Raw genomic sequence first — 72,089 nt, forward strand, 5'->3', positions numbered from 1 at the left:
CTACTGGGGAGTTAGACACATAAACAACTACTGGGATCTATAAAGCATGTTAGAAGTATTGTAGTTGAATTTTTAAGAACCACGTTCTTGAGTTATGGTTGACATAACGAATAGCTTTACGTATTTAATGGATACGACCTGGTGAGTTGGGAGATAAGTGTACACCGATGAAACTACCACCACAATTTATGTAGTAAAGCTATCTATAATCTCAAAAACTTTCTCCAAAGACTTGTACAACAGGCCCATATTGATAAACTGGGAACCATATTTATTATTGCATCACACCAGCCATAGCCAAATAGCATTTATTCAGCCAATACATATTTCTCAAGCCTCTATGAAATATCAGATACTATGTTCGTCACTGGTGTATACTTACAGTCAACATAGGGTGGCAGGAAACAGACATTTTAAAAGTCTGTGTTTAATTATGGATGTGATTAGTGCTGCAAAGGAGAGGTTCAGGATGCTATGGTAATGTAGTGCGGGGGATCTATACCAGGCCTAATGGTGTGTCATTTAAATCAAGACTTGGATGAGAATTTAGCCCTTTTTTGTAAGAAAGAAGGTAGGAATCTTCCAGGCAAAGGAATAGAATATGCAAAGTCCCTGAAGGAGAAAGCTGGGATGAGTAGAAATATGGCTGGAGAGGGGGAAAGAAAAGGGGTGCCAGGTGAGGCCGAAGATATGGGTCATGGAAGACATTGGCAGCCGTAGTTTATTCTGTGACTGACATAGGACTTTATTCTAAGGACACTTTATATACGTTAACTCTACAGGTGGAAATCTGATCTTCCCTCTTTTATACCTGGGGAAGCTCAGCCTTAGAAAATTTCAGAGAGAACTTGGATTCACACCAAGGCAGTCTAGCTCTAGAGCCCAGCTGAATTGTTACCTGACACGGCCTCTAATGATTAGCTTTGTGTTTCAGAGGGGAGTCATTGGTAAGCGTGTTCCATTCATCATCATACCAGTTGGATACATGAGTGAACAAGAGTAGACTAAGATTTCAAGACATCACTGGTCATCTATTTGCCTTGGGTACATACAGCTGCAGGAGGCCTTTTGACAAATGCAGCCATCACTAGCACAAGTACTTTCTGCGCCTCTTAGACATTTTGCACTTAAGAGGCTCTGCAAAAATGGGAGGTAGAGTCCATATTTCAGCAACTTCCATTAAACTGTCATATACCTTCCCTGCATTCCCCGCCTTATCGCAGACCTTGGATTAATAAGATCTTTTTCACTCAGTAAGAGTTTTCCCCTCTCAGCTGCGCAACCATCCTGCATTCTACTCCTATCACAGTCCAATAATTTTAATGTGAGATGCTCAAGGTCAAACCCAGATCTTGGGCCCTTGGGTGATGGTGAATCATTTAGCAACTGTACCCAATCTTTAATGAAGGCTAGAAAATATTGAAAGTTTTGAGTTTTTCTTTTCCCCAAAATGAACTGTGCAATAGAGCAGTGATAATCACTCTCACAGGCAAATGTGCCTTTTCTGAAATTCTAGGTAAAACTCTCTCCCACCCAGTCCTTGAGTATGAGAAACAAGGGGAATATAATAGTAGAAAAAGCTAATCATTTAATTTTGTTTTGTGTATTTTTGTATACGGATAGTCAACAGACTATAGATGTAGAACTCTACAGATGTAAGTGTATTTTAATTTAGCACTTCAAACTATTGAGAGTGACTGGTTTTCAAAGTTTATTTTTAAATAATATATTCACACAAACACAATTTCCCACCCATCTCACTGAAACATTATACGTATATATTTATATCCAAATACATATATGTATATACATATGTACATAAACAAAATTCTAGTTCCTCATTCTTTAAGTAGAAAAATTGAAGCATATTCAAGATCAGCTCGTTTCTTAGGACATTCAGTGTTCTCAGGACATTGCATGTGTGAGTTGCATTTATAATTCTATAGCTAATGAACCTTGATAATCTTTTTAGTATTATTCGACAGCTGAGAAAATTTTCTCTGAAGCTATGTGGTCATCATCATCGCCATTATGATTAGTATAATTGCCATTCTCAAATGAGGCAAAATTCACTACTCCTCAGGGTAGTGGGTCCAAGAGACAGAATGCAAAAAAAAAAAAAAAAAAAGCATCACTTGACTTTCTTCGCTTCTAGTCTGCTCACTTCAGCCCCCATCTCGTTACCTCACCGAGAAATTTTGCTCCTTTGGTGACAAATGAGGGAATTGAAGGCCCCCTCTTGACCCTCAAGTCATTTTTCATGTTATTCATGTAGCCATTATGAGCTGGGGCGGGGGGAGGGTTATAACGTAAAGTTTTAGAGCATGTGTTTTGGAATGTCACAAACCTGGGTTTGCATCTTAGTTCTATTACATGTTAGGTTTGGGAAGGTCACTCATACAGTTTGGGCTGTTTCCCATCTGTAACGTGGAGGTTATCATACATACATCATGAAGTTTGGTTGAGGGTCAAATAAGAAAATGTATTTAATTTCTTAGCCCAGTACCTGACACCTTGCCAGGCCCTATTAATGTCATTATCGATATTATATCAACAATATATCACTATTATGATTATCCTTTATAATGAGGAAAAGGTTGGACCCTATTCTCTCCTTCCAGCCGTCAATTCAGTATCTCCTGTCCCCTGTCCAAGACTTTTGAAGGGATATGCCAAGTTTGAGCTGTTATTGCTATTTTGATTATTTAATATTGACTGAGCACTGAGATGGTGCAGCATTTGTGGGGCACAGGAGGAGGTAGGGGCAGCCTTTCCTGCTCTGAGTTGAGCTGGGAGCATGAAGCTGGCTGGATGTGTGGTTGATGGTAGCACAGCCAAAAAAGACCATCTGGACCAGTGCAGTCAGGGCTCTCAGGAAACCTGTAGGGGGCTCTGACTAAGCCAAGTTATTTGGCTTCTAATCAACTTAACATTAACATTCCCCCAGCCCTCCCGTCTAAGGTGCTAATTCCTCCTAAAGAGGTATGTGATATATAGATGCGCACATCAATCAGGAGGCTGATTTTTCTTCTGCCTCATCTCACTCCTGTCAGCTGGATTGATCCACTGGAGAACAGAGACTTTTCCTTTATAATAAAGCAAACCCCTAATTTGAATAAACACCACTGCCAAACTCACTTTAAAGAGACGCGTTTGGCGGCTTATGGCTTTGTCACTCCAATAATACTTCTCCTGGAACAGATACCAGATTCCTTTTCTTGTTAGGAAAGTGGTCAAGCTTTTTTGAACCAATTGTACCTTCTAGAACCACCCAGCCCTCGACTTCCAACACTTCTAAAAATTGTCTGAAGGCCAGGGGTGTCCTGAATTCCAACATAACAGTAGTACAGAAGCTGTCTCCTCTATCATGTTTATTAGTGATAAGATTCTATTCTAAGTCACAAAATGCATCCTGTAATTGCTCTCTTTACTTCATTACCTGCTTCAGCCAGGTAAATGGCATTCAGAGAAGTCTAATTGTGCCAAAAGGCTCACAAAAAGTTAAGCAGGACCTTCATATTAAAACCCTGTATTATGAAGTTGGCCTACAGTGCTGGGGCAGGGGCCGGAGGACTTGAGATGACTCTGCCTTATTTTCCATTGAATTACCTTTAGTTCCCCAGATACGGTGCCAGGCGTATAAAGCTGCTCGGTCAATGTTTGCTGAAATGAGAACAACAGTTACTGCCAGAAGAATTATTTCTCAGCCTCCGTGGATTTGTATTTGCAGCCCTTCAGTCAGGTAGTCTTACAGGAAGATCTCAATAAGCGATTCTCCACAACTCAGACAAGCAAAAAGTGTGTATGTGAGTGTGTTTGTGTTCGGTAGTTGAAGGTTGGGGAGGGGAGGCAGCTATATTCTTGTGGACACAGGTAAATCTATTGTATAATTTCTACAATAGAGTGCCATGCAGTAACCACTGCAGTTAGTAATAATAATAATAATAATATCTGCTGATTATATGATGGTTTACAGTTCATAAAGTGCTTTTACCTCTGCTGTCCCATTTGGTCTCTGTAACAACGGAAGGGAGATTCTTATTCCCATTTTACTTGTGGGGAGACAGAACTCCAGAGTTAGCTGTGCTTAATTTACAAGGACAGAACTGGCTGTGTTGACACCTGTCCTGTTACACTTCCTATCACCTATTCTCATCTCCCTGCACTGCACTTCCTTAAGGGCTTGATCAGAGATCATGAGCTGCTCCTATGTTTCAGAAGTTGATATATTCCATTATTATTCGTTTGACAAGCTATCCCACGATTACTTAGATGCTAAGCACAGTGACAGTTTCTAAGGGAGGATAAAAAGCCAAATAAGATAAAGATCACTGCTTTTGAGGGGCTCAAAATCTAACTGGGAAAGTCAAAATTTAAATATTTATGTAAATAAATATTTTTTGTGGAATGTGATAGATTCCTACAAAGTGTTGAATAAACAAAGAAGATGGAGGAACTAACTTCTGAAGGAGGAAGACAGAGAAACTTCAGAGTCAATCTTTGGCAAGACTTTGGAGGCTGAATAGGAGAGTTTTTGTTGTGGTGGTTTTCTTCCAGTTTTATTGAGGTGTAATTGACATACCATAGTTTATAAGTTTAAGGTGTATAACATAATGATTTGATATATGTATACGTCGCAAAATGATCACCACCAGGAGTTTAGTTAACGTCAACATAGCCACATTTTCTTGTAATGAGAACTTTTAAGATCTACTCTTTTAGCAGATTTCAAATATACAATACAGTATTGTTAACTATAGTCACCCCACTGTACATTACACCCCCAGAACTTATTTGTCTTACAACTGGAAATCTGTAGACGATGAGAGTTTTGGGGAGGGGGAAGAAGGAAGAGAGGGCAGCTCAGGAAGGGAAATGAGCCAAAGCATAGAGCCGTGAACTGTGACAGCTGCTTGTGAACAGGGGAGACTCTCAGTATAGGATACTGTGAACAGTGATCGTAGATGAAACTGGAAGGTGAAATCAGGCCAGATGACCTCAACTGAGCAGTCTAGCATTTAACCCTGTGTATGATGTGTATGTTCAGAATGTAATTGTTTAAAAGGCAACAAGGTTTGTAAATAATAAACTTTAAATAAGATACCTTCTCTGGAGAAAGGCCAAGATTGTCCCAGATCAGGTATGGATAAGATATGGGCCTTAGAGTCAATGGTGGGGATTGTCTGGGTACCATGCCTTTTCCTTGGTGGCTGCATGAAGGAAAGGGACAGCTCCTACAGACCCAGAGGAGGAATTCATGCCTTAAAAGCCAAAACAAAACAAAACAAAGAGAAAAAGAAAACCAACTTGGGTTTATTTTATCATAATCTTGTTTAAATGTTGGTGAAGGCAGATAGGAGAAAAGCTCCAAAGGAGAGATGCATCCCAGGAGCGTGGAGTTTTACTAGTCATCTAGTCATCCTGTCTCCCCCTTCCACCTGATGATTCTCCTTGCACTGATCATGGGGGATGTTTCCCTGAGTGTAGTGTTTCACTTTCTCCGTGTGTGTGTGTGTGTGTGTGTGTGTGTGTGTGTGTGTGTGTGTGTGTGTGTGTGTGTGTGTGTGTGTTTGTGTTTAAAAATGAAGCATTTCTTTACAAAGGATTTTTTGATACTTGGTAAAGCTTTGATGAATTTGTCTGAAAATGTATTTTACAAAAACACAAAGCGCAGCTACAGAGCCGTAGCAGACCAAGTTTCTGGTGCAGTTCCCCCTTCCATCCAGTGGAGATCTTTGCATTTACTAAAATTCCAACTTTGTTCCTTGACAGCCCAGCCCAGCATGTGCCTCTTTCCCTGGCCTTGCTCATATGCTCAGGCGCACTGACTTCTTTTCTTCAAACATGCCAAGTCCTTCCTGCCTCGGGCCTTTGCACATGCTGCCCTCCCCTTTCCTCCACCACTTTGCATGGCTGGCTCCTTCCTAACATCTGGGCTCAGCCCAGATGCCATCTACTCATAAAGGACCTACATGATCGCCCTGTATAGATAACTGCCCCCCTCTAGCCCACACCAGTCATTACCATATCATCTGCTTTCATCTTCTTCTTACTACTTACCCCTATCTGGAAAATGTCTTATTTAGGTCTTTGTTTATTTCTTTATTGTCCATATCCCCTACTAGAATGTGAGTATCATCATCACTCCTGGATCCCCATGTCTGTCACAGAGCCTGGCACGTATTAACCCTTAAAATCTCATTAAATAAACAAATGGATGAAAAAGCAAAGGCAGCTTTAGGTGACTTAAATTCTGCCCTACATTGGCATTAGTATTTAAAATACCCCAATTTCTATTTGGCTTTGCTAAGAATGGAGGGAAACAGCCGTCTTTTATTACACTTGCGTCACATTATTTTGATGTCCTCCATCCAGGATATGTGTAACTTATGAATCAGTTTTACTCTATTATCCTCAACCTCTTACCCTTCTCTCTACCATATCCCATTCTCCACCGCATATCTCCACTTTCCCAGTTTATTCTATTTCTGTGCACAATAGGAAAGTAATTTACACTTATCTTATTATCTGGGCTAGCGCCCTAGCAAAACAGGCACCGTGCTAAGCATTTTAGATGCATTATCCCAATGCAATTTGCTTTAAATACCTTCCAAATATTGTCAGGTCCTACAGATTTGCATTATAACTCCTTTTGAGGTTATATCCAAAAAAGTTATTGCCCAAACCAATGTCAAACCTTTTCCCTATGTTTTCTTCAAGTAGTTTTACAATTTCCGGTCTTACCTCTAAGTCTGTAATCCATTTTGAGTTGATTTTTGTACACATTGTGAGATAAAGGTACAGTTTTATTTTGCTGCATGTGAATCTGCAGTTTCCCCAATATCATTAAACAGACTATCCTTTCCAAATTGTGTGTTCTTGGTACCTTACCGAAGATCAGTTGACCATAAATGCATGGATTTATTTCGGGGGTCTCTATTCTGTTGCACTGGTCAAGTGTCTGTTTTTATGCCAGTACCATACTGTTGATTCCTGTTGCTTTGCGATATATTTTGAAATCAGGAAGTGTAATGCCTACAGCTCTGTTTTGCTCGAGATTAGTTCGGCTCTTTAGGCTCTTTTGTGCTTCCATATGAATTTTAAGATTGCTTTTTCTATTTCTGTGATAAATTGCGATGGAATTTTGATATTAGTTACATTGAATCTGTAGATAACTTTGGGTAGATGATCTCATCTAAGATCCTGAAAAACCTTCTCTGTGGTTTTCTGTTTATAAAGGATTAGAGATCGAATGGAAGAAGAACCTGCTTCTTATTTATGAATTTAGGGCCTACTGAGCCAGGGAAATCTGAGCTGTCCTTTCCTCATCCAGATTCATACAAGGTGCTGAACTCTGTGGGAAAGTGGAAACCAGAAAAGGAGGCCTCACCTTTCTGGGCTATTAATTACTCATAGAAGGTATTGCTCTAATGAAACGTCAACACAGAGCACTCATATGTTTCTGGTTGTGGCTTCTGCCATGTCAGAGACACATTTGGAGTGGAGAACGGGACAGTAAAAGAAATTCTTGTTGATACATCCCATGTAGAGGCCAAAGAAAATCCCCTATTCATCTCTGTAAAAAAAAAAAATAGGGGAGGGGATGGAAAAGAAACAGGGTATTGGTCTATGAAGTTCCTGCTGAATCCCATTTGAAGAATTCGGTTCAACTTCAAAGAAGACCCCAAGGTCACATCTGAAGCTGATTCCATTGTACAGGTTAACTCACCATGGTTTACAATATCTTCAGTGCAGCTGGCGCCCTTTCTTCTTCTGTAGTACCCCAAAACACTCCTAGCCTCGACAGGTCTAGGGAAATAGCATGTGACGGTGCCATTGGACTGTGTACATCAACCATGTGGTTTTAATGGCTGCAAATGGGACAATTATGTTTTCAGCAAATGGGTACCCCTTTGAAGAAAGGAAATATAGGGCAATTATATTGATACCTTATCTCCTGGGTCTTGCTTGACATACCTGAAAAGGGTGCAATTCAGTTTGACATCTCTCATCACTTCCTGGCCTTTATGGTTGAAGAAGCACAAGTGTGTTTGATTTTTTTACAACTGTCAAGGGCTACCATAGCCTCTGACCACCATCCTCTTCCCCCACTGGGGCTTCATAGCAATGACCAGGACAATTTCAGAAGTGCCTCTGATTCTTAGGTCACCTTTGATCTCTCTTAGACTAATCTGCTCCTCAAATGGGTTCTTCCCTCCAATAAAAGACTGAGAGTGGATGTGTGTATTCTCAATACAGTCCTGATTGGTGTCATGAGAAACATTTTCTGTCATGATTTTAGTGATCAAAAGATGATGACTTAACCCAAATTCTCTTTTTCTCATTTTGTTTTAAACATATATTAACACTTTAAAATAGAATCTAAACAGATGCCCAGTAACAGAATGACAAACATGAAGTGTGAAATCTGAGTTAGGAAACTGAACCACATATGGTCACCGTTTTTTTCTTAACATCCGCCTGCGCTGGACTATTAAGTGGTTTCATCACTTTCAGGCCAAGCAGGACTTGTAAAACTGGGGAGGTGGGTTTTCAAAGACAACATTTGCTTGGTGCCTTTCATGATTTCTGTAATTAGTCATTTAAGCAGTTTGCCCTGTGATCCCAAACAGGGAGTACAGGGAGATGAGCTGAGAAACTCATTTCCTTAAGGTACTTGAAAGCTAATTGCAGAAGATGAGGTCTGTCTCTTTGCTGGCTTCTCTGGCTTCCGTTTCATTGGGTGGGGATGGCGCAGGAGAGCAGCATTCTCCAAGAATCTATAAAAAGTCTATGCCCAGGAGCACTTTTTTTTTTTTTTACTTTACTTTTATTTTTTTTGCGGTACGCAGGCCTCTCACTGTTGTGGCCTCTCCCGTTGCGGAGCACAGGCTCCGGACGCGCAGGCTCAGCGGCCATGGCTCACGGGCCCAGCTGCTCCGCGGCATGTGGGATCTTCCCGGACCGGGGCACGAACCCGTGTCCCCTGCATCGGCAGGCAGACTCTCAACCACTGCGCCACCAGGGAAGCCCGAGCACTTTTTTTTGACACCAGAGTGCTCAAGGCCTTTGATGGCTTGCAAAATTTAACAGGTAAGTAAATGATCTGAATATGGCAATGACAATTTAGAGGCCAGCAGAAGGAGATGCTCCTGGTTAGAGCAAGTCTCAACTCCATGAGAGAAAGAGACACCAAGAAACCAAGGAAGTGATGTTTCATAGGAACAGGGCACAAGGTCTAGGGGGTCTGTGACTCTGCCTTCATTGAACTGGACAGTTAGACTTTGCTAACAAACGCACTTTGAGCGACTCATTCAGCTTTTGCTTCAAAGATAAAAGTAGAAGTTTTCAAAGCATGTCAGAAAGGGGCTTAACTATTTTAATGAATCCAGGACTCCCTTACCAGGTAACACTCTCTCAGACAAGGCTTCATCTCAGCAAGCCTCAGTCGCTCCCTGTGAGAGAAAGCCCTGTTTAATTCTCACCAGTAATTTGCCCATTCTCTTGTGGGAGTGTGTTGATGACTCGAAACCTTTTAAAAGTTGGCATGATATAGGAGATACGGGGATATATGCATAGCTGATTCACTTCGTTATGAAACAGAAACTAACACACCACTGTAAAGCAATTATACTCCAATAAAGATGTTAAAAAAAACTGTGCACACATGCATGCATACTCAGTTTGTACATAACAATAAATAACAGTTAAGATTTACTGAGTGCTAACTACCTGCTATGCACAAATGCAACTTCCTTAAGTGTCCTCATTTATTAAATTCTCATGCCTCTGAATAGGGAAGTTTTGCTGATCAGAAACAGGGACAGAGTATTTAAGTAACTAGCTTGAGGTCACAGAGCTAAAAAGGGAAGAACTAAGATTCAAACTCAGGCAGTTGACAGAACTGCTGTTCAAAGGATAAGCATTCTTTACTTCATGTCCTTCAACATTCCCATTTTCCATCTCTAACCAAACATATGGAACCCATAAATTTCTTTTATGGGCCCTAACATCACCATAGAGTCCTAGATAAATCTTGACCGGGTACTGGATGACAGTGAAGCATATTAAGGATGGAGGGGGGCGGCAGTACCATTGGCCTGATTTTAGTATTCTGCTGAATAAAGCATGTTGCTTTGAAAGTCATGAAAGGTCATTAATGTTTCAATAGCCAGAGAGAGTACAATGCCACGAAGTAAAGAATTCACTATTCCAGTAACTTCAATGGCCTGGAGTTCTGACCATGCCAAGGAGGGGGAAAAGGGAGCAACAGACCTTCAGCAGTGATGTCTGGCACACGAAGTCCTTTGGTGGTAGCTGCTCTTTCATCTCAAATCCTTAAAATCCCCGTTGCAGATTGTCTTGACTTTAACACAAAAACATCTACCATCCAGAGTTTTCAATCTAGTCAACTAAAGACGTAGAATTTCAGGGGAACAGTAGAAATGGCTTGGAGCCACGAGCCATTCCTTTGGTTGACGTACAAGTCCATCTCCCTTATGGTTACCTGGCATTCAGTGTGTTTCTGACATAAAATCGAAGATTAACACAATTTCAGAAAAAAGCAGAGCAGACAATGCCACTAGAACTTGTGTGTTTGCCAGGTCATCTGTCCTTTAGAACTCTGTCCTGTACAAAATATAGAAAAGCGAAACCATTCAGCGGCCCTTCACACAGGAGACGTGAGTTGGCATGAACCACCCCTTCTGTTCCGAGAACCAGCTGAGGCAGGAGCCACTAGGAACCTGAGTGCCCCTCATTCTGGTTGCCTAAGGTGCTTCCTGAGGTGTGGGACATGTCTGTTTGTCTCCACTGAGGAGGGCGAGCCGTCAGCAGAATGCTAAGTAGCTCTTTCAGCGGTGCTGATTGATTTGCAGAGATGGCACAGATGTGACCTCCTCAGTCAAAGTCAATGTTTTCTTGGCCCTCAAAGTTTCAGAAAAATACAAATGTAAATGAAAAATAATGACAAGGCCCACATATAGCCCCAGAGTCATTGCCTCAGCAATTATTAACGCCTGCTGGGTTTCCAGCACCCTGCTAGACGCTGACAATGACATAAAAATCATCAAAGGCAGAACTCCTGTTCTCCTCACTATTAATAATGACAAAGTAGCAAAAATTACATCGTTTTAAAATCACAGAGTTGATCGTTTTCTTTGCCACCTATATTCTGCTTTTCAAATTAAAAACCAGCAGAGAAACGCAAGCATGACTTACACATAATCCTCCCTTGGTCTCAAATGCCCTTTTATTCATCTGCCTGGAGGACCTCCATATATAATTCAAAGTCAACGTGCCTGTCAGCTCAGTGGCATGAAGTCTCAATGGCCATGTCCACACTGCAGTCCCCACCACTCTGTGCTCCCTTCGTACCCCATCCACATGGCTGTAACTTGAGAAATTATTGTAGGTATCTGGGTATGTGTCTGGATCCCCCACTTAGTGACCTCCTTTGGCTGAGGTTCTTCTAGACTCCAGCTGTTCTTTAGAATCATCTCCGGGTATGTTAAAAACTACAGAAGTTCCGGTTCCAAACCAGACCCACTGAGGCCTGCACATCTTTATTTTACTCTCCACAGGTGAGAGCCACACAAGGAATAATAGAAGAATACGATCAAAATAGTGCGTCCTTGATATCTGAGGCAAGATCCAACAACCCAGTGAAATGTTTCCACATTCAGAGCACAGTGCTCCAGCTGGAGGCTGAAGTGAGCCTTCCATTTCCTTCCTACTCCTTACATCTAAATCTTGAGACCAGCACATTCAATTTCCCCCGTGCAAAGATGGGGTGGGAAGGAAAGATGGATGGCCAGATCTGCACAAAGGGCCTTGGCCTAACTTACCCACTCAGCTCTCTGCTCAGGGGAGTTGGAAGAGAAAAGAAGAGAAGCATGCCTGGCCTGGACCAAGGAGACGTACTGTGCCTGGGTTTATTTACCATGAGGCAAGGAGAGGAAAAATGAGATCATGGGTCCCTGGCTCTAAGACACAGTAACCCTGTCTAGGAGAAAACCACAGTCCAAAGAACGTCCTAGTCTCAGACAAATCATGTTCAATACTCCTGTCCCCTTGTTGGAGGATCTGGAAAGTGAGCAGAAGGGGACCTGGAATGTAAAGAGCAGCCTCAAATTACTTCCTCTTGTCCCATTGGCTTCTTGTCAAAAGGCAGCCATCCTGAGGGCCAAGACCTCCATGCCCCACTCAACTGCTGTATTTTCCCTTTTAGTCTATAAGTGTGTGTGTGTGTGTGTGTGTGTGTGTGTGTGTGTGTGTGTGTGTGTGTGTGTGTGGTGTGTGTGTTGGAGAGTGCTAGTAGTAGCTAGTGGGTAGAGCCCAGGGATGCTGCTAAACATCCTGTGATGCACAGAAACAACTTTTTGCTGTTGTTGTTGGAACAGTTCGTCCACAACAAAGAGTTGATCCAGCCCCAAATATCAATAACGCCAAGGTTGAGAAACCCTGGATTGGAAAGAATATCTATGGGGCACTCACTTTTTACCACACAAAGAACCGTGTTCTTGTTTTTAATATTTATTTATTTATTTGGCTGCGCCGGGTCTTAGTTGCAGCACATGGGATCTTCGTTGGCACATGTGGGATCTTTCAGTCGCGGCATGCGGGCTTCTTAGTTGTGGCACGCGGGATCTAGTTCCCTGACCAGGGATTGAACCCAGGCCCCCTGCATTGGGAGCTCGGAGTCTTAACCACTGGACCACCAGGGAAGTCCCAGGAACCTTGTTTTTTACATTATCCCATGTAATTCTAACAGAAATTATCCCATGTAATTCTAACAGAAACCCATTGATGAAAATATAATCCCCATCTTCAGATGAAGAATCTAAAGCTCAGAGAAAGGGAGTAGCCCCTGAAGGTCACGGATCTGGAAGGCAGCAGAAAGGGACTCACACCAGGGTTTCTAATTCCCTCTCACATTCATTCCTCCACCACAGAGTCCCCTGTTTCCACCATGTCACTCCTCTCTCCCTTTCATGTCCCCATTGTCACTGGTATAATTCAGGGTCTCTGGGGGCAAGGTCTTTTGGTAGGTCAGCCTACAACCACTTCCATTAGTTTAGGTTTCCTCTTTCTTTCGCCAGACTTTTGTGTAGACAAGATACAAATTTAGTGCTACCTAAGACAGGATACATTACAGAAGCACTGTCATGCCTTTACTTTTAAACTCAGCAATTTAGTCATCCCATTCTTGGAGGAATGTAGGCTCGTCTTTAGCAGGCACTTCTGAAACAATGGTTGATTGTCAATGCAGATTACTTGGTCAAAAAGAAACAGCCAAAAAAAAAAAAAGTGTTCAAAGAGAAAGTGTAGATGGGATTTTGGCCAAGTTAGATCTGGTTTCAGCTACTTTCTAACTTGGACTTGCTTATTCCTCCAGCTCTGGTCCTTTATATGCTTTAACTCATCCTTCACTTAGTACCCTCCAGCCACAGGGACCTTCCTCAATTCCTCAAATGCACCCAGTTCTTTCTTCAGGGTGTCCACTCATTCTCTGGCTTCTTCTAGAATGTGCTTCCCTCTACAATGCATTTGGCTATCACCTGTCTTTTCGTTCAAGTCTCAGCTTGGATGCCATTTCTTCAGAGAGGCCCTCCATTGACCTCCCCCAATCTCAATCAGCCTCTTCTTTCATATCACTTGCTGCCATTTGTAGTACATTCTTGGTGGTGTTTATTAGTGTAATGCCCGGCTCCCCACATAGGGGAAACAGTTCTATGAGGGCAAAGGCCATGTCAGCTTGGTTTAACCAATGCTCAGCCCATAGCCTGCATCGAAAAGTATTTTTAAAGGAATGAATAAATGACATTGGTTACTTTACCTAACGTTTATACCCATATCTATACAACGATGGTATTAATTTGAACTTTTTAAAGGTATCATTAGAATGAAATAAGAGGACATATCTAAACAGCCCAGTATAAGATAAGAGCCAACTAGGACAATAATTGGTGCTCCATAGATATTATTCAAGACCTGGGAGCTCTTCCATGTGACTTGGGGTAAATACTCTGCCTCTCTGTGCCTCCTCGTTTTCTTTTATTATTAGGCCACACCATATGAAAACACTCAAAAAGCAGCAGTTTCCTCATTTTTCATTTGTACAGGTGCCTTTTATACAGGGAAGTAAAATAGAATTCAGCAGTTTCAGACATATCACAACATAGTGTGAAAGCAAGATAAAGAGACGGAATTCTGTCCCATGTCGTGAATAGTGACATTGATAAGGAGTAGAAAGGTAATGCCCCCAGTTATATTACAGCTTAGGGGGCAAGTCAAGCTCTAAGGGAGGACTAGACCTCCACATTCTCTTTTACCCCTGACTTGGCTCCTGTCCGTTTTGCTTTTCGTGTTTCGGAAAAAATCTGTGACTCCTTCCTTGACGCTGATTCTTGATAGGACTTTCGTGAGTTCAGCTTTACCCACTCAGCCTCGGGATGCGTTATTGAAAGGAGGTGAACTTTTTATCACCTGTGGTTACAAACAGCTGTTATTTCAGCCCACCCCCCCACCCCAGTCAGGAATAATCTCTACACACATTCCTGGAATTGAACACAGCTACAGGTGGGTTGATAATCCAATGGACTGATGAATCTAAACACATTTTCATTCATGGAGGATGGAGCTAAATGAAGAAGGATAAAACGTGCATTGAACTGTATCATGAATTTCTCAGACTTCTTCCTTTGGTTTGTTAGGAACTGCGGAGCAGCACGTAGTGGCCCGTCGAGCTCGGGGAGCTGGCAGTGCGACTGAGCTAGTCCAGGGGATCTTCACAGAAACGGCAGTCGGGGTCTTGGTCGGCTAGAGGTTCCATCTGAATGGTGAGTGAGTGCACAGGAAAGCTATTGCTGAGGGCTTTTCGCAATTTCTCTCCGAACCACCTGGCTGTCCCGGCCGGCTGCTGTTGACAAAGAAGCACAGTGAGATTGGCACTGATTGGTACACACAGGGGCAACGTCTCATCTCCAGCTTTTGTCTTTGACCTGGTGGGGTGGGGCACAGGCAGCGCGCTCAGAAGGAGCCACGATGGCTCTGACAATCAGCTACGTTCACACAGTCAAGACAGGACATCCTAGTGCTGCAAAGCACCCCGTCACTCTAGGAACTCTTCTCGCCCACAGCCTCTCTGGAGTCTGGTGCTCCTAGGAGCTGACTATGAAAGTGGAGATAAGCCCTGAAAAAGCCAAGTCAAAGCTATTATTTCTTATACAGCCCTGCTCACCAGTTCCCTGGGTTCTCTGGGTTGCCACCCTTACAGCTAATCAGAATTTATATCAAGGATAGTGACAAGAGCCAGGAAGCATGTAGAGCAGCAGACCTCACTGCCATCTTTTCTCTTGTCCCCAAAGGTATCAGGAGGCTGTAAAGTTCCCTCCGTAGTAACCTGATTGTTTCCTAGATTCTTCCATTTGCAGTGAAATATTGGTGTAGTCGAGGCTGTAAATTCCCTGCAGCCCGATCCATGCTTCTCAGCAAAGCTGAGGATGTCTGAGAAAGCACAGTCCTCAGATGACTCCTCTGTTCTCTGCCTCTAAGTAACTTCATGAGTTATTTCTTAGCAGCCTAATATGTCATCCTTAGCCTGAGCGGTCTCCTGAGGCAGTGCCCATTTTCTCAGCCCTAGGATGTATCACGAACAAAATCACCTTCTACTTGAAAAAGTAGTTTTGGGGATAAACCCCAAATCCTAAGAGTTATCTCACATGGTGACAGAATTTCTAACCATTCAGTAAAGGAACCACCATTAATTCTGACTAGAATATCTTTTAACTTTTTAGAACCTTAAGGATGGGACCATCTTTCTCTCTTTGGTGATAGGCAAAGCATCTTACACACCAAAGATACTCAATGAAGATTTCTTCTTAAATTCTTCCTCTTATTTAACCGATAGGACATCAGGTCAAACAGAGTTTAAGGCCTTGAAGTTTGGGTGGCCTTTTAGCCTTTTGTTCTACTCTGTAACCCTCTGCAGTCGGCCTCCAGGGTTGTCATAAGTATCACTGTTGCCACGACGACACTGGCAAGGGGGACGATTTTCAAAGGCCCTTGGTCACACAAAACACTTTACAGTTGTGTTGGCAGGGGCAACAGACACCAAGGGCTCCTCTACCAAAAGGAGGGAAACTACGGACTTTACAGGACAAGGACTGAATTTCGACCAGGGTGTTTACAAAACTCACTGACCTGCAGTAACGTGAGCTGAGAGAATCACTTGGTTCATTGTTAGCGACCAGACGTGCAAGCTGTGCACAGACACCACCCCATCCACCGCTAAAATGAGCTCCTTCACACCATGGTAACTCAGGTTCTTTGGCACACCTGCCAAGAGGACAGAGTGGGAGGCTGTTGTTATCTCACTAAATACAGCTCAGTGCAATGGCCGATCGAGGACAGAAAGCCCTTAGTAAATTATTAACTTGCCCTCTCCATTTATGGTTTCTTATTTCAAATATTTACAAAGCAGATTCACCTGACTGTTGCAGAGGTTTTACCGTCAATCACAGGTTCACAAAGAATATTTGCAGATTTTACTAGGCAATCATCAACAACAGTCATCACCCTTCATTTTCAGAGTGTATGGTTTACCCAGTTATCTTTGAAATTATCTGGAAAGCAAAAGGAAGTCACGTGGGATTTGGTATCAGATTATCGTGGGTTGGCATTCTGACTACAGCTATTGTGAACCTACCCAACTCTTGGAACTTGTCTAAGCCTTAGAACATTTGTAGTAAAATAAGGATGATAAGAACAATATGTAGTTAACAGAGTCCTTTGGGGACTCTGAAAATGTCTCAGAAAATATCTGTCTTTTGTAAACTCTACTGCTATACAAGTGTTAGTTATCCAACAGGTCACTTAGTGAACGGTGTTAATAGGGGATCCTAATGTTGTAATATCATCTCATTATTCAGTCTGTAGAATTTCTATTATTTTAGGTATCTTAGGGTTTAATATTAGGCCCACAGAATGTAGTAGTTTGACTTTCATCCTTGTTTCTAAAGGAACAGTGTGGGACACACCGGAAGGTGGGAAGTCTGGCAGCCAGTCGGCTATTCTTTGGGGCTGAAGGAACTGGGGTGTCTCTAGCCTCGAGATGAGAAGGCTAAGGGAAGTAGGATCACTGTTTTCAAACACTGCAAGGATTGTCACATAGGAGATGACAGGATATGAGAGTGTAAGGGCCTGAGTCAATGGTTGGTTAAAATCATAGAAGACATCGGTTTGATATAAGAATTAAAAAAGAAATCAACTCAACTAGTACAGACGTGGTAAAGCCATTTGATGCAATGGGTAAATCCTTGTCAACTAAAGTTGATCCAGAGAGGATGCTGTAGAAGAGAGTTCTAAGGATAAACGCTTTTTAGCTTCCACTTCAATTGTATACATACATCACAGACACCTGGTGTGTTTGTTAAAAATAAACATGCCTTGGCGCCATTAAAATGCTCCTGAAGAAAATCTCTACGGATGAGGCCCTGAAATCTATATGCTTTTATAGTGGTTCTTGACCTTCCATGCACATTAGCGTCACCGGGGATTTTAGAAATCCTGATGATTTCTAAAATGAGCAGGAAATTTAGAAATTTCTAAAATGATTTGTTGGGTTACACCCAAGACCAATTAAGTCAGATTCTCTGGGGATAAGACCCAGCATCCGTATTTGCTTAGCTCATTTGCTGATTCTAACTGAGTCAAGGTAGAGGACCATTACACTAATATTTACCAGCTACTGGGCAGCTCTACCTTGCAGTGGTTCTCAAGCTTGGCTGCATGTTGAAAAACATCAAGGCCAGCCCCTATTAAATCAAAATCTCTGGGTCTAGGGCCTGGGTATAAGTATTTTTTATATACTTTATATACTTATATACTTATATACTTTATATACTTATATACTTTATATACTTATATACTTATATACTTTATATACTATATACTTTATATACTTTTATATTTTTATATACTTTTATATACTTTATATACTTATATACTTTATATACTTTATATACTTTTATATAAGCTTCCCAGATGACTGTAATGAGCAGCTAGTAGAGAACCACTTACCTAAAAGCAATAGGGAATCCTTAACTCTCCTTTTTCAGGATTTAAGAACCTTGCTCGTGGGGATTTCCTCCTTGAGGCTAACTTAAAATTCACTGCAGTTTGAGTTTAGTTTAGTCCCACTTCATATTTCATGGAACTTGTCAACATGGTTTTTTACTCTGTGAGGTGCACAAAGCTCAGGGTACTAGAAACAAAGAAGTTCTTGTCTCAGATTAGCCACAGAATGTGCATGGAGTCATGGGTGAAAATGTTACATCATCATAATAATAACACCTTTATTGGGAAGCTGCATGTCAAGGTTTGTATTGAGCACTTTATTTATAGTGATTATTTTATTTAATAGTCATAAGAACTTTAAGAGCTAGTTAATGAGTGTTACAACTCCTGTTTGACTGGAGAAGAAAGTGGGAGTCAGAGAGGTTAAGAAGAATTGCTAAGGCCACATAGGTAAGTGGCATGTCAGATTCTAAGGTACGTGCTCTGGGTGTGGAGTGTCATGCAAATGCTAGACTCCATGTACCGTAACCCAAAGTTGACTATTATGCCCAACGTGTCATCTCTGGAGAGTTTCATCTGACCCTTTGAAGACCTGCTGTCATTCATCTAGGACCCTTGAGATGAAGTCATGATCCCACTACCTCTTTTTCTCTTGCCTCCTTTATCACTTGACTTTTATGGAGAATGCAAGTCCACTGTTACTTATTTTTCTCTATGAAATAATATTGACAAGCAAAAGGATATGTTCCCATTGGCCTCAATGTTTCATCACATCTTAGAAAGCTTTTTCTTTCTGGGGGAGAGCCTGCAAAAATATTAACGTATCCAGGAAAATACCCAGATTCGTTTTCAAAAAAATAATTACCCAGGCTAATAAGTATATGAAAAATCACTCATAATAAGTAAATGAAAAATCACTCAGTATTCTTCATAATTAAAGACTTGTGTATGGAATCAATAAGATAATATTCACCTATCAGATTAGAAGAGAATCAACAGTTTGACAATACCCAGTGATGGTGACGATGTGAGGAAATGAACACTCTCATATGCTGTTGGTAAGAAAGAAATTGATATGGTATCTTTGGTAGAAAGGGCAATATCTATCAAATTTGAAAATGCACATAACTTCTGAAACAGCAATACACTTCTAGGAATTATTAGATTATTATCTAGGAATATTATTATCTAGGAATAATTAGATATACAATTGCTAAAAATATAATTGCAGCATTATTTGTAATGTCTGTCAATAAGCAGGTATTGCGATGCGTGCTTACAGTAGAATAGAATACTTTGTATCCGTGAAAAAGAATGAGGTGTATCTATGTATGTACTAATATGGAAAGATCTCCAGTTGAAAAAAGTAAGGTGCAGAACAAAATATGTATGTAATCCTAGTTTCTGTAAAAAAGACACATGCACTATATATATACACACACACATATACACACATGTATATATGTATATTGCATGTACATATATGTGTAAATGCATAGATATTTTTGGAAAGATATATGTCAACTTATTAGTAGGGGTCACTCCTGAATAATGGGACTGAGAATTCAAAGGTAGAAAAATGGAGAGACTTCTTCTTATCATTTTATACCTTTCCATCTTTTTTTTAAAAATTTTACCAAGTACAAGTATTATTTTATGCTAACCTAATTTGAAAACCTAATTTAAAAATTAAGCATCTTCCAGATAGGAGTTACCTGCCAGTTTCAATGATTAGTTACATTTTTGCTTAAATAAAAAAAAGATAATCATGAGAGAACGTCTGTACTGAGAGATAAAGTGGAATGTAGTCATCTCACATTGTACACACATCTGTCTTTTCTCCACCTTCAAGTCAGTAAGTTCTGTAACAGCAGTAACAGCTGCAGCTCAGTGCTTGGCCCTCAGAAAAGGAAATGGATGCATCTGTGACTTGACAAACCAAATATTGTCCCCTTCTGAGCGAGGACATTCACTTGTTACTCAGTGATGTTTGACTCCGTTTTCTGTTTCACTGTGGTCAATCGACATTATCACCTACCAACGATTATCATGCCCTCTGAGAACAAAACCTTTAAACGTGTACTGGGCAGTGAATGCTAAGCTAGGGAAGGGTGAGCTGTCGTGAAGGCAGCTGTACTCTGAGACTGTGTCTACCTTCGGTCAAAATGTGCTGGACAGGAAAGAGAAGCTCAGCTGACGTATGGCTATCTTTGATCATCTGAATGTTTGATAAGATGCAAATCTCTGGTTGTGATTGAATTTTCTAAGCGCCACTCCCAGTGTCCTCCTGGAAGAACCCTTTCAGGGGTAAGAAGAGACTAGTCCAGTGGTTCTCAAAGTACGGGCCTCTGCCCAGCAGCGGCAATGTCTTGTTAAAATTCAGATTCTCAGGCCTCGCCCAGGCCTACTGTCTCAGGAACTGTTGGATGGGCCCAGCAGTCTGTGTTTTATCAGACCCTCCAAGTGGTTCTGATGCCACTGTCTGAGAACTGCTGGCCTAGTCTAATGAGCATTTTAGGTAAGTCCTTCATAGTAGCTATAATGCTGCCTGAGGGATAGATTTATTCAATATTTCTTAGGTATTTGCCACATAGTTAGGGATAAATTTATATTTTTGCTGTATCTCCCTCACTGAATCACTCATTCTGGTGTTTGTACGTATTGTTTTTATACTATGCCATATCATTTAACAGTTGCTGAAGAAAACAGAAGCCAATCCTTTTTATTTATGTATTCCCATTTGAATAAAAATCATATTTTTTTTCACAAAAATTTCTTGTAAGTTTACACTTTCCCTATAATGCAAACTCACAGTGAGCATGCCTTGAGGCCATTCCCTTTTGTGATTATAAGGAAGAGAAAACACAAATGCTGGGAATAATAAGAAAATCATTCCTACCTTCCATGAGTAAGATGGAGAAGTCCTTTAAGCTAGTGATGGTGCTGGCCAGAACCAGGATGGAAAAGACAGATGTGCGGATCGGGCCAGCCATTTTATAGTCTGGCTAGAAAATATGGGGATTTCAGTTAATTGAATGCAGGCCTCCCATGCGGAAAGTCTGATGGATAAAATAAGTAAACCCTCACGCTTCCTTCCCTCCCTGTCACCCGTTCACCCTCCTGACACTGAACTCCAACTCAGAGGCAAGACTTCCTGAAGACTCAGTCCTTCTTCTAAGCTTTCAACTCTCAGTGACTCAAGAAAGGGAGACCGTAGGACATGCTCTCCCCACAATTTAAGAAGTAAAAAGAGAGATATCCTTGAGTGCGCTCTCAAAAGGCCTGATTGAACTTCTCTCAAATTAATGGAAGTACAGAGAATGTGATGAAAATATGCATACATGTGTACAACATTCAATGACTTTTCATCCTTAATTATGATGAAAAGAAAGGATATCATTTGTTCAGAGGTTGCATGTAACCAAGGTATAGCCAGAACTTGGTCTTGGCAGAGTGGGTCAGTTTACTTCTTTCCCTCTTAGATATGACGCGTACTCAAGGCAGGCATCTTTGATACAGTCCAAAGAATATGTACTGAGGCCTCATTCTCGTGCTCTCTCACCGCTGGAGCCCTTGGCCTCAGGGTAAAACACCTGCTATTCTGTCCTTGATGAAGTTCTGTGCCACAGAAAAATTTGTGCCTCATTACTTCTAAGAAACCCGGCAAGAATAACCTTGGTAAGAGTACTCTCAAACTTCACTCACCCTACAATTTTGAACGATTTGGTCTTAAACTTAAAGCTTTTAGCGAGGATTTGCCCAATTGGATTCAGACATGTCTTTGTAATTTTTATTTACATGTTTTCATTTTCCACTAAAAATAATAGAGTCCTTGCTAACTGGGCAGTCGTGATGTGAACAGACAGAGCTATACACTCCTCTCCTCCATTACCCCCCTACCTCCGCGCTTACCCAACTCTGTTGGTTCTTGGTATTACCAAATAGAGATTTGTAGTGAATATTTGTTTGGGGTCAGAGGCCCACTCAGGATCTATTCCAAGTTTCAATTGACACCCTGACTTTCTGGAAATAAGTTACCTGTCTCCCATGGTGGGAGAGTCAGTCAGGTGCTCTACCCTCCCCAGCCAAACAGCAGATACAAGACCCAACCTATGTCAGTTGGGCTCCATTTCCCAGAAATATGAATCTTCAGCAGAGCGACAAGAACAGGAAAAAAATTAGTTGAGTCACATTCATTTCATCATAGTGTCTAGGACAGAAGTTGGATAGTTTCTGAAATCTAGATACCAAAAGTTGCTCTTTATTCTACCTTGATTTCTGTAGAGGAGTACAGCCAATAAATTTCAGCCAATGAGTCTACTTTTTGCTTAAGTGAGCTACAGATCTTTTCTGCTGATTACAACCCGAGAACCCTAAGTTACTCATGGTTCCATTGCAATCCATCTTAACCGCAGAACAGAAGGAACTACTTTCTTGAAAGACGGGCAGCCCTACAGTTAAAGACATAGCTCTTAGGAATTTGGAAAGTCTAGGGTTTCAAGCTTTGAAAGTTCCTTTGTTTAAACCTTGTAAAGTAGTTTGCGTAGGCAAACCGGCTGTCCACCCTCATTTAAGTTAATAATGGAGGGTCAGCTTCTGTACCACCTAATCCATAAAATCACTAAGACAGTGAGTAAACTCAAACATACTCACCTTAAAGTAGATAATAAGTGCACTGGTTAACACACTGATGCTCTGAAATAGATCTCCAAGGGCATGTACAAAAGCAGCTCTGACACTGGCATTAGCTTGCACTTCTTTGTGATTGTGGCCAGGGTGTCTCTGGTGCAAAATCACACTTAGTCTGGAAGAAAAAGCAATGTCCTTGGCCCACGAGACTAACCCTTAAAAATCTGTGCAGCACAATGGGGAGTTGACGACAGCATGTATTACCCAAAATGGCAAAGAGTTGAAACATTAATGCTTTATAGTGGACTATTTTGAACTAATTTTGAACACAAGGGTATCATGGAATTTAAAGAAGTTCACACAAGGATAGACAATGAAGGTTCACCTCAGTTTTCTTTTCCATCTAATTAATGCTACTCTGTTTCATTTTAAAACTGGAAACCATCACCTCTTAGGTAAATGCCAAGTATTTGACAATGAGGAGGGGAAGTATTTATTGAGGATCTACTGAATGTCAGACACTGAGCTAGGCTTAAAGCTGAGCTTTGGTGGGAGCTTAATTAGTGTGCTGGTTTCAAATGCAAAAAAGCAGCAGAAAACAATAAAACAAAATAAGGAGTGAATGTCTTCAAAGTTGGATTTTTTAATCTTTTATTTTACTTAATTTTGTTCATTTCCATGAGCATTGGAAATTTGAATAATTCCCTAATGGCCAATGATGAGAGTACTGTGCTTATGTATATGTAGCTATTTATCAAGAGACTGAAATATATTAATGTATTATAATGTATATAAATGTTATATGTATATATAACATATTGCATAATTTAACAGCTCCAATCCAAGTCAAAGAGACTAATAGTGGGCCCTATAAATTATGTACCTGATTCTGTTTATCCACAACTTTAGGAGTAATCTCTCTTTTTTTTTTTTTTAATATATTTATTTTTGGCTGTGTTGGGTCTTCGTTGCTGTGCACGGGCTTTCTTCATTGTGGTGCGCAGGCTCCTTGTTGTGGTGGCTTCTCTTTTTGCAGAGCACAGGCTCTAGGCACACGGGCTTCAGTAGTTGCAGCACGCAGGCTCAGTAGTTGTGTCTCATGGGCTCTAGAGCGCAGGCTCCGTAGTTGTGGCACGCGGGCTTAGTTGCTCCACGGCATGTGGGATCTTCCCGGACCAGGGCTCGAACCCGTGTCCCCTGCATTGGCAGGCGGATTCTTAACCACTGTGCCACCAGGGAAGTCCAGGAGTAATATCTCTTATGTTTTGCGTAGAAACACTTTCTGTACATTTTGGAGCAAAGGTTTAAAAAAATAATTTTTCAGTACCATGTATCCCAGTCTATTTGCAGGTAGGTGTCTGTTAAATCTCAGGCCATCATCACAAAGCGGAGAGACTGCTATCCACCAAGATGTGAACATTACATAATTTACAGTTTTTAGATTGTCAGTGTTTGGGCAGAAATTCACCCTCAATTAGGAGTTACCATTTAAAGTTCTTCAGACAACCTAACATGCCTAACATGCCTAGCATACATGGCAGACCTAGAAAGCAGTTAATAGACTTTCTTTCTAGGTCTGCCGTGTATGCTCATCACATTGTTATCCATTCTTTTACTCATTTTGTATTTAAAAAGAAAACTTACTTAGGGATTCTTATATGCCAGGCGCTATTAAATGCTTGGGGCATAAAGGTGAAAATAGACGTAGGCCCTCCCCCGTTGTAGCTTTAAGTATGATGGAGATGGCAGAGATTTTAGAAAGACACACATAAATGGAAAATTCTAATTATACTAAGTCTATTAAGAACTGGTGCTACAGATGGTACAACAGGGGACTCTGATTTAGTTAGACAGACAAGGCAATTGAGTTGGATTTGAAAGGTTATACTAGAGTTAAATAGGCTAGTTAAATAGGCTAGGAAACGTTGCAGGCAGAGAAAAACTTAGCCTTAAGGCGCTGTCCGTAATCTTCATCCGAGAATCCCTTAGCAACATCTGTTAGAACTTTCTACCTTGATTTTGGGCTCCCAAGCAATAGATTTATTCCCAAATTATGGTTCTGATATCTCTGCGGTCAGACAATACAGCATCTAGCAGAACTGGGAGTAAACATTTGAGTCACTCAGTATCCAGGGAAGTCAATGCTTTTCAATTCCCTGGTCTTTGTAAGCATGAAAAGCACATGCAGTATTAGGGTCGAAGTTCAAAAGCAGTTGTAGTAAAAAGAAAATTTGGATGGTATCTATTTAGAAAGTCACACTCGATCTTCAAGGTGCCAGATTTATGTGGTAGTTAACTGGGTGCATTCTTCATCTTTATGCAGCATACACACAACCTATGTGACGTATGGCTCGGGAAATTATTAACATTTTTATTGTTCCTGCTGCCCTGGGGACATATAGTTCTTCTTATGCAAAGATGATGGTATTGACTCCCAATCGGCAGGACATGTGGTCTGGCTTATTTGTCTCCTTGTAGTGATAGATTTGCATTGATCTTCCCATACTTTTTCTCCCAGGGCCAATATGAAACATATTTTCAAGTTAACTGGGTAGAAATAGTGATCTAGTCAGGGACAGCAGATCAGATACCACTCTTCTAATTGTTTAGCTTAGAGATTTTGAGCAATGGGTCCCAAACTAAGGGATGAGGACCTGAGGCAGGTACAAGCTAAGGACATGAAAGTGCCTGGAGGAACTTATTCAAAGTACACGCGCTCAGACTACCCTCTAATTCCAGGGATTCCTTTGTGCCCACTCTCAGAAAACAAAAACAAAACAACGCTGTTTAAAATGCCATTCTTCGTCACTGTCTTCTTCCATTCCTGAACCTACCTCATTGAATGTATCATGTTACATTGCAAGATAGACAGGTGATACATGGATGGTTTTCTATTGCTGCTGTAACAAATTATGACAAAGCCTTTGTGGCTTAGCACAACATAATTTATTGTCTTACAGTTCTGGAAGTCAGAAGTCTAAAATGAGTGTGCAGGACTGCATTCCTTCTGGAGACTCTAGGGGAGAATTCATTTTCTTACCTTTTCCAGCTTCTAGAGGTCACTTACATCTTCAAAGCCGGCAATGCAGCATCTTCTCTCCCCTCTGACCTCATACTTCCCTCTTATAAGGACTTTTGTGGTTACATTGGGCCTATCTGGATAATTCAGGATAGTCTCCCCTTCTCAAGATCCATCCTTAACCACATTTGCAAAGTTCCTCTTACCATGTAAGTTGACATATTCAGAGGTTTCAAGGATTAGAATGTGGACATCTTTGAGGGGCCATTATTGTGACTACCACAGATGATAGGTAGGTAGGTAGATGGATGGATGGATGGATAGATAGATAGACAGAGTTTAAAGTAACGTTGCCCAAAATCAGACTATCAAATGGGAAAGATCAAATCAATCAAAAAGGATCAAAGCCCTGGCTTCAGCTCCACATTGTCATGAGCAATCAGATAGTTCATGTGGGAAGACCAGACCAGTACGGCAATAATCACACGTCCAGCGGGGCATGATCACATTTCCTCTAAGAATGATTTAAGACTGCCTGGGTGAGAGAATGGACCAAGAGACGGAAGCTAAAGAGAGAGTTTAGCTAGCACAGCTGAAGAGTTTTCATGCAATCATAATAAGGCAAAGATAAGAGAGACTGCTTTTGAGAGAAATAAATTCCCTATTATTCTGTTAAAATATATGAAACTAATGACCACTTTATGGGGATATTGCAAAAGAGAATTCAAAAGTAGAAAGGGGGCTGAAGCAAATAAAATTTATGATCTCTTCCAACCCAGGTCTCTGGGAACTCATAATGTGTTCATGTAACAAAAAGAATAGGAGTAAGTCACATCCCACATGGAACCATCAATTTGTGTGAGAGAGCAGAGTGGCTAGAAGCTCAATTCTGGGTTTGGTGGGTCTGTTTTCAAATCCGCTCTGCACTACCTCATTGGCAGTTTATTCAACCTCACTGAGCTTCAATCTCGTAATCTGTATGGTATGAGTGTTGTGAACATTGAGCTTGATAATGTAAATAGATCAAAAGATCTCAGCGCATTCTCTGACACATAGCAAGCATTCAAAATGGTAGCTATTAGAAGCCAATGTTAAAACACACTATAACTTAAACTGGCACAACCAGCCCTATTTTCAGTCTTAGAGCCATTTGAACACTCTGTCAGGTCTCTACCGTCCTCACAAGTGGAGGAATTAAAAACAAACAATAGCAACAACAACAAACCCACAAATCTATGTCCAGACAAGCTTCACGGGCAGTGTGTGGGGTGACTTACATAATGTTCGCTGCCACCGCACAGCTCGAAGCAATGATCATCACGGTCGCCTGGATCTGGTAATTGGAGTACAGCAGGCGTTCACACGCTAGGTACACCAACACACCAGTCACCACCCAGACACATAGGATGGACAGCAGGGCACCGAGGATCTCTAGGGATTCAAAATGCACACAGACACACATACACAAAGAATTTGTGAATCACCTTAACCTCCCCAAGAGTCATAAGATATTAATGCTCCGTTCCCCCCCCAAAAAAGAGAGGCTTCACACTAGCTCACTCGGTGATTCGCAAAGCAAAAGTGTGGATGGATTTTAGCACTAAGATGAGACACTTTAATGTTGTATTCATAAAACACCAGTGTCTGAGTTCATTATGCTCCATATTACTAAGTAATTTTCAGCAGATTTTTAAAGCATATTAATGGCTGCCTACCCTTGCTGTTTTCCTGAGGGATTTTAATTTAAACAGGTGCTAAAATGATTGAAACTTATTAGGAGATGAAATAATGGGACACAGAGTAAAACGTGTTTAGAAACTCTTAATTTTGCCATAAAACACTTACAACTTGCCAGCACTGTAAAATAGTAAAAAGGGAATCCTTCAGAGACTTAATGAAAATGAGCTTCATATGCCAACCCAACATATTATAAACACAGAGGCAAACTCCAAGGTATATCAACACTCTAACTGCACTTTACAAGCAAGAGTAAGGAAAAGAAGTGTCAGAATGGAGACATTTACATGAACATTTAAAGATAAGATAGTGTTCAGGCTTCCCTCTAAGTGAAGTATGTTTGCTCACTTAGAAGTTCCTTACACCTCACCTTGGTCTTTCACTCAACCTTGTATATAGCTTCTAAAAGCCTACAAGGCTCTAGAAATATTCTGTGAGTCAGTGGTTGGGCACATTTCATAATTCCGGCCTTCCCCCTTTTAAAGCAGCAATGTAACATTATTTCCCAGACTTCAGTCATTTACTTACACTTTCATGATTGTAACCATATTCACATGACCCCGTCTCATTGGCCACTTAACACTCTATTTTTTTTTTCTATTGAGGTGTGGTTGATGTACAATGTTATGTAAATTTCAGGTGTATGAGATAGTGATTCAAACTTTTTAAAGGTTATGTTCCATTTATAGTTATTATAAAATATTGGCTAGATTCCCTGTGTTGTACAATATATCCTTGTAGCTTATGTATTTTATATATAATAGCCTGTAGCTCTTAATCCCCTACCCCTATCATGCCCCTCCCCACTTCCCTCTCCCCACTGGTAACCACTAGTTTGTTCTCTACATCTGTGAGTCTGCTTCTGTTTTGTTATATTTACTAGTTTGTTGTAATTTTTAGATTCCACATATAAGTGATAGCACAGAGTATTTGTCTTTCTCTGTCTGACTTATTTCACTTAGCATAATGCCCTCCAAGTCCATCCGTGTTGTTGCAAATGGCAAAATTTCATTCTTGTTATGGCTGCGTAGGATTCCATTGTACGTGTGTGTATACGTATGTATATATGTGTATATATATATACTACATCTTTATCCCCTCAGCTGTTGGTGGGAAGTTAGGTTTCTTCCATATCTTGGAAATTGTAAATAATGTTGCTGTGAACATTGGGGTGCGTGTATTACCATTATCTTTACATAAACTCACATTTTGTACTTAGCTTCTTCCTCAACAAAGTTATCCATGAAGTTACATGCTTGATGTAAACAAACGTGCTAGTTGATTTGCGCTAGTTGATTTTCACCTGTATGTCTATGGAGGTGCTGCCTGATATGGTAGCCATCAATCACATGTGGCTATTTAAATTTAAAATAGGTAAAATTAAAAATCCAGTTCTTCAGTAGAACTAGCCACATCTAAAGTGCTCCGTGACCACATTGTATTATCTATTATACAATATTTCCCTTGAAGCAGAAAGCCCTATTGAACAGCCCTGGTCTTCTACAGTGTCAGTGCTCACGGACTTCCATCACCAGGATGAGAAAGTTCAAGCAGCAATCTAAACTCTGAGTCTTCCCTGTGTTTACAAAGCAGCTTTGACCAATGGTATCATAAAGGGTAAACTACATGTAAAAATTTATGCAGATAAATGATGGGTGCTCAGCCACAGGTACATGTTTTCCAAGCGTAGCCCTATTCAGGGACTGAAAAGCATCTGAAATCACATTGCCACCAAGTCTTTTTTTTGATGTTTATTGCCTCACCCCTCCCTCCCTCCCTCCCTCCCTCCCTCCCCCCCTCTCTCCTTCCCCCCCTCTCTCTCAGTGTTAAGGGAAAGGCAATCCAAAACACCTATGTTGATAAGTTGTTTGACATGAAATTAGAACTTCCTATCATTCTAAACTTGAAAAACCGCAATCCACAATTGTCAGCCTACAAGCTGTGGTCTCTGTCTATTGGCCCCTTTCGGTGAAGGCTGGCCGTGTTAGCATGTTGCCCACAGCTCTGCCCTCAGATCTCCTCCACACGGATTTTCTCAACTGGTGTGAAAATATGGAATTGTAACTCCTTGTACACATGATTTGTACATTCAGCCAGTAGCTCCTCCAGCTGATATAAGGAATAATACAGAGGAGGAGCAGTGGAGTGACAGTGTGTGTTGGAGAGCCGGGTGGATTGTAAAAATGAGCCAAAGTAAGAGGTTCCCAGGTAGTAAACCCTCATCGTACCTGGGCCCATTCCTAGACAAGAGCAAGCTATCACTCGTCAAAGAACCAGATCTAAGAAAGAGGAAAAACAAACTTTCATTTCCTCTTCTTCCTCCTCCTTCTCCTTTTCTTGTTGTTGATGGCTGGTTGAACAAGATATCCAGCTGAGCCGTTCACTGAATGGCTAAATGCTGTGTGAGCAGGAACGTCCATATTCTATCCCCAACCCCCCTATAAGAAGTTCTTCAATCTCTCTAACTCTCTTGGGCTCTCTTTGCTTTACTTTGCAAAATGGTAGACGCTTCACTCCACCCTCTCTCCCAGATGCCGAGTCATTTAATGAATAGTATCATGGCTGTTACCGCACACTGAGATTCTTGGACTGGGGTGGTTGCTAAAGTGATGTATGTGTTCCTGTTGTCCCATTGGAGTAGAGGTAGCGCCGTTAATCTGGCTGTTAGCGGAATTAGCATTGAGAACACACATTACCACGTACACATCTGTTTCACTCTGTGAACCAGAGATGTGCCTCTAAGGGATTTTCAAACAAGGCTTTGCACTGTCCCTTCCGTTTTTATCCTCGGTTTGACTCTGCAGCATTACTCTGTGTCAGTGCTCAATTGATGAACTGTACCTGCTCGGTGCCATCCAAATGTTAGCCGCTTGGAGGGGGGTTTCGATGACAACCCCAAGGAGAAGAGACTGAGCAGGAAACTGGTCAGGTCAGTTAAGAGATGGGCAGCGTCTGTGATGACAGCAAGACTCCCAGCAATGTGTCCACCTGGGGGATGCAGAATAGGATATGGGGTTAGGGCCCCAGAGTGCAACTAGATCATGTACATACTAACCGTAGTTGGTGAAAATGCCACAGACTCCCAGAACTGAAGATGAGAAGGGGTCTTAACTTTGATTTAATCCACCTCTTTTCCCCAGTTTGACAAGTAAAGAAACCAAGATCCAGAGAGTGGGTAGGATTTGAACATGTAGAAGTGAATTGCACAAGAGAGGCCATTCCTGGGATAAAATGTGGGGAACATTTGAAGAACATCCCAGTTAGACTGGGGCATGAGGATTCAAAAGAAATATAAAAAGAGGAGGGCAGGAGAGGTGCAGGCCAGATTGAAAGGGTCTCCAGACTGAGGACCTGGACTTTGGTCTGTAAACCAAATGACACAATCTGGCCCCCTGATGTGCTGTTATTTGACTTGTAATTTTACCACAGTCTTTACCACTTCCTTCTGCTCCGCTAATTTATGTTATCCACCTGGTTTTGAGATTGCTGTTCTGAATAGTGGGGAGGAGTAAGAAGAAAGGGCAGGTACCTTCCAATGAGATTCTTTTTTAAAAATCTCTATTTTATATTGGAGTAGAGTTGATTTACAATGTTGCATTAGCTTCAGGTGTATAGCTAAGTGATTTAATTGTACATATACATCTATCTATTCTTTTTCAGATTCTTGTTCCATATAGGTTATTGCAGAATACTGAGTAGCATTCCCTGTGTTATACAGTAGGCCCTGGTTAATTATCTGTTTTATATATAGTAGTGTGTATATGTTATATATAGTAGTGTGTATATGTTAACCCCATACTCCTAATTTCTCCCACCCCGTTTCCCTTTGGTAACCATAAATTTATTTTCTATGTCTGTGAGTCTGTTTCTGTTGAGTAAATAAGTTCATTTGTATCATTTTTTTTAGATTCCGCATATAAGCGATATCATATATTTGTCTTTCTCTGTCTGACTTACTTCACTTAGTATGATCATCTTGAATGCACCAACAGTCCGATACAGCACAGGAAGAGAACCCAAGCCATGGGACACCTGCCTTGTTTTTCTCTCCATTTGGTGTGTTCCCTGTATTTCTGTCTAGTTCTCCTTTGTGAAAAGACCTCCAGCCTCTAAAATAGAAGTCAAAAGGACCACCTTATCTTTTCCTTCTCGAACAGGGCTGTTGTTTGAGTGCAATAACCTTTATTGTTGTTACTACATCTTCCCAGCAAAGAGCTTCCGCTGACTGATGAGTCCTCCCAGAAGCTGTTTATTGCCTTGTGTGCAAACAAAGTGACAGAGACTGTCAGTCATCAGCCCCTCCATCATCAGACTCACCTTGTCTCAACTAATGATTTAAAAAAATTGCATGTAAGGTTCATAATTGCAATAAGCCCCAGAGATCGCCGGCTCTGGCTATAGTTAATATCTGGTTTGTGAAAGTTTAATGGTCTGAAGCAAAGGAGTCCTCAGGCTTGTTACTGAGCTGTCAGGGCAAAAGTCAGAATGATTCATTAACCAAAAAGCAACATTTTGCTAACAAATCAGCTGTCCTTCCAATTATCCTCTCGTGTTGCTCTGTCGCCAAACTTGGGCCTGATAATAAAGCGGTGTGAATAATGCATTATTTCTTGCCCAGGGAGTGACTGCACGCAGATAAGCAGCTTGCCGCAATCTTAGCAATGAATGGTGGTGATGAATGCTGGTATGCTGGGCTAAGATTGTAGCTTAAGTCAAGGGAATGAAGTCTTACAGGGGTTCTTCAACAGGCTCAGCTGAGTCAGGAGGGAACTGGGAAAGAAAAAGGGCTTGCTTTGGAAGCAGCGTGGTTTATGTGGAGACCCGGGAACTGAGAAGCATTCTGCAACCCTCCAAGCTGCTTATAAGAACATCCAAAAAACTGTGGGGAATCGTGCTGACTCCTATGGAGTAAACTGTTCGTACGAGGCAGTCTGTGACTGAATGTGCATTTGCTTCTGAAAGCATGGGGTATTATCGACAGTTGATTCAATCATCCAGCCAGGATGTATTGAGACCTTACTGTGCACATCCCAGGGATAGGGTATAGAAAAATAAACAAAGTTAAACGAAGCACAGTTCCTCTCTTCAGTGATCCCCTTGTCTAACACTCACTGTATAGCAAACAGGCATCATGGGCTAGGGGATCAGAAAGCCACTCTCACTGGGAGCCCTGAAGAACTTTCCACAGGAGGGAGGGGGTAAGAATTAGCTAGAAAGGAAGAGTTTCTCAGAAAGAGATAAGAGCAAGAACAAAAAACAGAGAGAAGTAAAAGAACGGGGCACCTTTGTGGAAAAGTAGGAGGTGTGGTGTGTTGGAGAAATAACGGGAAATGAGACTGGAAAGGTGGCTTGGGGACCCTTGTGTACGGTGTCACACGTAATGCTAAAGGATTTGAATGTTATCCTGTGGGACAAAGGAATCTTTTTGTGATTTTTGAGGCAAGGTTGTGACATGTTCAGATCTGTATTTAGGCTTTTCCTTCTAAGAATACAGATTTCTTGTCCTGTTGCTGACCTAAGAACTCAAAATCTTTCCGGGTAAGGCCGATATGTACTAACTCCTGGACTGCATTCAAGCCCCTCCGTCTGAAAGGCCCTTCTCATCTCCCTCTTAGTCACCTCTTCATCCCTACTCATCCTTCGAGGCTTTGCTCAGATCCCACATCCTGCAGGAGGACCTCCCAAATTCCCAAAAGTCATCTGAGAATACTACCTGCTTTCTCTGACATGGTCAAAAATGGTTTTAGGAAGGAGGTGAGTTGTGGGTTGGGGTCTTGAATGATGGTTAGGGTTTTGATGACTATGGAGAATGAGAGAGTTTTCCATGTAAATCAAAAGGCGTAAGCAAAAGTTACAGAGACCTCAAGGTGCAATGATTATTTTGCATAGAATGAATAAATAGCTGAAACAGAAGAAGAGTCATATAGGGAAGTAGTAAAAGAAAAAGATTGATAGTCAGTTTGGCAGGCAAATGGTGGAATAACTTGAAAGCCAAAGTAAGAATTTTTCATTTTGTGCAGGATGCCAGAGTGTTCCAATATATTGATCTCTCTTCACTTGGTGCAGCTGAGTAGGGTTTACCACAGAGAGGGCCCCTGAACCAGCCTCTTTCTGCTACAAGAATACTTGTCAGTTTGCCTCTGTACTCAGTAAAATTTCCTATGCTTGACGTGGTGGGGAAAAGGTTGTGAAGGACTGAGATGGCAAAGGTGAGCCACTGAAGAATTTTGAAAACAGAATTAACATGATGAGGGCAATGTTTTAGGAAAATTAGCTCAACATCAGTACAGCTCAAATTCCAAGTGATTTTCTGTCAGTATCCACTTAATTCCTTCACTGACAACATCACTTTCTTCTGACCCTAAAGCCAGATTTGAACTCATAGACTAATTATTAGGAATGAGAAGGAAAGGAGGAGATTGATTTGCTCACTCCAAGTGCATAGCTTCCCACGTCCCCTCTATGAATTTTAGAAACAAATTGACAGGGCGTACGGAAAGGTACAAGGAGAAAACTGAGTTTTGTGGATGGGAGGCCATCTCATTTCAGAATATTAATTAGATATCAGCTGGGGAGAATATGCATCTATTCTCGGCATCCACATGATTTCCGGGAAAAGCAAGAGAAGACAGTTGTGCAGAAAACAAGCCAGTTTATACATCCTGCTGAGCTGTGTTTGCATGGGGTTGTGCCAGTACTTTATTTGGAAGGCTATGAATGTCCAGAACATCAGCTTTTCAAATCATGTTTCAAATGGATTATGTTTTGTAGATTTTCCGTTTTGTTGATCTCTTACGTGAGCAATTGAAAATTGTCCATAGTCTCGTGACTTTCAATAATAAAAAAGAATGCCCCGGGCTTCCCTGGTGGCGCAGTGGTTGAGAGTCCGCCCGCCGATGCAGGGGACACGGGTTCGTGCCCCAGTCCAGGAAGATCCCACATGCCGCGGAGCGGCTGGGCCCGTGAGCCATGGCCGCTGAGCCTGCGCGTCCGGAGCCTGTGCTCCGCAACGGGAGAGGCCACAACAGTGAGAGGCCCACATACCGCAAAAAAAAAAAAGAAAAAAAAAAAGAGCTCCCAGAGATCAATATAAAGGATTACAAATTATATGAAAAAACAAGTGAGCCACAGATATTAAGAGGCAAATAGGAAATGCATTAACAAAAGGAAATACAGATCGTTAATAAACATGCAAATAATATTAATAGTAACAAAGGAATGCATATTAAAATAATGCATGTTCATCTATACATTAGCAAAGATTTTTGAAAGATTAAAATAAGTTCTGGGAAAGATTTGGAGAGAGAATCATTCTCACGTAGAGCTGGCAGACATAGGAATTGTTTCAAGCTTTCTGGATAGCAGTTTGGCATGTGCATAAAGAAGTAATAAAAATATTCATGTCCTTCAACTAGTTATTTCCACTTTTAGGAATCTCTTTGAAGGAATTATCCAGAAAAGCAAGCAGAGTTTTATTCCAGATTTTTCATTGCAGCATTGTCCATAAGCAGGAAAAAACTCCCTAAGTTTCTAACAATAGAGAGATGGTTATGTAAATCACAGTAGAGCATATTATAGAATATTGTTCAGGCATAGAAATGTTTTTGAAAGAGTATTTGATGGCATGGCGAAAAGCATTGTGTGCTCTCAGTTATGTTAAAAAAAATTGTGAGCTATGAATAGAAAATATACCGTAGAAAAATACTCCATAATGTTATTGAAGATTATCACTCAAAAGTAGGATTGTGATTAATTTTATTTTGTTTCCTTCTGCTTTCCAACTTAGCTCAAATGAGCATATTGTTACTTTATATTTACGTAAAATATTCAGTCTTTTTTTAAAAGAACTTAGGCAACTCTTCTGTAATGATGCAGGGTTTTGTTTGCTTGTTTAATCAGAGAAGTCTTGAGAAATACTCACCGATGACCTCTGCAATCATGAAAACTAAGCATGTTCCTGAAGCAGCACAGAGTTTCCACTTGGCATAGACTTGCTCCTTTGCCCTGTTCTCTGTGGCCTTGGAGTTGCTGTGGCAGTGATACATGGCTCCTGACTCTGGCTCCTCTGGCTTCTCTCCAGGATGTTGATCTTTATTCAAGGGTTTCTGCTGGAGTTCCATGCTGAGGATGAGTTTGACAGAAGCAAGAAGTGAACATGGTTGCAAATAAACCTCTCACTGACAGCCCAACCCATTATCAGAACTGCTATGAGGACATTTGCTGACTAGCTAGGAACTTATAATTCATGGCTCCTTCTACAAGAAATATCAAATGTAAGGAACCAAGCGAGAACTTTCCTTCTGAATTCTCAACTACAAAGAGTTTTGCTTTTATTTAGGCAAGCTCTTATTCAGTCTATACTACCAGTGATTAAAAGAAAGTAAAGGAAAAGGAGAAAGGAAGCAGATACATTTTGGTGCCTTTCCTTCACAGTCACTTCACTTTGAAAACATTTTGGGCACTGCTATAAATTTTAAAAGGGGCAGTAATGAGGTTATTACTATTAACGAGTAATGTGCCTATGAGCCAGCCTGGTGATTCAGACACTCACTATTGCATGGCAACACTCTCCCTTTCTTCTGCACAGCAACATTGTTAATAGATCATAGCTCTTTTTCCTGCTGATTCCATATGAACCCTCAGAAACCTTCTTAACACAGCTTTGCAGAAATCTCTACCAATCTATCAAAGTTGTAATGAGAGTTAAACCTACTTATAGGTAGGTTTAACTGCCTGCCCAAAGCAGGCAGTGCCTATCAGTTCTATTCAAATATAAAGCATTTATAGAAATATAGAGCCATTTGTAGAAATATAGAATTTCACAAATGCAAAGATTGTAGATAACATTTAGTCCAACCCACAGTTTCTTACCTGAAGTAATTAAGATTCAGAGAGGTTAAGTAATTGCCTGAGGTCAAACAGCCAGGAAATGGGAGAGCTGGGACTCCAAGCCTAGTGTTTTTTCCACTATGCCCACACTGCCTCTCTACCTGAGCATCGGTACACCTAAAACCAATTTTTACTGATGCCATGATCTTGAACTAATTAGATTTGTATTTTTAAATAAACTTATTAGAAGACATTAATAAGATTCTTAGGAGTAAGAACTTTACATTCATGACTTTGAAAGGTATAAAAATGGAAATAAATTATTTTCCTCCATTGAAGAGTTACTTTGTCTTATCACCATCCACAAAAAGATCTGATGGTTTTGGCTTAAGTGATGATTAGTATTACAGTTCTAATTATCCTTATATTTGGGGGGTTTCCTGAATAAAATAACATACATATTCATTATAGAAAACCTGGAATTACAGAAAGGCACAAAGCAGAGGGGAAAAAAATCAGTAATAAATTACCACCAAGAGACAACTATTATTGATAGTTTTTTGTTTAGCTTTGTAATAAATACTGTTTTTACTTAGAGTCCATATTAATTCGGATGTTTTTGACAGCAAGTACAGAAAACAAAGCTCATGCTAGGTAAATTAACAAATGGGAATTATTGGTTCTGCACCTGAAAACATCTAGAAGTATTAGGCTTCAGCCTGATTTATCAAAGCTCCAGATCCATTACTCTGCAGTTCTCAACTACTCTTCAACCTCAGGCTGGTTTTCCTCATGTAGTGGAATAGTTGCCCAAGATAATCAGGACTGTGTACTTGTTCTTTCTTATACAGCAAGAAAGAGTGTTCATTCTCCCAACTGCAAAACAGGAGTCCTGAGTTGCATGCTGATTTGGCCAGCCTCTGTAGCCGGAGGACTATGGATGTGCTAATTGGCTTAGACCTTGTTACAGCCAGAAGATTGGCTAAACGCAACAACGCTGACTCCTGGAGCTGAGAGTGCGGTAACTGCTACCCAAATCACATGACTGCAACTCAGTGGGGATGGGCTGGAACAGGTTGTGGATGAAATGACAGTGTCACAATAGGATTCCACCAAAGATACAACTTTGGAACCTAATTTTTAGCTGTATATATTGTTAACATTTTCTCAACTTATTAAATATTCTATATCATTAGTTTAACATACAGAGAGCATTATATTTAGTATAGATATGTTACAACATAAGTAACTATTTTCTATTATTGGACAATTGACTCTTTTCCAATTATTTGGCACCACTGTGATTCATATCCTTATAGTTATCCTTTGCTAAGTATATTATTATCTCCTTAAAATGCAATCCTGAAAGGGGAATTACTTGGCTAAAGAGTATCTACATTTTGGGCTTCCCTGGTGGCACAGTGGTTAAGAATCCGCCTGCCAATGCAGGGGACATGGGCTCAAGCCCTGGTCCGGGAAGATCCCACATGGCGCGGAGCAACTAAGCCCGTGTGCCACAACTACTGAGCCTACGCTCTGGTGCCCGTGAGCCACAACTGCTGAGCCCGCGTGCCGCAACTACTGAAGCCCAAGCACCTAGAGCCTGTGCTCCGCAACAAGAGAAGCCACTGCAGTGAGAAGCCCGCGCACAGCAACAAAGAGTAGTCCCTGCTCGCCATGACTAGAGAAAGGCCACGTGCAAGCAATGAAGACCCAACTCAGCCAAAAATAAATAAATAAATTTATTTTTTTTAAAAGAGTATCTGCATTTTTAAGGATTTTGATGTATATTTGCCAAATTGGCTTCAGAATGTTTTTGCCGATGATGTTAATAGCAGTCAGGATTTTGAGCAATTCTAAGTAATCTTCATATTGGAATAAGAACTATTTGGCAAGAGGCACATAAAGTACTCATACCTATAAATTTTCACCTTTGTAATGTGATACATACCCTGATAATAAACAACCGTATAAGGTAGTAGTGTTAGTCACCAATGGTCATCGACGCAGAGGAGCCAGAGAACTAATAAGAAAACATGGTGGAGGTTTCCTTTTTCCTTGTGCTGAGAAGGCAGTATGAGCAGGACAGGGTCACCAAATATTCTGGCATTGTTCATATGACCACTCTGGCCATATGAAGCTTTACTTTATTTTCTATTTTTCGTGAATCTTGTGGGCAGAGAAAACCAGGTGGTGAGTGACTGAGAGAGAACTTATCCTGGAACAGTTTAGAAGGCAGACCAAGGCAGTAATTCCACCAGGGGAACGGCCTGTGAGCAATGCCACAAGAGGAAAAGTGCAAGAAACCTGGCCAATTTTTACTTTTAAATGCTGCTACCTTGTCCTAGACCTAAGATTAACCAAGTTGGATACGTTTTGAGCTGAGATTGTTCCTTGAAGCACTAAGCCAGAAATCCGAAACAGGACTGAAATTGGATACAGTGTGTTCACGTGTGTGTATGTATGTGTTTTATGAGGTGAGATGGGAGTCCACCATCTTCGCTGGGCTCCCCAAAGGGTCTGTGATTCCAAAAGAAGTTAAAAAACTGAAGTTAAAATATATTCCTCATCATCTCATAAGAGCAAAGTGGTCTAAGTGTCTCTAGATGCAGTACAGCCTCTTGATCTGAAAAGTGATGCAAATTCTAAGAAGAATTTTAAAACGAAGGTTCTAAAAAGCAAATGCTAGAATGCATCAAAATATGAAATATGAATTTACTTTCAAAGAATAAATCACCAGAGGTCACCACACATTCAAATATGGCTGACGCTTTGAAGAGTAGGAACAATAGGCTGGAGCAAAGAAACTTACTGTAGCATCAAAAAGAAAAAACAGGGAGAAACAGAGAAGAAAAATAGGGAAATATTACAAAAGTTGATGTCAATAGCCTAGAACTTAGAGTTCATCTCTTAAAATAAGAATTAGAAAATGGAGCTTTATTTTGTGATCTTGGAGAAGCATTTTTGTTTTTAATTTTGTATCTTATTTTTGTCTGTTGGTAGAAGTCAAACCCCTTTGGTTCTATATCTCTTAAGTGGAGCTGGTAATATTTTTCACACTCTTACTTCACATGTTGACTATATAAAATCACTTTGTTTTTGTACTTTCACATTACCTTTCCCAAGAGCCTTAAATCACTCCTCCTGTTGGGAGAGGAGATAAAATCTAAGGTCCCGTCATGCATTTCCAACACTTCATGTATCCATTCGTTCAACAAACGTGTTGCATGCCTGCACCATCAGAGGTGCTAATGATACCATGCCTCTGAGACCAGCAAAGTTCTTGACCTAAGAAGCTTGTATCCTAGCAGAGGGGAACACAGCAAACCAGCTGATAGTGACAGAGGCTGTGTAGTATCATGGGCGGTGACTGGGAAAGGAAAGGTGAGGCTACCTGAAATAGAGTGGTAGGGGAAGGCACCTCTGTAGATGATATCTGAGCAGGAACTTAAAAGATAACCCGGAGCAGACCCACAGGGAGGAGGAACATCACAAGCAGAGGGCATTGCTGGTGCAAAAGCCGAAAGGCAAGGAAGAACTTGTCTTGTTCAGAAGCTTGTCTTGAACAGAAAGGAAACTGCATAGTGGCCGCTGTAGCATCAAGAGAGAGTAAAATTGAATCAAGTCAGAGAAGTAGGCAGAAGTCAGATCATGCAGAACTCCGTGGACCATTGTAAAGGGTTTCATTTTCTTCAAAATATAAAAGGAGGAAGTCGGAAGGTTTTGACTAGGGAAGTAACATTATGTGGTTCACATTTCTAAAATGATCATTTTGGGTGTTGCTTGGAAGGCTAGAGTATAGTGAGCAAAATATGGAGACCGTTTATTTGATTAAATGTTATAAGGGAGTGGGGAGTAGAAATGTTCACCTAACAGGTGTAATTTCTTGTCCCAGACCAGCTATCCAGTGTTCCACCCCTTTTTTAAACAGCTTTATTATAATATAATTCATATGCCACAAACCCATTTAATGTATACAATTAATGGGTTTTAGCATATATACAAAGTCATACAACCATCACCACAATCTAATTTAGAACATTTTCATCACCCCGAAAAGAAATTCCATACCCAGTAAATCCCCAGTCTCCTTACACACAATCCTACCTCAGGAAATCACTAACCTTATTTCTGTCTTTATAAATTTGCCTCTTCTGGACATTTTCTATAAATGGAATCGTACATTATGTAGGTTTTGTGACCGGCTTCTTTCACTTAGTATAGTGTTTTCAAGGTTCATCCATGTTATAGCAAATATCAGTGCGTCAGCACTTTATTGCTTTTTATTTCCAGATGGTACTAAGTTGTATGGATATACATCTGAGGGACAGTTAGGTTGTTTACATTTTTTCAGCTATTAGGAATAATGCTACTTTGCAAATTTGTGTACAAGGTTTTGTGGAAGTATGTTTTCATTTCTATTGTTTTTCTATCTGGAATATTGAACTCATAGAATAAGTTGGAAAATGCCCACTCTTTTATTTTTTGGAAGAATTGATATTAATTCTATTTTACATCTTTGGTAGAAGTCATCAGTGAGACATTTGGGCTTTCTTTGTGTGAAGCTAATACAGTCTCTTTACTTGTTATTGGTCTACTCAGATTTCTATTTCCTCTCGAGTTTGGTAGCTGATATCTTTCTATGAAGTTTTCCATTTCATCAAAGATTACAAGCATTTTATTTTACGTGATTTATCTTTAAATCAATTAAGAGAAAAAAGGAGAGTAAATATTCTGTCTTGTATAATTATCTACATAATTACCTTTACTGATGCTGTTTGATTTTTTGTGTGTTGACTCTAGTTAATGGCTGGTGTCATTTGTTTTAAGCCTGAAGAATTTCCTTTACTATTACTTGTAAAATGAATCTGCTAGCAAAAAGTTCTCTCAATTTTTATTCATTTGGGAATGTCTTTATTTCACCTTCATTTTACAAAGATAGTTCTGTTGGATAAAAGTTGATTGATTGGCAGGGTTTGTTTTTTCTTTCAGTACTTTAAATATGCCGTCCCACTGCCTTCCAGCCTCCTTTGTTTCTGATAGAAATCAGCTGTTAATCTTACTGAGAAACTCTTGCTCACGATGAGTCTTTTTTCCTCTTACTGCTTTCAAGATTTTTCTGTGTGTTTTGCTTTCAATATTTTAACTATGATGTGTGTGTCAGAGTATAGATCTGTTTGCCTTGATTCTTCTTAGAGTTTGTTGACTCTCATGGATGTATAAATTAATGTTTTCACCAAATTTTGAAATTTGTTCCTTTGAATGTTTTTCTGCTCCTTTTCTGCCTCCTCTCTTTCTGGTATTCCCATTATGTATATGGTAGGATATTTAACTATGTACCACATTTCTCTGAGGCTCTATTAATTTTTATTCATTCTTTTTTCTCTCTGTACTTTGTGTTGCATAACTATTGACCTGTCTTCACAGTCACTGCTTCTTTCTTCTGCCAGCTCATATCTACTGCCAAGTCCCTTTGTTCCATTTATTGTACTTTTCAACTTCAGAATTTGGTTCTTTTTTATTATTTCTATCTATTATTACTGATATTCTCTATGTGATGAGACATTGTCATCATGCCTTTCTTTAATTCTTTAAACATGATTTTCTTGAATTCTTTGAACATATTTATAAGAGCTGCTTTAAATCTTTGAATGCTAAGTTCAACATGGGGGCCCTTTCCAAGGCAGTTTCCATTTCCTGCTCTTTTTACTGTTTATAGGTTATTCTTTCCTGTTCCTTTGCATAGGTTGTCATATTTTTCTGGAAACTGGATGTTTTAGGTGAGATATTGTAGCAATTCTGAATACTGATCCCCAGCGGGCTTGTTATTGTGGCTGCTTACTTGTTTGCTTTTTTTTTTGTTTAGTGAATTGGCTTGTCTAGTTCAGTGGAGTATTTTCTTTGACCTTCCCTGCTGTGTAGCCTCTATTGCCAGTCCTCAGAGAGTGCAGCCTTGGACATGCGCACAGTCATCCTTCCCTCTCCCTACCCGCTTTCCCAGGGATGGTGATCATTTTAATCATGTTTTCTTTGACTGTCTTTTTCCATGCATCACTGTTAAGCTTCTGGCTTCTCTGCCTTTGTTGGTATCAGACTCAGCTCTTGTCCTCCTTAATCACTTGCTGATTGCTCTAATGTTTTCAACAGTATCCTGAGGCAGAAATTACAACATTATCCAATGAAAGTTGGGCCATGTATTAGTCTACTCTAGCTTCTATAGTAAAATACTGCAGACTGGGTAGCTTAAACAACAGAAATTTATTTTTTCATAGTTCTAGAGGCTAGAAATCCATTATTAAGGTGCTGGAAAATTTGGTTTCTGGTTTTGGTGGCCCTGGCTTGTAGACGGCTGTCTTCTTGTTATGTTCTCACATGGTAGAAAGAGAGAGATCTCTGGTATCTCTTCCTCTTTTATAAAGATATCAGTTCTATCTCTCAGGACTTCACCCTAATGACCTCATTTAACCTTAATCATCTTAAAGGTCCTGTTTCCAATATAGTCACAGGGGAGCTAGGGTTTTAGTATATGAATTGTGGAATGACAAGAACATTCAGTCCATAAGAGCCTCCTTACAGGGACAGTATTTGAGGCTAATCTTTGTGGCTTGTGCCAACTCCAGGAGGGCTCTTTCTACCTGTCTCTCCCTAGCTGTTTCTGTTAAACTTCTAACTGGTCTACCATTTAGCTTGTTGCTCTGATGAAGCCACCAGCCTGCTCTTGATTGCTCAACAGCAAAATCCTCATTGTTTTTGACAGTGCCCTTATGCTTGAAATATCCCATATTCTGTTCCAGATAAACTTTCAGCTGATGTATCATCAGTCCTCTAAGGGAAAGATGCATAGCTCTCTGTTCTTATAGCCTGATTCTCCCATGGGCAGAACCTCTGCATCACTGCCCCCAAAACTGAGAGAAGGAACAGTGACCCACTTATCCTGGAGTGCCACCTCTGCTCCATAAGTGGGTGGTGAAGAACCTCACCCTATGTGTGAGCCAGGGCAGGGGTGTTCAGGGGCTTGTGCCTCCTGGACTATGAGTAGGGATTGGGAGAAGGAAGGGGCCCCCAGTCCTCTTGGCCATGTCTGCATCGAATACAGGTTCTATAATATGGAGCTGGGGCAATTAGAGAGTCCAGCAGCCCTTTGCTCTAGGGGTGAACTGTAGCCCCAGTTGGAAGCTGGGAGGAGAGAGATCCCTGTCTTTTGGCCACATCCAACCAGAGTAGAACTTCCATCACAACAAGCTTGGAGGGGAAAGAGGTTAGTGGGGCAGATCATGGCTCAAATGCCACAGACTCTTGCTTTTCACTGAGATTTAGTAGATTTTCTTGAATAAATCTCAGTTTGCTGTATGCCCTTAAGACAATTTCCAGAGACTAAACTGTTGGAGTTTTTTTAGTATTATTTTTACCAGTAAAATGGTAAAAATGTTTCACTGGGGAAGGAGGTCCATTGAGCTACTTACACCACCATTCCAGAAGTCCTGCCATCCCAAACACACACACACACACACACACACACACACACACACACACACTTCAAGGCTTCACATTGAAACGATTCCAGTACTTTGTCCCTACCATCTGGACCTGCCCTCACATTCCCTGCACTTCTTTCATATACAACTTGGGAAAAAGAAAAGCTCGTTTCCAGTACCAAGAAAACCATATTGAGTATGTAGGTCAACTTTATACAACTATCTCTTTGCTACCATGAGCCCAAGCATAGGGAATCACATCACTGGAAAGGGAATTGGAGGGATTGGTAGGGGAGAGATTATACAATAGTACCTACAGGGCCTAATATTACTACTTCCTGTGGTAGAATGTCTCTAAAATTATGTCCAGCAATTCCTGTCATCTTATATGCATATGCCAGCAAGAGATGGAATCCACTGTGCCACCCCTTGAATCTCAGACTTGGGACTTGCTTTAACCCATCAAATGTGGTAAAAATGGTGCTGTGCCAGTTCTGGTCTTAAGCTGTCTGACACCTGTCAGATTCCACTGCTGCTCTGTTTCTCCCCTGAACTGCCATATAAAAAGGTCCAAGCTAATCTGATAAAATGAGACACCACACAGAGAGAGAAGCCATGGGAAGCAGAACGAAGACCAGTCAAAGCCAACACAAAGACCCCAGACAAGTAAGTGAAGCCATCCTTGACCTTCCAGCACATCCCAGACACCAGCAGAATGCAGCCTCACAAGCAAACCTCGATAACTCCACATGGAGCGAGAACTGTGATAAATAAAATGTTGTTTAAGCCACTACGTTTTGGGGGTAGTTTCTTGCACAACAATAGATAACTGAAGCACTTTTGTTGTGTAATTAGAGAATACAGATTCCTTCTAGATAAGTTTCTCAACAGATGATAACAACTTAAATAGAAAGCTGATGATAAGTAGAAAAAAAGAGAAGGAAGGAGAAAAGAGAAGGACCTTCAGGGGACAAAGTTACCTCTGAAATAGAGATAGAACAAAATACAGGAGAAAGGAGATTGGGAGAGGTGAGGAAAAGTGAATTAGTGAGGGGATCAAGGTTCATATGAGCTCAGGAGGAAAGAGATTAAGGACCCAGGAGGCCACATGGTGAAAGTGTGTGTGCAGGAGACGGGGAGGGGAACGAAATTCACAAACAGGAGGCATGGTCCACATCCCAACTCTGCCGTAATTAGACACCCAGCCTTTAAAATGGCATTTATTCTCTCTGGAATCCACTTTCCTAACTGGTGAAATGAGGGATCAGGATAAATCATCTCATCTAGGTTCAATTGTTTTTATTTGGAAAAAAATAAAAATTAGTTTGACAGTTTTTATCATCACTGTATCCTGAAAACCATACCAATTCATGAGGCGAATGAGACCCTGTAACCATCAACAGTTGGCTTTATTTGCATAACAGAGTGCTAATGGTCTAGTTTCATGAGAAGGGAAATACTGCTATTTTAATAATGTAGAGATGCTGTATTAATAGTGTCCACAGTGTTAACAATTTGTTGTTCAAAATTTCTGCCTGACCTAATGTGAGGCTTTGTCGTTTATGATCTCAATAAATCACATCTAATATTATTTTCTTAGAAAAATAATTCTTACAGTGTGAGATAATAGATGTGCTAGACTCTTTGCCATGTATATATTTTTAAGCAAAGTTATAAATATCCTGAGAAAAAGTCCCTTTGCAGTTGCTTAAACATTCGATGCTATCAAACGCAATGCCGCTACTCTTTGGAATATTAATTTGTTTTCATGAAACACACAAAAACATTACACATATTATTAATGGGTAAGAAGTATTCTCTTAAATTCTGCTTCTAACATGAATTTATTTCAGATTCTCATTCATTTATCTATGTATTCTGAGTGTGTTTCTCTTTGCTCCCCACTTGGATTGAATTCCCCAAATGCACCAAAGTCTCATTCTTACTTGTCTCTGTCTTTACCAGGAAATTATCTCAGTCAGGAAAACTTTCCTAACCCTACTTCCTATGTAGGGTTTCCCTAACCCTACTCTAACTCCTTCTTATTTTTTCAGTTCTCAGCCTATCACTTCTGAAAAGCTTTCTCTGACTCCCAAATTCCAGCAAAGACCTAGGTTCCCTTGAGGTATTCTTACTGTATACCCCCAGAATAACACACATGCTCTTTTGTAATTGCCTGTTTCTTATGTGCATTCCACATTAGACTCAGGCTTTCAAGAGGACAGAGATACAGGTCTAGGAATATTTTAGTCTCCGGTATATATACACATGTTCAATCAATTATTGTTAAATAAGGGGGAAATGAATGAATATATTGCACATGGAACTGTGGGAGATAGTAAAAAGAACTAGAGCTATGTAGAACATTAAGCTCAGCTATATTTATTATAGGTGTGTATATGTGATAATGATATTATATAATTAAGAAAATAGCGATTAACTTAAGATCAGTGTGACCACAATTTGCCACATAGTTGAAAAGCCTTAATTCTTTCTAAATATAATTTAATAAAATTTACTATCTTAAAAGTGTGAAGAATTGAGGAAAAGAAAGGGAAACACATCAGATTGTGTATGTCTGTTCTTTAGAAGAAAATCTACAGATGAAAAATATACCAATAAAATATGTCCTTCGTACACTCAGGAAATTTAAGGAAGCAAATCAACTACGCAGAGTATTGCCTTTTTCAGGATAAGATTATATAACTTGGCCAACAAGTTTATAAAATTTTACAAAACGCCCCCAAGTTGCAACAGCAAAACTTTCCAATTCTGAAGCAGTAGGATCTAGGGACTTAGTGAATACTCAAGACACAGCGAATTGTGAAGCAGTATCTGATGTCTGTTACCTGTCTAGCGTGAAGGCGTACATCTTGGTGGCTTTGTCATTCACAAGATAAGTTCTTTCAAGAAACTCCATGGTGGCCAGGATAAAAGATTTTGGTGGTGGTGGTGGTGGTGGTGGTGGTGCTGTTATTGTGGCGACGGCTGCTGCTCTTCAACTCACTGTCCAGTTTTAGAAGCAAAACAACATTACGACTATTCACACACTTTGCAAAGAAAAAATGAAAAGGCTTCTGGGATTACAATAACAAGCCTCCCGTGTCAGTGTTCTTGATAGATCTGCTAAAACTACAGTCTGTTTGGAATGTTACCTGGCTTCATTCTCTCACCCACAGAAACTACCTTCCTGCAGGTAGGATCACATGACGTGTGTGTGTACGCCCGCGCACTTCCCACGCCATCTGATTCCACTGTGCTGTCTAGGAGGTAGAGGAGATCAAGGGTTACCCGCTAATTGCTGCTGTAAGGGTTTGGTCTTCAGAGCACACCTGGGTGAGCTCAAACAGCTGCCTTTGTGTACACTAATATCTTTTCCCTCCTCTTCAACTTTCTTTTTTTTTTTTTTCTTGGCGCTGAGTGGGAAGGTCTGTCTCTGAACCTAAAAGCATTTCTCCTAGGATTTAGTTCTAAAATGCCCTCTAGGGCTTCCCTGGTGGCACAGTGGTTGAGAGTCCGCCTGCCGATGCAGGGCACACGGGTTCGTGCCCCGGTCCGGGAAGATCCCACATGCCGCGGAGCGGCTGGGCCCGTGAGCCATGGCCGCTGAGCCTGCGCGTCCAGAGCCTGTGCTCCACAACGGGAGAGGCCACAACAGTGAGAGGCCCGCGTACCGCAAAAAAATAATAATAATAATAAAAATAAAATGCCCTCTAAGCAGCTGTCAAGATTTACTTCTCTTCTCCTAGGACCATTTGGGGATCTCACTACTGAAGAGGACATAGATCATTAGTCACTGAAGTCTCTAATCTGAAACAGTTCCTGGTGCAGCAGCTTGGAAACCCTTTTGACAGACAGGAGAAGGGCAGTGTCCGCTTCTAAATAAATAACAGCCCTCAAGCACAAAAGAACCAGAATGAGCTGTGTTCTCCCTGGCCAGGGTACCCTCTGCTGAGGATAAAAGACCAGCCCAAGGAACCCCTGCCAGGCAAACCCATCACAACTCTTAGAAATGGGCTCTTCTGAGTTGACCCCAAGAGACCTTCAACCCCCAAACTCCTATGAATTTTATTTCATTACAAAGAACTTTCCTTTCCAAATAAGAGAAAGGACTGTAGCCCAAGGACAACAGCCTCGTCACACGGCAGGCATTTACATGTGGGCCAAAGAGCATCCAAGACCTATAGAGATGCAGGCAGGGGCAGGCGAGTGCAGAGAGGAGAAGAGGCGTAGACCCTCCACCTCTAAGTCCTCGTTTCCTTCTTCATCTGTTGACACTAACTCCCTGGGGAGAGCGCTCAGAGCGGTGTAGTCCTGAGTAGTCCAGTGGCTCAGCCTCTCAGGAATCTGCCCATACAGCTGAGCAGAGATCGCCCACAATGACCTAGGAGAATAAATATTGTCTCCTGGAAGGAAAGTGGGATTCAATGGCAATGGCTGTAGGCAGTGAGGGGAGAAGTCACCTTTGACCGAGCGTGAGAACGCCAGGTCTTCTATCACATCCGTCGTGAAGCTGTACCTCTTGTCAATTTTAAGATTTCAAACACTCTCCTCTGGAACATAAATTCTAAGGTCTTTTCATATGGCCCCATTGCCTACCTGGTCATTAACTTTGCTCTGACAGATGGAAACTGTAGAAATGGCTCTGAGAGGCCATTTTTCTTTGCAGGAGAAATTCTGGGTCTAGTAAAGTATTTCCTTCTCTTATATTCTTACTCTTAACTTTGCAAAATAATAGGCTATTCTGTGGAGGCAAAAGTAAGAAACCAGAAAAGAATTATTAATCTATCGTGTGACGTGTTGCCACACTTTACAGCTTGAATCAATTGTGAGTAGTTTCTAGCACATAGTAAGAGAAAAAGAATTTGAGTGAATGAGTGTCAAAAAGTGAAGAAACTACGTAAAAAAAACCAGGCTGAAATCCATTAAAGATTAGTGCGAAGCAGAGGAGATAAGTATTATTTAAATGCAGGAAAGAGAATATTTGGCTATAGATTTCAACAGGGGAAAAGCAATCTGGAAGTTTGAGGTTCCACACCACAAGTTTGGTCGCTAGCCCATATATAGCTGCACATATGTTTATGATTCTATGACTATGAAGATATATATTATTGGTAGTTTGTTAATGTGAATTGTTTGTGAGGCGAGGATAGAGTGAGGATATATGAGAAGGGCAGGGTAGGGCTGATATAGACAGGGTAAGGTGGAGATGGGAAAAGAGGAAATGGGAACCCAAGCAAAAAAGGACAAGAAAAAAAATGTATTCTATGATCTCTCCTGTTTATAAGTTGAAGTATATATATATATGTAATTGCCATTTTTGTAGACCCAGTATAGTCTAAAATCAGCAATTTCATATGATTCTACTTAAATATATATGCACACATGTATACATACTTATAAAATGTATATGTGTACATGTGTGATACATTTAAAAATAAAAAATTAAGTGTTCATGCTTTAAAACTATAGGGAGGGCTTCCCTGGTGGCGCAGCGGTTGAGAGTCCGCCTGCCGATGCAGGGGATAAGGGTTCGTGCCCCGGTCCGGGAGGATCTCACATGCTGCGGAGTGGCTGGGCCCGTGAGCCATGGCCGCTGAGCCTGCACGTCCGGAGCCTGTGCTCCGCAACGGGAGAGGCCACAGCAGTGAGAGGCCCGCGTACCGCAAAAAAAAAAAAAAAAACTATAGGGAAATTAGGTACTATTTTCCTCAAAGCTTTGTGAATTTCCAGGTGCTACCCTTGGAGGTAACTACTTTACTATAAATCAAAGCTTCTGGTATAAGAGCAGGGAACAGTGGATTACAACAAATAAAACTTTTATGTTAAAGAAAAGTAAGTTTTGCTACTACAAATTTAGATGTAAAGTTATGATAAGAATTGTAAGCCTGTTATGTTATGTAAAATATTCATCTGTTGATTAGCTTATCTTATAAACCCCTTTTTCACTGCACCATCATGCCCTTTCCCCCCAGTATTTTGTCAGCACAATGTTTATGAAAAATTTCCCATCCTCCCTGACTAACCTTTGGCCCACTTTGGCATACACAGCCCACCAAGGACTAATGGCCCAAATCAGACTCCACATGAGTCACAAAATATGTATTCAGAAAGCAATGCAGGTCACAAAAGAAAATCCCCTATCTTGTTGACAAGTCAGTTTGACGAGGCATTTGCTGCTCATCCCAGTTTCCTAGGCAACCAGCTTCCAAACCATCCTGAATTACAGGTTGTCCTCTCTGCCCAGTCTCCATCACAAGCTTGTAGCAACTGAAGAGGCAACATACAATTTATAACAGTTAACTCTGGGGATAAATATTCTGTCAGCCGCGAGAACATAACTGATACAACCAGAGATCTCATTCTGCTCCCCAGTGCTGTCTATTGTCGACAACAATTTCTTTATAGGATTTTACAAGTGGTAGCTAATACGTATGCAAAAATAATTTACACACGTCTTACACATAGTTTGCTATTTCACTTGCGGAAAGGATGTGTGTATTTATGCAGCACCATTGTAATCATCCCTACACACTAAAGTACGGAGCTCTCACTGTTTGCATTCCCAAAATTTAAACCCGTATTTCAGGAATACTTCATCTTGTCATTGTTTGCATATGACTATTCCTTAAAAAGACATTTGAAAATGTGCTTGTTTTAAATAATGAATGTGGATTTTCATCTGTTTGTATCTTTCTTGTTTATGTGTAGAGGCCGTGGAGTGGAGTGGTTTAATGTATGGACTTTCAAATGTACCGACAGACTTAGTTTCAGTTTCTGGTTTGGCCATTTTCTTACATATGTGACCTTGAAAAAGTTGCCTGACCTCTGTTGTTTTCAATTTCTCATCTGTAAGATGGGGACATTAATAGAATCCATCTTACAGACTTTTGTGAAGAGTAGAAGAGATATTGTGTATAAAAGTTCTCAGCGTAGTATCTGCCATGCAACCAATTTCATCTAGATGTGAGTTGCTATGTACTGGGCCATGTCTAAGTATAATACCTTGGCTGTCCCTGAGAAATTGACCCCAGCCTTAGTAGAGGCTAAGAATTACTCAAGGAATGGAAGTAGAGGTTTCTGAAAACAAGACCTGGGAACTTGAACCCGCCATCAACTGTATGACTTTGAGTAGCTGCCTCAAATTCTCAGGGCTCAACTTTCTCAAATAATAGATTTGTGCCTGTCTTATGCTCCCCACTTGGTAGCAGAGTGCCATTCAGAATGTGTCCTCAATAAAGAGGACACAACAGGAGAGAAAATGCAGACTCAGTCAGTATAATCACCTACTAAAGATTCTGGACTTATGTATTCCCACACAGACTATAAAGACATTATTTCTAAGTTGGGTAACATTTTCTTAGCAGGTGGCTTTATGGTTATTACTACAGTATGAGCTTTTCAAAAGTTCCATCTAGGAACTTGTAAACAAAGACAGTGGAAGTTTAATTGGACTGTATTTTAAAGAACATTATGAAAATTTCATTTTAATCTCAAGTGAACATGTATAAAACACAAACCATCTCCTGATATTTCATACTTTACTTGAAAATGGACTGAAAGCCATCTGAGTTTTATTTTCTTCTTGATAAATTGGCACTAACTCTTTTTTTTGGCGGGGGGCGGGGATTTTTATTTTTAAAGAGATCGATCTATAGAAATGTTCCAGTGCAAATACAGCTTGTATTTGTTGAGAAAAGAAAGACTTGATAAAATATCGATACTAAAACAATAAAAGAAATATTTTATTAAGGCTGATAGATGCAAATAAATAATATAAAAATAAACAGTGTTTTGGTGGGGAGAGATATTGGGGCTAGGTGGTTAAAATGTTTACGAAGTGTATATTTTATTGATTAGTCTCCATGCCTCATACTTCCTTTTCCAAATATTCTGCAACTTAAACTAATTAATCCTTAAATGCACCTTCTGAGCTAGATACAGTTGACTGTGTCTTGCAAACTCCACAGCAGTTTTCTGCTGACTTCATATTCTCACCACAGTTTGTGTCTCTCTTCTTTATTTTATTTACATTGGCAAACAAGAAAAGGTTCCAAGAACCTAAGCCGTGATTTTAAGGCATTGGAATAAGAAAGGCAGACAAAAAACACTCTTCCTAATATCCCAGCTCCTTGATCTACAAATGCACAGAGCATCACTGAAAACCAAAGCACTGAATTCCTGAATTTAAAAGAGAGAGAGCGAGCACCCTCTTGTCATTATCCGGAATGCCACCGTTTAATTTTCATGAGTACAGTTTACTTTCCTTTAGTGAACGTCTTGAGGGGCTGGTAATTCACCTTAGGCAAAGGATTTTCACAGCAAGTCCCCAGATGACTGCCAAGAGAGCAAAGGCATAGCTCATCTTCTCCGAATCTCAAAGCCTGGATTTATTTGACTGGAAGCTGACAAGCCTGCCTCTCAGGAGACAGTCCAGGAGATAAGACAAAAGCTGCCTTGAAGCTCTTCCTCTGAAAGGCTGAGCCATCACTTTTTATGTCAAACCCAAAGTGCATCAGAGGACAGCAGCAGGGTTTTCTGCTTGGAAGCACAACCACAAGACATCACAGCTAACTCATCTCTTCTTTTGGTATCAGTGAATTTGCATCCAGTGAGTCCACATTTTTAAATGCTGCTAATCCAACCAGCTGTAGCAAATTTCACCACCACTGCCAGGGGATGAGTTCTTTGAATTTGCATCCAGTAAGACAAGTGAGGCATCATATTACCTTTTGCACCCCAAGACTCTCAGTCACCCAGATATTGGTCAGTGAGAAAAAGATGGGAATTTCTCAGCTAACTCTGAAAGAGAAGAAAAAATTTAATTATAACAAGCTAACACATAACACATCATTGAAAATATTCTATTTGGCAACGGATTTTTTATGTGCCTAATATTCCCCTTTACCCTTCAGAATCTGAAACTAAGATTTTTCTGAGTCTTCACCAGAATTGTGATACTTCATCATTCACTGAATAAGCATTTTTTTTTTTTTTTTTTTTTGTGGTATGCGGGCCTCTCACTGTTGTGGCCTCTCCCGTGGCGGAGCACAGGCTCCGGACGTGCAGGCTCAGTGGCCATGGCTCACGGCCCCAGCCGCTCCGCGGCATGTGGGATCTTCCCGGACCGGGGCACGAACCCGTGTCCCCTGCATCGGCAGGCGGACTCCCAACCACTGTGCCACCAGGGAAGCCCAAGCATTTCATTTTAAACATTATAAGCATTCAGATTAAACTGCTACAAAAATGATACCCAAGACACAGACACTGGCAATCAATGTCCTCCTATATTTTAAATATTATTAATGCAACAAAAATCAACATGACAAAACAGTATGAACAGTTTTTGATACAAGTTCGCTAGAATGGGATTTGTCATAACCTGCATTTCCTAGTCACAAGTTAGTTTCCAAGAAAGCCGGTAAATGGTAAACTCAGATGCCCCTTGGCCATTTTCAATTGAAGGAAACAGAAGGAGAAATCCATTCTATGATTAATGTCATGTCCCAATGAGTACTAATTCTCCATCACTTCTTAGAATCATTGTTATTATGGATGTTGCTGTCAGCAGATGGGGAATAGTTCTTTTTTAAATTTATTTTTCATTGACGTAACATTGGTTTCAACATTATATAGTTTTATGTGTACAATATTATATTTTTATTTCTGTATACCCTATAGCATGCTTACCACCAAAAATTTAGTTTCCATTCAGCACCATATAGTTGATTCCCGTTTATCCCTTCCATCCTCCCTTTGCCCCCTTTTCCTCCTGGTAATCAATACTCTGTTCTCTGTATTTACATGTTTGCTTTTGTTTGGTTTGTTGATTTGTTTGTTTGCTTGTTTTTCATATGCCATATAAAGTGAAATCATATAATATTTTTCTTCCTCTGTCTGACTTATTTCCCTTATTTCTGTCCATGTTGTCACAGATGGCAGGATTTCATCTTTTTATGGCTTAGTATTCCATTGTGTACATGTACCACATCTTTTTTATCCATTCATCCACTGAGCACTTAGGTTGTTTCCATATCCTAGCTGTTGTAAACAATGCTACCGTAAGACCTGAAACCATAAAACTCCTAGAAGGAAGTACAGGCAGTATGCTCTTTGACATGTCTTAGCAATATCTTTCTAGCTATGTCTCCTCAGGCAAGGGAAACAAAAGCAAAAATAAACACATGGGACTCTATCAAACTAAAAAACTTTTGCACAGCCTAGGGAACCATCAACAAAACAAAAAGACAACCTACCACATGGAAGAAGATATTTGCAAATGATATATCCAATAAGGGGTTACTCTCCAAAATATATCAGGAATAGTTCTTTTTAATCTGCTTTATAATACATAGTCATTTCTCCTTTTTAATAAAGACCAGGCCCCCAACTAAATTGAGGTAGACTGCTTAGACCTAATATTTGAACACACTGGATTCATTGTCTGCTCAAATACACCCTTTCCACTATTGGCTGGCCAGATTACAGGCCTCAGGCATCCCACTCTAATCCACATGGTCATTTGCTACTAATTCAAACTCTTTGCTAGGAGGATGCAATTATTTAATTTCTGCCTAATGGCTTAGCCAGCAGGGCATACGTCCCTGTGTTGGACCCTTGTCTGAGGATATTGCCCCTCAGGGCTAGCTTATCTGACACCTGCATCCAGCCCAGCCGCCCGTTTTTAACTGATGCTGCTGCTACACTGACCACGCTGTCGTGCTGAATGCGCCCAGTTTGTGATTCGGCTGCTGCGAGTCCTAATTCTGTCCTTTTTACAAATGTTCAGTGTGTCATTGAATCCGTTTGCTTCTTTCTGCCCCAGTTTCCTAACCAGCAAATGTTGAATGACAGTACTAAGCTACTTCAGAAGACTCTTCTGAGTAAAAATAATCCCCTTCCTCTTTCAGGTATAAAAAAGCACTTCCGAAGTATTTAATATTGTTAAATACGCACATTAAATATTGAGAAGTCATTTACGTAAAAAAAAACAAAGAAACATACCTTAAGGTAAATACCACCTACATAAAAATTTTAGCCTATTTTTAATTTAAAAAGTAACATATATCCACAGCAAAATATCTTTAAAATTTAAGAAGGTAGACATGGACGGTAAGTCCTCCTACCTAAGATCCTAGGGTAAGATACAGGAAATAAACCATTTTTAAGAGTATCCTGAATATCTTCATGGAATTCTTTGTGCATTTATGGGCAGACATACACGAACTTTTTTTTACAGTCCAACTTAATGTGTAGTTTAGGAATGACTTATAAGCCTGTCAACAGTTAATTATTTACATGTCATTTCTTAATTATTAATAGACTTTCTTTTCTATAACAGTTTTAGGTTCACAGAGAAATTGAGTGGAAGGTACAGATTTCCCATATACCCCCTGCTCCCACATACCTGTAGCCTCCCCCATTATCAACATCCCCACCAGAGTGATACATCTGTAGTACACCCAAAGTCCATAGTTTCCATTAGGGCTCGCTCTTGGTGTTGTATCTTTCTTGTTGGACAGATGTATAATGACATGTGTCCACTCTTATAGTAACATACACAGTAGTTTCACTGACCTAAAAACTCTTTCACACACACCTTTATCCACCAGATTTGCCCGATTTTTATGAGGTTGCTGTCTGGTGAATCCTAAGGTAGCATCAAAATAAAGCTCTTTTCCTTCCTTCTGCTCTTGCTGGGAGGCTCCCAGGCCTGTCCTCCACCTACTGGACCAAGATGATTTGATGGTTGTGGCTCCTGTCCCACGACCTCCACAAGTTGGCAAGTCCAGGTCCAGGTCCCACCTCATGTCTTGTTTAACAGCAAATTGAACAGGCTAAAATTCCCAGTAGTTGCTTTTCGTTGGGAGGCAAGTTAAAGAAGAAAGCAAGAAGCCCTCTTAGATACCTCAGCTTTTTGTTCAACCCAACATTTGGCATCCATCTCATCCTCCCCTTCCTCCCAAGCCTTGATGAAATTCCTGATGCTAATAGCTAAGCTCCAAGCTTATCCTAAGCTCTAGTGAATTATACAGAAAAATTACTGCTCTCTGTGAATGTATAATCGAGGGTACAGCTGCCTTTGCAAAGCAATCCCTTCGGTACAGTACTGGGTGACATACTATAGGTCATCACAAACCAGCAAACATGTCCCAGGACTGCCAACATATTTACACTTGAAGAACATATATAGCATTTGTTCACAAAACCTGAACAGAGTGAATATTAAAATGAATATCCCCAGCCCCAGTCACTTTCCATGCCAACATTAAAAATTAGAGCTCCTATCTTAGCCCCTTCGATTATCAGACCTGGCTCTGTCAATCAAAAACAGTATCACACATCATGCGTTATCTTACAGTTGCTCACGGCTTTAAAAGAAAGTCTCCCTCTCTAGAGCCTGAAAACAGACACTGACGCTTATAACATTGTTCTGAAGAGTTAGACAACTTAAAATGAAACGTTTACTTTGTCATATGAGTCCAGATATTTTCCTGTCTTTCAGGGAAATGTCACAAGAAGGTGAATCACGTCTGGCTTAGTCTTACTGAAGAAGTAATGGCAGCGCACAAGATACAGTATCTCTTTCAACACCCTAAGGGCCAAATTAGCCTTGTCACTCTACATTGCACATCTCTTTTATGGAGAATTTCAGTTATTACTCTTCAGCATAGTGTTTACAAACACTCAGCAAATTATTATTCAGTAGATGAGAAGAAATGGGAAGGATACCAAAAAAAAGTAATTTAACTAAGACATTAAGTAATGTGAAAAGACTAATTAGAAGTGTGACCTGCCCATCATTTTCCCCAAGAACTTCCACGAGACTCCTTTCTCCTAAGTTTCAAAAATAAATGTGGTACATACAATAGATAGACAAGAGGGTTATCTAAAATGAACACCTGAAGATGTAATACTGGCCTTAATGTAATCAACAGAAACCAAAGAACTAGTCCAGTGACCTCTCTTCTAGAAAGCAGCATGGTGTGGTATTGATTGTGGATCATTTCCACCGAACTACTTACCTGGTTTTTTAAATAGGCACTTAAAAGGGAAGCTTCCATTAGCTGGAATTGGCCCTCTTAGACACCTCCCTGATACTGCATCCTCTTCTTGGGACACTCCTCCTTCTGGCCGTGAATGTGGATGCCACCTTCTCATCTTGAGGGTCTCAGCTCAGATATCCCCTCCTCAGAGAGTCCTTCTCAGATCTTTCTGTGAAAAGCCGTGGGGTCTCAGCCATATCCAGTTTCTCTCCTCCACAGTGCACTCTTCATTCCCTTCAGAGCCCTCGCCACTATCTGTGTTACCTTCTTTGTTTTTTGTTTCTGGCCTCATCTATTCCTGTAAGAATGTAAGCTCTTGGGGGAAGGGGCTTTGCTGTTTCACACTGTTGTATCCCCAGTTCTTGGTACACAGTATCTGGTATATCATGGGGGAATAATACAATTTTTAGAAATTAATAAATGAAGGAATGATTGATTGGATGGATGGGTGGATAGAAGATACTTGTAAGAATTACATTCAGAGTAATGTACTTACTAGTGATTCAGAGTAAACCTTTTGCACTCATGTAGACTTGTGTATCTCTCTCCTTAGTAGCTGGGTTATCATAACATTTCTGAACCTGTTTTGTTATCTGTAAAACGGGGATAATTAGATTTTTCTCACAGAACTGTTATAAAGATTAAATGCAATAATTTATATAAAATGAATTTCACATATAAAGCTAATAGTAACTGCTTAGTAAATAAAGGATATCCATATTAATACTTCATATATAAAACCAGCCTGTAGTCGCATAGGAAATTTTTGTCTTATCAAATATGAAAAAAAATCACAAAGTACTTTCTGATCTAGTTGTCAAGTTTCAACTAAGTCAGAGAAAAAGCTATAATAGACTGGACTTCTCTACCTTAAAGAAAAAAATTGGAGCTGGCAGGGGTATTAAGCTTGAAATGGCACTGCTGCCTGGTTAAGTCTTAGATATAGCGATGCTTCCTTTGGATGCGGGTGGAGACAGGAAGAGGGAAGAGAAGATCATGCAGGAACATATTATGGAAGCAAAAGAACACAACTCTGACATTTACTAAATTATTATACACCTAGATCCTGTTATTAAAAAAATAAATGTCATGAAGAACCTAGGGGTAAGACAGGAAAAAAGACACAGACCTACTAGAGAATGGACTTGAGGATATGGGGAGTGGGAAGGGTAAGCTGTGACAAAGCGAGAGAGAGGCATGGACATATGTACACTACCAAACGTAAGCTAGATAGCTAGTGGGAAGCAGCCGCATAGCACAGGGAGATCAGCTCGGTGCTTTGTGACCACCTAGAGGGGTGGGATAGGGAGGGTGGGAGGGAGGGAGTCGCAAGAGGGAAGAGATATGGGAACATATGCATATGTATAACTGATTCACTTTGTTATAAAGCAGAAACTAACACACCATTGTAAAGCAATTTTACCCCAATAAAGATTAAAAAAAAAAAAAAAGAACAACAACAAAAAATCAAACATAAAAAAAAATAAAATAAAAAAAATATATATATATAATTATTTTTCTTCTTAAAATTCAGAAACTTTATTGCTGATTTCTTTTAATAAAACGTGCAGAACATATTTTATCCCAGTGCTATTTAAATTTCTAAGTACATTTGGACAGTACATATGCATTTTAAAAACATCTGTGGAAAGAGCCAATTTTATCATAAGACACGAGGAGTTCTGCGTTATTTCTCATTGGTGCAAAACTAATTGGCTTTTCCCATTCATTGCACAAATATTTGTTTTTCCATTTTATCATCCTTATAATTGCAGTTGAAATTAAAAGAGGGCACAACCACCTGGCAAAATCTGGAGCAGGAAGCTTTGCACTTCCCAGCATCCTAGCCACATTGGCTTCCCAAGCCTCAAGAACCACTGTGATAGAAGTCAGTGCTCTCCATAATGTCACCCCATTGATGGCAACAGTTTTCCATGTGCATCTCCAATTATACCAGCATTTGGGGAATTTGTTTTTGAGCTGAAAAGAAATTCCTAAAATATACATGTTATCTAAGACTCCAGAAGTAGAAATGAATATTGGTGTCATAAACTCCTGATTCCTCCATTAGAGTCGTGCACATGTGGGCTGGTGTCTCTTCATGTGAAGTAGAGAAGGAATAATGAAAGTATAGGAGAATGGAAAAATTTAAAGGAAAGAACCAAAACCCATAAGACAAAGTTACATACCCAAATTTGGGGACTAGGTTCAAGAATCTCAATAAATGCAACAAAGAACTTTCTTAAACGCCTACATTTCTTATCCTGACAAAATCCTGGGTATATACTGATATAACCAATTTGGGATCTCCTGGCTCCTTGAAAGATTTGGCTTTAACCCCAATTCCATGGCCTGTGGGCATCCAAAGTCTCCCCTGTATTTTGGCAACTTTCTTGGGTATAAGGAGCAGGCGGGTGTCTGCCTTCAGCTTCTGTTTCTACGTAGCCATGTATTAAACCAGAAAAGAAACTTGCCTTCATTTTTTCACAGAAGAAATCTATGCACACAGTGCATTGATGAATGTAGCAGACTTACCGAAGATTGCAGGCTAAAATGAAGAAGGAAGTTAAATTGCAGCCATGTAAAAAATCTAAACTGGACCTGTAGTCGTCATCGTTCTGAAAAGATACATCAGTTATCTTACTAAAGGACTTAAGGTTTTCCATGATCTTTTACTCATCTTGTCTCAATCTCTGCATCTTGCTGACATCTATCTCTTTATTCTTTTTCTTCTCTTTTCTCTTCTTCCCCTTGGCATCACAGCAAATTCTTAAATTTATCACACTCAGAGTAATTCAGGGATAATCTTCTGTTGCCTGATTAGTCAGCTCTCAACCCTCACACTGAGATGCCTATCAAGATATTTTCCCAAATGAGAAGAGTTTTCTCACTGAATATAATTCTGATGCTAGAATTTTAGTATCACAACTCCCCCCTCCCCATTTCATTAAATAGTGCTCTATATGTGGCAGTCTTCACTGCCATTCCCTGATTTTTATTCTCTCTTTCTGGACACAGGGGAGGACTTCTCTGCTCTCTTGAGACTGGATGCTAATTCAGCCCAATGGGCTGAGAGTGGAAGTTACATGAATTACTTTCTGTTTGAGCTATTGAAATGTCAGTGTGAGATCCCCCAGTATTGATTTTGCCCTGTGATTTTGACAACCACAGAAATCTGCGTAGAAGTTGAGTCTGCCTCATCCTGGGCACCTAAATGACAGTGAATCAGCAGAGCCTCCCTACTGACCTGCACTGGACTTGTAAAACAAAGAGAAACAAATTTTTGGTACTGTGAGCATCTAGGATCTGTGGCTTGTTTGTTTTTGCAGCATAACCTAGCCTCTTCTGACTTATACAGTGTTCTTATCACAAAGGCTTGACACAAACCTCACTCTCCTCTCCCTGCAGTAAAAGACTGCATCCCCTTAAACCAGATTTTACTCTCGGGGGAATGAGCACTTAAAACAGTTTCTACCTTTTGACAGTGTTCTCCTTGAGTCTTAAGGCCTGAAAAGGCATCATTTTTGGCGAATTTGCTCACGGGGATTAGTGGATCTTTTTGCCCATCCACTCCCCGCCGGAGCTTTGCCTCTGCTTTGGACATTGCCAACCAAGAGCCTATCAAGTTGCAAGTAACCAAGCACTTGCTTCTCAACTGTGAACGGAAGGGAGGTTTCCCCACAGCAAGTCAATATACATTTTTACTGGCCAGTAATACCCAGTGCAGAGTCTTTGCTCATTTTCTTCGTCAGTAGTTCCCAATGTCTTTGTGTCCTTTCTGTGCCACCATATCTCAAAGTGAATTGAGAAATCAAAAAAAGCAACTATCTTGTATGTGAGGTATATTAAGAATGACGTGTTATGTTCTAAATTAGAAAGTGACGATATTGCATATCTATATAGATGTACTAAAAAGCCTTGAAGTGACTACATAAAACAAGTGGTAAATCAAAGCTCAAAACATCTTAAAAATGACAAAGTGAAATATAAGATTTCTTTAAAAAAGTTATAATTTTAAAAACCAAATACTGCTTTATGTTATGAAACTTTCATATTACTTTACACACAAAAGACACCAGAAACTTTCATTTCAGTATTTCAAGAAGTATGCTCATATCCCCCAGGTATTAATGACTAGTAATGAAATTAGTTCAGGTTTCTAATTAATTTACATTTAAAGATTCCATCCATCGTGTGTTATTTTAATATTGATGGCCTATTTATGTAAATGTCATCATTAGTCTTATTCCGATGTCTGTTTATTTGTTGCATAAAATCAGGGAGGTCACATTTTTAAAACATGAAGGCTTGTGGTCGGGGGAATAGACCTTTAGTCTCTGTGTCATCTGAGTAAAATGGGAAAGCTTAAAGGTTGGCACATTCTGTCTATTGTCATGTTTTAAAACTTAGGCCCAGGAGAAGGTGGTTAATTTCTCAGTGGCAAGAAGCAAATAGTGTAGGTAGAGGAGACAGAGACTGGCCTGAAGCCTGCCGTCTAACTTGAGACAGCAGATGCGGAAGCTTCCCTTTCGTTCATTTGCAAATGTCTGTTGCATACCTACTTTATGCCAAGAAATGTGCTCATTGCTGCCTGCAATGGTAACCAAGTCCGGCAGGTCTCTCCCGTGGGGTATGCATACTAATGGTAAGGAGGAATGCCCAGGACAATGTCAAAAACCATGCAAACTTAGTCATGATTTAAGGAGCAGTTGATTCAAGGATTCCCATACAGAGGAGCAGAGCCCCATGGAGGCGAAGGGAGACTGAGGTCCTCTGTGGAATAAAGGCAGAGTGTGATCCTCAACAAGAACACAAGGCTCTGTGGTCCTCACTTGTCAGAAGGGAGACTTAGACTTCAATGAGGGATCAGGCAGGGCTCGGGCAGCTCAGAGGTCTTCAGCGGAACACACAGAGATTGAGCGTGGTGTAGATCCTAATACCAAGTCCTACTAAATGAGAGTGTGAGACTCTCTGAATTTTCCTGCCTCAACTGTAACTTCATTTGGGGCCCTCAGTGGATGTCAGACCTCAGATGTAGAGTCCCTATAGATGGTGAGCCCAGCTGTTGGAGGCTGTGGTGAGTACAGACAAGGAGGGTCTGTATGGCAGTGGTGAAGGGTATGAGCCCAGGGAGCAGAAAACCTGGGTTGGAATCCCAGTTCTGCCACACATGAGCTAGGTAACTTTGGGCAAGTTGGCGTAATCAGTGTCTTTAGGTGTAAAATGTCAATGATTATAATAAAATCTAATTTATTGGATTGTTGTGATTATTAAATGAGATAATATATGAACAGTGCTTAGAATATTGCCTAACCCTCCACAAACTCTTAATATGTTGCCTGTTACTAAAGATGCCAGGGCCCACTCTTTGCAGCAGCAAATAGATCTCTTGATCTCACTTCCCCACATTAAGATCCTACTGTAAACCAGTTAGAGTGAGTCTACAGGCCAGACAAAAGCTAGTCTTGTCATTGCTTCCAAACCTTAGTTACTAATAAGTAATTAGCTTGAGCATAAATACCCAATGACTCATGTCAAATGTAAATAACTCTGATACCCTGCTTTCCATTTCAGTAAAAGTCCACATGCCATAGATGATGCTGTAAGAACACTTGACATTTTATGTTCATATAGCACTGTGCCTTCCCAGTACTATAGCTGCTACCACTTCTCAAGACACTAGGCCTCCTGAGAGCATCTTAAGGATGGGGGTGTAAGCCATGCAGAATGAAACTTAGGCTTAATGACCACACTTATGACCAGATGATGTGAAATAACACTGTGGGGCAGGGAAGGTTGCAGTACACAGGAAGGAAGAAGGTCTGAATGGGTGGTCAGGTTAAGATAGTAGAATAATTCTTAAGAGAATGTATTCTTCTCATATTTCCCTTAGCTTCCTCTTTGACTAAAGTGAATGTTGCAAACGAAGAGGGTTACTTCAGCACCAGAACCCAGGCATTGGCCAGGAGTCTTCTTTCTTGTTTGCAAACTCTGTCTAAATTATGAACGTGGAAAAGAGGCAGCATGGACTGACTCCCAAAGAATTCTAGCTCAGAGCTGGTCTCAAATGTTTCCTTACCACAAAGTGAATGAACTAAGGGGGTGAGAGACAATAGCTAATGCTGTGAAGTGCTTTGTGAATACGGTGGAACTCTGAGATTATTGTTTAGAAAACACTCTTAGCTGCTAATCTCACAGTTTATTATACATTCAAGTTTCTCTTAGCTTGTAACTAGAGCCTGCCTGGAGACTTTTCAGAACACTCTTACTGACAAAGGTGATCAAAACTTGGATCTGTCCTTTCCAAATTAAGGCTTCAATATTGCTTGCCATGGAAGCCAAGAAAAGGGGGCTGCTATACTTGACTTCTACCAGCTTTGACTCTCTGTGGGCATTGGGCCTGTCTCAGAGGCTCAGAAATACTTGCCTGATTTCCAAACTTTGAGTGACTTTCAACTTTAACTGAGTGGTTGCCACTATTTTCTCTCTATAAATTCAGCAAAATATTACCTTCTCCTAATAGCAGTGAGAAGATGAATGACTCAAATTATTATTCAGGTAATAAAAGACCAGGCTGATGAGTACTTTCACACATCGAAAGGAAATGATGTCTTTCAAGTGAGGAGGTATGCTTAGAGGATGAACAGGAATGTTTAGAGACATTTGCACTTTGGATGGCTGATCTCTTTTAATATGTTTGTGCAAAAAATGTGCGGTAGGGTAGAGGAATTCCCTGGCGGTCCAGTGTTTAGGAGTCTGCGTTTCCACTGCAGGGGACACGGGTTCAATCCCTGATTGGGGAACTAAGATGCCTCATGCTGCGCGGCACAGCCTAATAATAATAATAATAATAAAAGGGGGGACCTGCTGTAAAATATTACCCCAAATCTACATTAGCTTTGGATCGCTGTAGGCTTTCAAGTTCTGAAAATATGACTTAGCCAGTCTGGTAATGCTTTGAGAATAGTCTGGTTTTAAAAAAATGATCTATTGATCTTAGAAGATTTTAATTTAGGTTAGTTCACTTAAAAGTGCAATAAACGGCAGGTTCATGTGTTGAATCAGTAAGACAGTGATTATTTTAAGAGTATCAGTCATCTGTGCTTTGAATTTAATCAAATCTCCTTATAGAGTTTTTAGACAGTATTTGAAATAACCACATAACCTGTCTGTGAAAAGATGTTTTGAGTTGTATGTCAAAAGTTGAAGAGAAATTAGAAAGACAACTGATAGTTTTAAAAGACCAATAATGACAGATGGGCAGTTGCTTTTATTTTACTTGTGAGCAACTGTTGTTTTGAAAGGCTTTTTTTCCTTTTTTTGAGAGAGAGAGAGAAAAAGGGAGAGGGGGTACAGTATCTGGGCCCAGAAGGTTTCTGAGTTACATTTGCAAGAGTTAAAAGTCTTTACAGGGCTTCCCTGGTGGCGCAGTGGCTGAGAGTCCGCCTGCCGATGCAGGGGACACGGGTTCGTGCCCCGGTCCGGGAAGATCCCACATGCTGCGGAGCGGCTGGGCCCGTGAGCCATGGCCGCTGAGCCTGCGCGTCCGGAGCCTGTGCTCCGCAACGGGAGAGGCCACAACAGTGAGAGGCCTGCGTACCGCAAAAAAACAAACAAAAAAAAAAGGAAAAAAAAAAATTCTTTACAAAGGTAGTATAAAAGCAATTACACAATTTTGGTAACGTCTAGGAAATGAATTCTTGGTCATGTTCATAAGGAAAAGGCAAATACCATAAAAAGAGAAGACATGAGACATACCTTGCTGTTAGCATTAACTTGCAATTTTACCTTAAAAGCCAAATATTTAGGTTGAAAGGCCTTGTACCTCTGACCTTTTCAGGCTTCAATGAAGATGTCAGCATCTTGGTTCTTGAGATGCTAGGGGCTCCCTGCTGAGATGAAGCCGGAGGGCCTTCACCGCTGAGCTGAGACCTGTAGCTCTCCCTTAGTCCTGTAAAGTTCATTTGGAGCCATCTTCCCTGACTTCTGTACATAAAGCAATGTAAAACATTACAATATAAACTACATCTGAGAGAGTCATCTGAAATTCTATTTCACTGGTTAATAATTAAGTCAAAAACCTCTCGGTAGCTTTATAGCACTCTATCGAGAATACATTTTCGTGATAAGGCATCCTCCTCCCAAACAGTGGAAGCCGTTGGCATATTCTGCAGGAATGAGTTTAGTGATCAGTAAATCCTGTCCTCCAGGATGTGACTCCATGGTTGAAGCTCTCATGGAGGTGACATTACATATTCAGAGTTCCCAAATTATCCACCCATTTACAAGTGTTGGCATTTAACATAAGTTTCTCTATTTTTAAAACGGCGATGGGCAGTAGTACCCACTACACAGGGTTGTGCAAGGATTAAACAAGTCGATATGAATGAAGTGCTCAGAATAGAGCCTGGCAAACAGAAAACACTACACATGTTGGTTATTGTTATAATTGTTACGTTTTTGCGTTATTCAGCAGAAACTTTTTACTTCACATGAATGAGAAATTCTCCAAAGGAAAAGCCTTTGTAGGAGGACAAAAATGATGATAGCTAAAAAATTGTTTTTCATTACTTTATGAATCTTAAGCATTTCTAGAATGACACAACATTAATCTTCATGAGCCTAAAACCCACAAAGTAGTAGCGGGAAGGAGGAGTGTTCTAAAACGTTAGGATCGTAGGCAACACTGTGTGGATGGAAAAGAGCTACAGGACGTAGTTTCAGGAGTTCTAGGAAGGACTCTTGCCGGAACATTGGTCTTCTACAATCCTGACTTATGTGTGAACTCACCCATGTCCAAACACTTTCTGCTAGTAAAACCATTGTCCCTCCTCAAATGCGTATATTTGAAGAATGAACATCTTCAGTCACTATTTCCTAGGACACCTGAGTGCAAACTAAGCCATCAGAATTTTCCCAGTTTCACTGTAATAGCTACCTGAGAAGAAATTTTAATGGTGGCAAGAAGAAAGAGTGATCTAGAGGACAGCCAGACTACCTACCGGTTTGTGAGGTATGCTGGGAATAATGTATAATTAATAATTCTAATTTTTTTTTTTTTTTGGTGGTACGCAGGCCTCTAACTGTTGTGGCCTCTCCCGTTGCGGGGCACAGGCTCCGGATGCGCAGGCTCAGCGGCCATGGCTCACGGGCCCAGCCACTCCGCGGCATGTGGGATCCTCCCGGACCGGGGCACAAACCCGTGTCCCCTGCATTGGCAGATGGACTCTCAACCACTGCGCTACCAGGGAAGCCCAATAATTCTAATTTTTTATGTAAAAAAATAAGAGGCAGACTTGAAAGTAATACCCATAATTATGCCACTCATGCATTCTGGTATTTTTTTGGAGCAGATCAGAAAAGAGCGGACTTTATAGCTTGGACACTTGGAATGGCCCATATTCTACCCTGTAGTATATCTAAGCCATAGCTCTTCCGAGCAGAAGTCACACATGTGTCCCTGGCAAGAGAGCTCTTCCCTGCTCATAAAAATCTCTATAAATCTTCCCCAAGCCACTCACAATAAAAGCCCACAATCAACACAATATAAGCAAAAAGAATGTGTTTACTCTGCAAATGCAGTTTCCAGTAAATCCTGAAACCCCCCTTCCTATCAGCCTACACCCAAGCACTTTCTGTATTAAAACCAGCCAATGGCTTTGCATCTGCCATTCCTCTGTCTGGAATGGTTCTCTCCAGGTCTCAGGATGACTGGCCCCTTCTCATCATTTACTTCTCAGCTCATCTCCCACAGCCTCAATGAGCATTTACCCAATGCTCTAGAAACTGGCTCCCAACCCGTACCCCATCTTCAGTCAGAAGAACTGTCTTTCTCCCACTTGTTGCTAATGAAATGAACTGATTCCATCTGTTGATTTATTTGGCATCTGCCTCCCTTGCCCAGAAAGAATCTCAGGGAGAGAAAGGACCTTGTGTTCTAACACTTAGTAGGTGCTCAATCAATGCCTACTTGTGGAGTAAAAGAAAACTACCATAACGAAAGCATGCTTGTAACACGAATACTTACTTCTGTTAAAAAAATAGTGCAAAGCTCTTGGAGGACTTCGGGGTGTGACCAGGAGGATCCAGGGGCAAGGGTGCACAGGGGAAGAAGTAAGTACCCTAAAATGAGCCAAGAGAACTGGAACGGAAGACTGATTACAGTTAATGCTGGGACGGCAGAGTGGCAGGTAGGGATAATACTTGACAAAGATAACCTTTAGCTGTTTACAAGTTTGCGTTCAACACGTGCTCACTAGAGCAGTTCCTCCTGCTGGTTTTCCATTTAGAGAAACAAAGAAGGTGGTTATCTCCTACAGCCTAGAATATAACTCAGATCTCCTCATTCTTATTTCTGAGGTCTCTCTAGCCGTCATTCTGGAGGGCTGACTTGGTCACACAGCTATGGGATAGTCTGTGGCCAGAGAAGCATAGCCTACAAAAGGATGGCTTTCTGTCACCGCCATCCCCACTTATTTTCTCAGTATCCTCCAGTCTCTGGGTCTTACGTGGCTGAGAATCTGCTGAAGTAGGAATTGTGAGCCTCTGGCTCATGAAACAGCTAATTAGTTCACTTTTTTAAAACAAAACACTGTGTAATAGGAGGGCTAGGGATTTAAAGCTGACAGCGTTCAGCTTAACCTCTGATGGGGGAATCCGCTCTGGTTGATTACCCCCACAGCTTAAGTGTTCAGTCACAAAACTTAATTCCTCCAGATTGATTTTCCAGGCTCTATCGTCACCAGATCGTTGCTACTCCACCAAGTATACTCCCTTGGGTTCCAGTGCCCTGCTGTGGAATCTGATTAGCAATTCAGAAGAAGGGCAAGGGGGAAGGGGGCTATGAACCAGGAATGCAGGGGTTCCCCAACAGTCCTTTCAGTCGAACATGAGCATTGTTTTTCTCATCCAAATCCTAATCTAATTTCCCCTAGCAATCATTTCTAGCTGTAGACAGGCAGTATGATAGCACTTTTTTTGCAGAAACTTTATAAATCATAGGAAAGAAATGAGCCCCTGTTTTTAAGTGATATGTGTTTGAATTCTCTAATTTAATGATGGGTAGGACAAGGTATCCATTCCCACCTGGAGCTGGGTCATCACTTTCTAGTGATCTAGTGATGCTTTTCTCCAGCACCTGTGGATGTCCCATGGCCCATCTGCCCTGAGAGCTTGCTAAAGAAGCAAGTGAGGAAAATATAGTCTCTGAAATCTGTCATGTTCTGGTTTTACAAATCTCTTTGCTTTATTCATCTACTGGTGTCCTCACCTATTGTCTGAACCTCTCCCAGAGCAACTAAATTATTGTACCATTAATTTTAATTATTTTGTATATTACATCACCATCCTAAAATAAACTTTCCGTGGGGTGGCGGGGGGAGGGGGGACCAAGCCTGCCATACCCAACAGTTTTTCCCAGTAGTCAAGCCCATAATAAGTTTTACAAAAATGAGTTGAATACATAAAATGTCTACCATGGCAATCTTTGTATATATTTGTTAAAAAGCACTAGAACCTGACAGCACACTGGCACCTTAACAAGCCCATTATTCACATCTCTGAATCCTAGAAATAGGAATGCTTTAACATAGAGTCATAATACAGGAAATTGTTAAATCAGAATCAAATCCCAGTTCCTGGCAATGCAGCCAGGCACGATACACAGAAATTTCTCCAAACCTTCAATGTTATATACAATAGCAACGCCTTGCTTTTGGATGGCACTAACACTTTTGCAACTATTTTCTCATCTGATCTTCACAATAGCACCTGAGAGAGGAAGGGCAGATATTATTATCTCCATTTTGAAGATAATATGTTGAGTCATAACATAAATAAGTGACTTGTTTCAGTTCCATAGCAAGCATCAGAGCAGAAAGTTGGCAACCGGTAGCACTCAGGCTTCTGGACTACTAGTCCATTCTTTTCCCGCTGAACTCCATTATGACATATGCCTTCCTAATGCTGCACTTTTCATAATTTCACGTACATACAGATTTCCTGAGGATCTCGTGAATACACGAATTCTGATTCACCATGTCTGAGGTAGTACCCAAAATCCTATATTTCTGACAAACTCCTAGGGTATGTTGATGCCGCTGGTCTTCACATCTTCATTTCTCCATTGCTTGGCACATAGTACGTGCTCAATAAATATTTGTTGGCTTAATGAAATAATGAATGACCAACCTTGCTTGAGCTACTTTGGGTGTCTCTGGTGCTGCATACATAGTAAAACACTCAGGAAATAAGTAGTGAATTAATGAATTAATGGAGCAGTCAATGAAACAAAGTGCTGACTATGTAGAACTCCATGTGATCATAATTGATAGAAAACTAAAGGACTTCTAGAGCAGGAGCATTCTTGGGACACACCGCAGTGTTCTCCCTGTGCTAGCCTTTGAGTCCATATTAACGCATTTTGCTTATGGAATTGCATCCGTCAGAAGATCTTCTTGACCCCATAAGTAATGTGAAGGATTTTTCCCCAAGTTCTTTTTGTGCTTTGAAGACATTGTCTCCCTAATACTTCCTGCCAAGGCTCAGGGAAGTAAACCAATTTCAGCATTCTCATTTTTGCTCTGGAAAAGAAGTCTGCGTTGCCCCAGTCTCTCAGGCAGTGCTGACATTAGAGCCCGGGCTTTCTGCCTCTCAGCCCAGATCATGACACTCAGCTGAGTCTCAAGGAGTTTCTCATATACCCGCAACTCCTTTATCTGCACAATACGGCAGGGCGGTGAGTGGGGGATTGCACTTCAAATGAAATATTTAATTGTTCTGAACTGAGTTATGAAATAAAGGGTTTTATTAAGAGTAAGGGATGCATTCAACAGAGCTTAATTAAAATGCTCTTACTAGTTGGTGAGATAAAACAATACAAACCACATTAAACCATTTTCCAGGAATCCCATTTCTCAAGGTCGGGGGCACAAGACGCTCTCACACTTTGAATCTGTCTCAGGAAATCATGAAAGCACTTGTCATTTATAAATGAACCCAGGAACGGTGTTACTTTCACAAACTCTTAGTGGCAGATACAGTTTTTCAAGAAATGGGGCTGGCAGGGTCAGGGTGGGCAATAACTAGAAGAGAGGGGATGGAATGTCACCCCCTCTTTACAGAGGGGCCCAGCATGGTTGCTCTTGCTGGTTGGCTAATCTCTGCCACCTTCCTCTCACCCACCTGGCACGCAGATTAGCCTCATTATCTAGGACATTTCCGGATGATAAGCAAGAAAGACATTTTGGAACTGAGAATCCAAAACTCTCCAGTTATAAAGAGGAAAAAAAAAGCCTCAACCAGGAGCAGGGCTGGTTTGCTGTCTAGCTGCCTCAAACCATGTAATCAGGACTCAGTTTACCTACATCTGTCAGCTCCACATTTCTCCAGGTTGACGTCACTATCAGGAAGGTGTCCCCTCGGGTGGCAAGGTGGCCTCCAGCCCCTCAGACCTAGGTTGTACTAGCTCAGCAGCCCCAGTGGGAGAGAAAGGGCCTCTTTTTCTAATAGTTTGCACAGAAGTCCCAGGACTCACTCGAATTGGGTTAGCCTCGTCCACCTGCCCAGGGCTAAACCCATCACCAGAGCCAGAGAGCGTGGCTTCTATTTAGTTGGGCCTGGGGGAATGCCCCCTCCAGGGCTGGAGTGTCGAGCCCCACTGAAGCACAGCCGCCGAGAACTTGGAAGGAGTAGTACCCCAAAGGATACTTGGGGTGCTGTGACTAAAAGAAGAGGGAAAGGATGGCGCACAGGCAAGCAAGAGAGGTCTGCTACTAAGTCTGATCTTACATTTTGTCTGAATTCTGATAACTAGGTTTCTCCTAGGTTCCAAAACCTGGTACCTAACCTGAACACCATTTCTGGTAACTGACTACCTATCTTTCCTGTATCTGGATGCCATCTTGGCAACCTGCCTGCAAGCAACGGTAATAATAGCTATAGTCATGTTTGCCAAATGCTTGCTTTGTGCCGTAACTTGTGCTAAGCGCATTATATATTATATGTAATTTTATCACCACGAACACCTGAAGATGTGTTTTTCATAACTCCATGTTTCGTTGAGACAGCTGGGGCTCAGACTGAGGGTAGCTTTCCTAAGCTAACATGACAATTATGGGAGAGCCAGGATTTAAAGTTCTGTTTGATTTCAGAGTCTGAGTAATTAAGCACCATGCTGTGTTGCCTGGCTCTGTTTTCATGGACTTGTCTACAATTAATGCTGGCAAATCACTTAATGTCCTCAGACCTTAGCATCCTCACCTGTCAAATGAGAATGGTGGTACCTGCCCTGATCGGCCTATCTCATCTCTTAGGGCTACTGTGAGATCCAATAAGATGATGTACCTGTAGCATTGTGATTATGATTATTCCTTATATAATCAAGCAAAATTACAGATATGGGTATAAATTTGAATATAGAAATATATACACCCCACCAGTTCCCATAGTCACTTACTTCTAGCTTTGCCAAGAGCACACACCCTTTTCAGGCAGTTCCCTGATCCTCTCAAATACTCTGGATCTCAGTGTACTTTATCCCTCTAAGAGGAGAAGCTTCACTGTATGCCACATGTGTCTCCTGGTGTCCCACCGCCTCCTGAATATCCCTCACTCTCAGCTTTTTATACAATCCTGCTCTGCAAGTCTGATGTCCACCCCTGGGAGAACATCTTGCTGTTCTCTTGGGTCACCATTCTCTGCCCCCCAGTGCACCGGGACACACGGTCACCTTATGCCATTGTTCCTGCTTGTGTTATCTTTTTGGCATTTATACCCTTAGGACTGGAAAGAAGTCCTCAGTCTGTCACCCTGAATGAGCAAGTGACAGAATGCCCATAGTTAGACTACAATTTCCACCTATTTGATGGCTTTCCTTTAAGTGAACCTTGCTGAATTCCTATAAAATTCACAGGAGTAGACAGAATTTGGACAAGCTCAGCATGTCTCTCTGGAGCCCACCCGAAACATCAGTAGCAGCCAGGTCTTCTGTCATCTTCTCAAGGAGGGTTTTTAATCGACATATTTTTATTCTAATAATCTTACCAGGTATACCTATCTTACAAGCTATAATGGGGATATAAAAATTTTCAGAAATGCTTTAACTGAACAAAATGCTTTGCACTCCAGCTTAGTTTTTCAGAGCAGAGAGGGCTTGGAAAAGTCAATAAAGAAAGGGCAATTGTAAGCATCTTAATCACTATAAATGCTGAGCTGGCTTTTCTGTGAAGCTGTTTCCTGAGTGGTATCCAAGGTGGTAATTCTTCTTGGATCATCCCC

The 72,089-nt window shown here is 40.8% G+C and overlaps 1 protein-coding gene across 1 annotated transcript; it reads right to left on the reverse strand.

Moving 5' to 3' along the window:
- Positions 1–14,844: 14,844 nt before the first annotated feature.
- Positions 14,845–46,687, reverse strand: SLC30A8 (solute carrier family 30 member 8; the record flags this gene model as incomplete). The annotated part of the gene is made up of 8 exons (XM_082674765.1): positions 14,845–14,920; positions 16,204–16,338; positions 20,978–21,083; positions 22,732–22,882; positions 27,004–27,157; positions 30,305–30,451; positions 35,385–35,584; positions 46,617–46,687. 8 exons carry the CDS (start codon positions 46,685–46,687, stop codon positions 14,862–14,864), a joined length of 1,023 nt encoding a protein of 340 aa, XP_082530891.1. The 3' UTR covers positions 14,845–14,861.
- Positions 46,688–72,089: the final 25,402 nt, after the last annotated feature.

The sequence above is a fragment of the Grampus griseus genome (genome assembly GCF_964374135.1).
Source record: "Grampus griseus genome assembly, chromosome: 17".
Classification (NCBI taxonomy): Eukaryota; Metazoa; Chordata; class Mammalia; order Artiodactyla; family Delphinidae; genus Grampus; species Grampus griseus.